Source organism: Marmota monax, unplaced genomic scaffold (genome assembly GCF_021218885.2).
Source record: "Marmota monax isolate L192 unplaced genomic scaffold, Marmota_monax_Labrador192_F-V1.1 WCK01_AAM20220418_F8-fsc00068, whole genome shotgun sequence".
NCBI classification, from domain to species: domain Eukaryota; kingdom Metazoa; phylum Chordata; class Mammalia; order Rodentia; family Sciuridae; genus Marmota; species Marmota monax.
The window spans coordinates 582,715-654,803 of NW_026692352.1; the positions used below are offsets into that span (position 1 = coordinate 582,715).

Genomic DNA, 72,089 nt, shown 5'->3' on the forward strand with positions numbered 1-72,089 from the left:
TCCTAGAGACTGTATCAGGCAAGTATTCTTCTATATCTTCTATATAACCAATATAGATGTATGTAGCAAGCTACACTTTGGAGTGTCCTTGGCAAAAATTTTGTTCACAAGCAAATGTGTGTAAGAGTCTTTCAGGGAATCTACAGTAGTGCTGATGTCTATCCCCCCTAACCTTCTCTTAACCTCCTATCCGATTGGGTTTGCTCTAGGTAATGCCATCTTGATATTGATAACTTTTACATTGTCATTAGAATAGCATTCTATTCTTCTTGCTACCATCCTTGCCTCCCATCTTTTTTCTCTATTGTTGACATAGCAGCCACATTTGTCCTTTCAAACACTAAGATAAATTATCTAAATTTATAAAGTTGAAGAAGCAGGTATAGAAAAAGTTCATAGTTTCCTGAAGATCATAGAATTTGTGATTGATATAGGTATAGGAACCTCAGCTCTTGTATTCCAGAGTGCGTTCTTAGCCTTATGTTTTTCCATAATCAGATTCAATCACTTTGCCTGAAATCAGTGAACAGAAAGTATGTCATATCATGCCCTGGCACAGAGGAAGAGAAAAATTACGTTTCCAATTCCTTGGGAGTTTAGAATCTCATTTAGAGAGAAGAAGCTCAGAGAATCATCCAATTCACAGTAAAAGAAAAAAAAAATTCTATATGTTTGTAATAAAAAACAAATAGAATTTCCCTTTGCTGCTGAAAATCATCATGTAAAAGCATGTAAAAACAAAATAGAATAATGTTGATGTGGAATGGGAGGAAGTGAGGGCAGAATTGGGGGAGTTTCCTTAGGGATCAGAGGGAAGGATTTGTTTTTCTTTTAAAATTCTCTCTGTATAAGAAATTGTGTGCATATAGGGCAATGTGTAACTGTGTACTTCTATGTATGTTTTTTTTTTTTTTTTCCAAAAAGGGACAGATAGATTTGGGAGTAGTGGGGTGTGCTGAATTCTGGCTATGAGATGGGCTATAGAACTGGGAAGAACTTCATAGGAAAACATCAGTGCCTTACTGGGGCCAAATCTCTTAGAACTGAGTTCTAGGGTCTCCTTCAGTACAAACTGAAAGACTAAGAATTACAGCAAAAATAAATAAGCATATTCAATAAAGCAAGATTCCAAGGTTGGAATTATTATAAGGAGATTTCACTATATACAAAACCATGCATACACATTTCATAGTGGTCCAAGAGAGGGGCTACATAAGGCCCTGTTAGGGCCAGTTCACACGCATCAGGCTGCGTCACTGGCACATGCTCTAGGACTGGTGACCCTTGTCTATCCTCAAAAGATGAATTGTTTTGGGGGGTGCTCACATAACAACATACCATGCTTCTGTAGGGAAGGATGATGTAAGTATGGGTTTTCATGGTCAGGGGAAGAGTTACCTTGGGAAACCTTGCCTCCCCTCATTAAACACCAGTTTCATGTTACTTCAGACTTCAATTACAAGTGACTGATACTGTTTCATCAAGTGCTTCCATAAACATCGATTCATAAAACTTTTAAGAGCTGCCCATATCTCTAAAATAGGCCTGGATTTTGAAGCCCCCTAGAATTCTAGTCTCACCAGGTTGCCTTCAGCTCTGTCAGTGTCCTCTCTGAAGCCTTCTTCCTGAACCACAGTCATGTCCCTATTTCTCTTCCAATTTCATTCAGAACTCCACATATCTGATCTTTCTCCTCTGAGTTCCTCTATGGGAAGACATGACTGGCCCTGGCCTAGGTCAGCTTCTTGTGCAAGGATTTGCCTGTATAGCTGAACTTGAAGTCTCCTGAGGCCAGAGCTGATGCTTCTCTTCTTGTCTCACCTGTGGACTTGGTGGTATTTTTTTCTCTACTTTCTTTCCTGGGTAAAACAAAAATCTTCTTTAACTCTATCATAATTATATGGATGTACTTCCATGTGAATTATTTCAGCATAATACAAATGAGTAAGAATCAAAGTAGGGGCTGGGGATGTGGCTCAAGCGGTAGCGTGCTTGCCTGGCATGCGTGCGGCCCAGGTTCGATCCTCAGCACCACATACAAAACAAAGATGTTGTATCCGCCGATAACTAAAAAATAAATATTAAAAAAAAAAAAAGAATCAAAGTATATGTACCAGACACCATACTAGACATGAATTTTCCATACTCTTCACAATTGCATAATGAAGATGCCATTTATTTATTAATTCAACAAAAGAATATGACACACACCAGTGAGACCCATCTTTTGTGATCAGTTGGTTGAAGTATTGGTGGACTTGCTTATTTTAGAACTGAGATTACTAAAACACTAAGGACTATATATAAAAAAAAAAGAACTTGAATTCAGGGACAGCTCCCCTAAATTCTGAACAAAATGGAAAACTTCATGGTTAAAAGGAAAGGGACCTCAAAATTTGTGACTGGGAGGAGAAAATATGGTCCTATTAAGCACTCATCTTAAGTCTATTTAAATAGTACAAAAGTGTTATGTAGTATTGTTATTATAATAACCCTGTGAGGTGAGACAACATAAAAGTCTTGTATAAATTAAACAAATTGCCCAATAATTTTTAGAGATGACTTTTTCATTTTATTTATTGAACATTTACACATAAGGCATGGTCTTATCTACATTTATCATATGTTCCTCAACATAACATGAATAGATATTAATATTATCCATATTTAACAGTTGACCAAACTGAGGCAATAGAAACATTTGGCATCATGCTCAAGGACACCAATTTAGTAAGAGGAGGAGGCCAAGATTCAAATCTCAGTGCTGTGAATTCACACTCGGTACCCTTAACTGATATGCTAAGTTGTGGAATTCAGATTAAAATTAACTCCAAACACCCCCCCCTCCTTTTTTTTTTTTTTAAGCTTTTGAACTCCAAGCTTTTTACTCCTACCATGAAATCCAGTCTCTTAAGAGGAGAAACTGACTTGCTCCTTACTAGGTCACCACCACTTTTGAGACAATATTAAAAAGTATCATCTTTCTGTGCTTTTTTGAGTTCTTTAAGGAGCTGAGGAAACATAACATGTTCAATGTGATAACCAGTCTCCCATTTCATCAGATCAATCCACTTTCTTCTGGAATTTCCAACCACATAAACCCGGTCTTGTCATATCACAGATCTCCATTCATGTAAATGCATCTAGCAAGTAATCCTACCCATTTATTTTTCTTATCTCCAAGGTCTACTTAGAATTCATGTTGAGATCTTCCCCAAGAGAAACAGTCTTAGAAGTCGACTCCGAATCTCCTTGGTTCTAGCTCCATAGATGATGGGATTGAGTACACGAGGCACCAGCACATAGAGATTCGCCAGAAAGATGTGCACATGCTTGGGAACTCGGTTGTGACCAAAGCGGTGGGTGAGGAAGGAGAAGAAGGCAGGGATGTAGAAAACGAGGATGACACCAAGGTGGGAGCCACAGGTACTCAGAGCCTTGCGTCTGGCATCTTGAGATGGCAAACAAAAGACAGCATGGAGGATAAAGCCATAGGAGATGGCAATGAGGATGGAATCCAGACCCACAGCCAGAAGGGCCACAGTCAGCCCATAGACAATATTGGCAGTGATGTTGGCACAGGCCAGCCGAGCGATGCCCATATGCTCACAGTATGTGTGAGCCATGACATGGTGGCCACAGTAGGGCAGTCGCCTCAAAAGGAAAATGAAGGGGGAGACAAAAGCTATACTACGGAGTATACTAACAAGTGCAATACTGCCTATTACTGTATTGTTAAGGATAACTGTGTATCTCAGTGGTTTGCAGATAGCCACATATCGATCAAAAGCCATGGCCAGGAGAACTGAGGACTCCAGAGCATAGATAGCATGGACACAAAACATCTGGGTCAGGCATCCAGCAAAGGAAATCTCACCTGCATGGAGCCACAAAATGACAAGTGTCTTGGGCACAGTGGTTGAACTGAGAGCCAGGTCAGTGAGTGAGAGAAGACAAAGGAAAAGGTACATGGGTGCATGCAGGGCACTGTGTGTCATAATGACAAGGATGATGGCAGCATTGCCAAGCAGTGTTACCAGATATGCAGCACAGAATGGAATTGCAATCCAGATATGGGCAAACTCCAGCCCTGGGATCCCTGTCAGAACGAGAGTGTCTGGAAGACTGTTATCACTGATGTTGGAGGCTGACATCCTTCCTAGCAAATCAAGGGTTCCTTCCAAGGGTTGATGGTATGTCTACCCTGGAACAACAGGCATGTGGTTGATTCACATGAAATTATGACCTTTCTGTGAAATAATAGTTATCAGACTGTGGAGAATGTTTTTTTACATGTTCAAGCATCTGAAAAGTATTTCTTTGAAGGACAACATGCCCTTAACTTTTTGACAATGATTTGACGATGCATTCACCCTTTTTCTCACTTTGTAACCTGTCTTCCCAGATATACGCCATATGCTTACTTTTATATTTCTCCTGAAGTGCCTTGTAAGAAGCTGGACAAACTGTGTGCAATGGTGCAGTGGTAATTTCAGAAACTCAAGAGGCTGAGGCAGGGGGATCCCAAGTTCAAGGCCAGTCTCAGCAACTTAGCAAGGCCATAAGCAATCTAATGAGACTCTGTCTCAAAATAAAAAATAAAAAGGGCTGAGAATATGGCTCAGTGGTTAAAAACCCTGATACCAAAAAAAGCAAATAAGAACTACAACAAAAAAAGACACTAGACAACGTGGATATGATTTATTATCTATTCCTAATTTAATACCTATAATGATAAAAACATTCCTTTAGGTATAATAGAAGAAAGAGTGAGATAAAGTCATCTTTGCTTTCTGGGCAACAACATGCTCAACTGTATCAAAGTCAGCTCACCCTGCAAGCCTATCAGTGTAATGACAGAATATATGGCCAAATTAGAATGGTGTTAATAGAGACTGATAGAGGGAGAAAGCAGGATGTGCTGATCTTTTTTTTTATGGTAGCGTATTTTTTATATATCTTTATTTTTTACTTGTTCTATTTAGCTTCACATGATAGCAGAATGCATTTTAATTAATTATACACAAATGGAGTGCAACGTTTCAATTCTCTGGTTGTACATGGTATGGAGACACATCGTTTGTGCAATCATACATGTACCTAGGGTCATGATATCCATCTCATTCCACCATCTTTTCTACCCCACTAACCATAAAGATATAACAAAGAATTTTATTTTGACTGTAGAGAAATAGCTAGCATTATTTACATTCTCTCCTTAATATTTTTTTTTTTTTGTACTTAAAAGGGCCCTGAAGAGAATGCCAGTAAACCTGAGTTTCAGTCCAGATTCTGTAACAAGATTGATGTGTGACGTTGAAAAAAATCTCTCTGTTCTTGGGGAAAAATTCAATTTAGAATGGGCATGATTCTGTAGACATTTTCTTCTTTTCTATCAGCTCACTAAGTAGCACTGGAAAAATCCTAATACCTTTTTTTGTGTCTCAGTTTATTATGTCCAAACTAGGAATGACATCATCCAGCTTACCAGGTTCATAAGATTTTGTAGGTTAGCAAAGATTAATATCATGGTATTAAATGTTTGAATTCTCTGAATAAAACCTCTGCTTCCCCTCCCCATTCCTCTGTCTCCTCCTTCTCCTTTTACAAGTCCTTTATCTCCTTATAATCTAAAGTGTTTAAATATTCATACCCCTTTCTAACAGGAAGATCAGGTCCAGAGAAGTGAACTGATCACAGGCATGTTACTTGCAGAACTGAAATTAGGTCTCTTATCTTAACTGAAATGAAATTAGGCGTTTCTTATTCCACAGTTCATTAATATGGCCAATAATTGAATTTCTACCTCTTCCAAAAAAAAAAAAAAAAACCCAACATTTCAATTAATATCGATTTCTAACACTCCAAAAACTTTTCTGTACTTCTTATCTGAACTTCAAAGAAGTGAAGACAACTAAGGAGCCCCTTCCTGTTTGCAGTGAGATTTCCAGTGATGATACCAGAAGATTTTGGACTTTTGGGGGAAAGAAACTTGAATGGCAGAGTCTGGAGACCTGAAATCACTAGATCTTCCCTTCTCCTCTCTTCCTGGCCTACTCTTGCTTCATAAGGATGTTTTCAAATGGTTGTTGCAATTTATCTGCTACTCTCTCTGCATCTATGGATGGGAGGACTAGGAAGTTTAGGGTAAGAGCAGGTTTTATTTTCCTTCCTTGGAGAAACAAGGGAAAAGGTACTGAGCTTTTTCACAATGGGCCTCCCTCCCAAACTTTTCTCAGCATCTTGTCTCCGTGACGGTTGAGTTTTTGAGGTCCTCTTTTCAGTCCTAGATTTCAGTACAGTAACTTAACTCTTGAATTACTTTTTTTTTTTTTTTTTTTACTGAACAGTTGCTGGTAAACCTGATTTTAAGCACTTACCTTAGTAATAGACGTGCACTTGCAGGTGTAGAAGGATGTGATAGGGGTTCTGAGTAAAGATCTGTGGTATCCGTGAGAAGCTGTGTGGCAGAGTATGGTTGTGTGATGGCTTGGGCAGGAGGTGTGTATCTGGATACAAAGTTGTGTTTAGGCAAGTGACAGCTATGTCTGCAGGTTTAGATGTGTGAGGTATGAGGGAGTGGAGGGTCTGAGTGTGCAACAGGTGTTCTCAGTTTTCTGAGCTCATTAAATGTCTTCAGCTCATCTCTCTATTCCAGCCTCCTTTAGTTGAAGGTCTTGGTAAGTGAGATTATTTATTGCTTCCCTCTGTGATAATCAGGTGTGAAAAATAAGGTAGCCTTCTCTAGGGATTTGATTTGTGGTATGTCTGTTGAGGAAGAGAAAGAAAATATGTAGCTGATAAAAGAAGAAAGGAGCCAGGAAAACTTTTTGGTACACTTGTACCAAAAAAGTGGAAATTAAATATCTAATCTATGTGTTTTATTCTCCATTCTTATTTCTTCTTTCCTTGACTCCATTTTCTGTCTTTTTATCTTTACCTTAATGAGTCTCATTGAATTCTCACTCAGGGTGAATCAACCAGAATTCTATGCCTATAAGGGCATGGTGAAAGACTGATGTGAATGGTGCAGCAAATAATGGTGTTGGACATCTACACATAGTGTGGCACTATCAGACTGGTGGCATTTTGCACATTTGGACAAAATGCAAGTTCCAAGACAGAAATAATTACTTGCAATGATAGCAGAGTAGTAAATAAAGTATAGGAGTTTTCTGAGCATGACTCATTGCAATTGCCCATGTTGTGTGCCCACAAAGCCAGTCCTTGTAGGAAATAACATCAGTGCCTGGTCTGAATTCACTTCACTGTATCTAATGACAGTTAGCATCTAATGTCAGGAAGGTTTTTACATCTATCAGAGCCCTCTTTCAGGATTCATTCATTCTCCTTCATTTCAGAGCACTTTGCTCTTGCAACATTCATTTTCCTCTCAAATTAATCCAAACCAGTTTTCTTCAAGATTTTTATTCATTTCCTTAAATAAAAAATTGTGCTCCATTGTGTACTATGAATTGAAATGCATTCTGCTGTTATGTGTAATGAATTAGAACAAATAAATAGATGCGTACATGCCCCTTCAAAAACTTTTGAGTAGACGTCTAGAAGTTATTGTTAAAAGCATAAATATTAGAAAAAATATGTAATTTTCAGTGGATTGTGAATTTTGACATTTAAAAATGAACCTCTAATATCACTATTTTAAATGTACCAATGGACATCTAGAAGTATTACATTTACCATTATTTATTTAAAATATATGAGAAAGTTTTTCTGAAATGTCAGAAATTTAATATTATTGCTTTGTCTTCTTGGAATTGGTTCATTATCCTACCTATTCATTTTTTGCTTTTATATCTCATGATGATAACTCCCATACTTAAAATATGTATATAAATTGGAGGGCTGGGGTTATGGCTCAGTGGTAGAGCACTTGCCTAGCATGTGTGAGGCACTGGGTTCAAGTCCCAGCACCACATATAAATAAATGAATAAAATAATTTCCATCAACTTCTAAAAAAAATTTTAAAAGATGTATATGAATTGGAATTTTTTTTCCTAAAATAATGGGATTCAACATAAAAATATTTTATTGCAATTATCATGGTGATACTTCAATAAAAGCAGTATTAAAATCTTTAAATTTCATGCATTATTAAATATGTTTTTGGAAATATTTTTCTTAATGAAAATTATAGAACTTTCTTTTTTCTCCAAAGTTACTTTACATGTCTACAAGTCAAGACCAATGGAATGAGGAAAGTTTCACATTCAGTTATTCTCAATTTTATTTATAAAAATTAAGCTGTAAGAAATTATCCACATAAATAACTTGGTTGGGAATGACTTTTTTTCTACATTGCAGGATTTATGCCCTAAATAAGAGTAGCTGCTATAATTAATCAGTAACTGTCCCAAGAAAGTAGTTTCTGGCTATTTGAAACTCGAGGAGGAGACTCACAGAGGTGATGCACAGATCTTTAAGGAGATAGTCCAGTCAGGTGATGCTGGTACATTGAGGGACATGTTGAGGTTGTTGAAAAACAAGGGATAAATAAAAATATAAGCAGAAGCCACTGCTTCTATTAGAATTAACTGCTTTGCTTAGGAAAAAACAGATTCTTGGGTGACACTGACAAAAAGAATATGAATAGGACCCCTTAAGCCTCTTCCAGTGTTCCAGTCTGCCTCTAATGCTTCCTGTTGGCAAAACCTGACAGGCAATTGGCAGGCAAAGAAAAAGTGTGATCCCACCTGAGCATGGGAAAGCAGAGCACAGACAGGGTGGTGGAGCCGAAAGACGAGATTAACGTGCAGCACAGTCAACTTGCAGTACCTAGGTACACATGTGTGCATTATACTTGTATAGTATTTTGAGATTAAATAAATATTAAGCATGTAAAGATCAGAAATATTCCCGTTCATTTGTCAGACTTTACAATAATTTTTATTTATTATGTAACATAAGAGAAAACTATATATTACTAAGAAATAGGAAACATTTTACAAGATTAAATCATATTGAATACAACTTCAAAATATATGAAATTACTTGATAAAAATAATTTTAATAGAATAATGACTATCTTTTCTGGTGTACATCTTCTCTAAAAGTATTCAAACCACAAATGCATATGACATTAATTTTTTGTCCTTAAGCATCATACAGTGAGTTTGAAACATTTACATTTTACTTGCAGTTACTAAATATAGTACTTCGATTGTTTGAACGTATTTAGCTTTTTAATAATAACATAGCTTCCTGATAATTTTTTATTTTATTTTATTTATTTTTTTTAATTTTTTATTGTTGGTTGTTCAAAACATTACATAGTTCTTGATATATCATATTTCACACTTTGATTCAAGTGGGTTATGAACTCCCATTTTTACCGCATATACAGATTGCAGAATCACATCAGTTACACATCCATTGATTTACATATTGCATACTAGTGTCTGTTGTGTTCTGCTGCCTTTCCTATCCTCTACTATCCCCCCTCCCCTCCCCTCCCCTCTTCTCTCTCTGCCCCCTCTACTGTCATTCATTTGTCCCCCTTGTATTATTTTTCCCTTTCCCCTCACTTCCTCTTGTATGTACTTTTGTATAACTCTGAGGGTCTCCTTCCATTTCCATGCAATTACCCTTCTCTCTCCCTTTCCCTCCCACCTCTCATCCCTGTTTAATGTTAATCTTCTTCTCATGCTCTTCGACCCTACTCTGTTCTTAGTTACTCTCCTTATATCAAAGAAGACATTTGGCATTTGTTTTTTAGGGATTGGCTAGCTTCACTTAGCATAATCTGCTCTAATGCCATCCATTTCCCTGCAAATTCTATGATTTTGTCATTTTTTAATGCAGAGTAATACTCCATTGTGTATAAATGCCACATTTTTTTTTATCCATTCGTCTATTGAAGGGCATCTAGGTTGGTTCCACAGTCTTGCTATTGTGAATTGTGCTGCTATGAACATCGATGTAACAGTGTCCCTGTAGCATGCTCTTTTTAGGTCTTTAGGGAATAGACCAAGAAGGGGAATAGCTGGGTCAAATGGTGGCTCCATTCCCAGATTTCCAAGAAATCTCCATACTGCTTTCCAAATTGGCTGCACCAATCTGCAGTCCCACCAGCAATGTACAAGTGTACCCTTTTCCCCACATCCTCGCCAGCACTTGTTGTTGTTTGACTTCATAATGGCTGCCAATCTTACTGGAGTGAGATGGTATCTTAGGGTGGTTTTGATTTGCATTTCTCTGACAGCTAGAGATGGTGAGCATTTTTTCATGTACTTGTTGATTGACTGTATGTCCTCTTCTGAGAAGTGTCTGTTCAGGTCCTTGGCCCATTTGTTGATTGGGTTGTTTGTTCTCTTATTGTCTAATTTTTTGAGTTCTTTGTATACTCTGGATATTAGGGCTCTATCTGAAGTGTGAGGAGTAAAGATTTGTTCCCAGGGTGTAGGCTCTCTATTTACCTCTCTTATTGTTTCTTTTGCTGAGAAAAAACTTTTTAGTTTGAGTAAGTCCCATTGGTTGATTCTAGTTATTAACTTTTGTGCTATGGGTGTCCTATTGAGGAATTTGGAGCCCGACCCCACCGTATGTAGATCGTAGCCAACTTTTTCTTCTATCAGACGGCGTGTCTCTGATTTGATATCAAGCTCCTTGATCCATTTTGAATTCACTTTTGTGCATGGCGAGAGAAAGGGATTCAGTTTCATTTTGTTGCATATGGATTTCCAGTTTTCCCAGCACCATTTGTTGAAGATGCTATCCTTCCTCCATTGCATGCTTTTAGCCCCTTTATCAAATATAAGATAGTTGTGGTTTTGTGGATTGGTTTCTGTGTCCTCTATTCTGTACCATTGGTCCACCCGCCTGTTTTGGTACCAGTACCATGCTGTTTTTGTTACTATTGCTCTGTAGTATAGTTTGAAGTCTGGTATCGCTATACCGCCTGATTCACACTCAAAAAAATTGTGCACCATGATCAAGTAGGATTCATCCCTGGGATGCAAGGCTGGTTCAATATACGGAAATCAATAAATGTTATTCACCACATCAATAGACTTAAAAATAAGAACCATATGATCATCTCGATAGATGCGGAAAAAGCATTCGAGAAAGTACAGCATCCCTTTATGTTCAAAACTCTAGAAAAACTAGGGATAACAGCAACATACCTCAATATTGTAAAAGCAATCTATGCTAAGCCTCAGGCTAGCATCATTCTGAATGGAGAAAAACTGAAGGCATTCCCTCTAAAATCTGGAACAAGACAGGGATGCCCTCTCTCTCTCCACTTCTGTTCAACATAGTTCTCGAAATACTGGCCAGAGCAATTAGATAGACGAAAGAAATTAAAGGCATAAAAATAGGAAAAGAAGAACTTAAATTATCACTATTTGCAGATGACATGATTCTATACCTAGCAGACCCAAAAGGCTCTACAAAGAAACTATTAGAGCTAATAAATGAATTCAGCAAAGTGGCAGGATATAAAATCAACACGCATAAATCAAAGGCATTCCTGTATATCAGCGACAAATCCTCTGAAATGGAAATGAGGACAACCACTCCATTCACAATATCTTCAAAAAAAATAAAATACTTGGGAATCAACCTAACAAAAGAGGTGAAAGACTTATACAATGAAAACTACAGAACCCTAAAGAGAGAAATAGAAGAAGATCTTAGAAGATGGAAAAATATACCCTGTTCATGGATAGGCAGAACTAACATCATCAAAATGGCGATATTACCAAAAGTTCTCTATAGGTTTAATGCAATGCCAATCAAAATCCCAACGGCATTTCTTGTAGAAATAGAGAAAGCAATCATGAAATTCATATGGAAAAATAAGACTCCTGATAATTTTTTAATCACAACTTTCAAAAAAGTTCTTTAGGTGAAAATGTGAAAAAATCATTGTTTGACTCTTTATACTTTTTTCATGAAGTGTCCCTTTAATAGCTCTGACTTATTCAACTTTAAACCAGAGCTGAGAGAGCCAAACATCTACCATTGCCCTATATTGTAAATATACTTTATGATATATATATATAAATTCAGCTCTTCTAAATCCTTCCAGAATCTTCTGGTTTAAGGGCATCATTTACCAGTTTCATTTGGCAGAGGATCCTAATGACATATTGCTTACATGATGACAGGAACCATGAGACATGGTGTGGCGGCAGATACGCCCTGCTTGGCTGGGAAGACTGGCAGTGTTGCCTTGGTCTTTGCACAGAGTTCTGAACCACCTTAGGGAACAGGTAGCAGGAGGTGAACACTGGGATCCTGCTGCGAGAAGCCTATTCCCAGCAGACTTTGTCTAGGGGATATTAGGTCTTGCTATAGCCCTTCCACTGCTCAGAGGTTGACATTCAGCTCCTGTGAACTGTGGTATGAGTGTGTGGTCTTCCACAACCTTGGGGACAGCACAGCCCACTTCTCCAGGAGCACCTGAGACAGGCTGGGGCGTGGCCTTGTAGCTGTTCTATTTATCTACCTCACTAAAACTCCTTCAATCTTGCTTCCCTTTTCTCACCTGCCCCTTCTCACCTCCATTTTATTTCCTATATCTTTTTCATCCTTTTCTCTCTGCCTATTTTCCATCTCTCTTTTCCCTGTTCTCCTATCTCTGTCTCTTTCACTCTTTTGTCATTTTCCTACTCACTCTTTCCCCGCTTTTTGCTTAATGTAAACATAGGGAAAAATATAAGGAAACAGAAAGGACCCTGTCAGCAGAGGCCACTCAGTTGCACTCCATCATTTCCAGGTACATCAGGAAGGAGATACTAAACCCATTCTTATTCTGCTGCAGAAGGTTTTTAGTTTAAGACAATTTTAGACTTCCTTATGGTGAAAAGTGTTTTACTTGGTGGAATGAGACTTATGTGGGTTTTTCAAGAAGATGGGTGGCCTTGAGACCATCTTCTCTAAAATCTTCAATGCCTATTACTTTGCATTACATGGTAATGATGGGGGATCATTGCATGGGACAGGTTTCTCAGAGATTATCTGGTTCCTCTTTCTTGCCTCTTTATATCCAATGCTACTGCTTAGGATTAGGTCCTTGGGACCCTTTCTCAGATATTTATACCCCTAGTAGATAATTCCACTATGAGGACTAATGTGATTAAACAGAGAAAAATATATTTCTCTCCTGAGGGTCATATAAAATAATAAATATTCCAGTGTTATAATAAATTACTCAATGATAGGTAATTACACTCAAGTATTCAGAATAATTCATGAGAGGCAGAAGGGAATCTAATACCTAAGTTATGAAATTGGCAGGTGAAGCTACATTTTTACAGGGTATTGCAAAGGTTTTGTGGTATGCCACAGAAATAGCATGAAGTATCCTTAAATGTAGTTCCTTCCCCAAATGCTATTCCTGAAATTCCATGGTGCACAAGAGAGTGAGGGAAGGATGTAGAATGCCTTGTATTGTGTCTTTATCATCTTCTCATAACCTTGCTTGGGCTGATATAAGGTAAGAATTCCTGGGTGAGAATCTTTCTAAGAGAAGCAACAATAACCTGCTATGGGCATGAAAGAATGCCATTTTTATAAGTTCATAGGAAAATTAAGGTGATGGGTGGAATATTTTTAATGTTATAATTTTTCTTTCTTAAGTCTTCGTACAGTAGTTAGCTGTACCACTAACTACTATGTGAAGATAAATGGTTTGAAATATTTTTATGCAACACATACAGTTTTTTTTGTTAAAGAAAACACAAAGTATAATAAATTTCCCATTGTTTTAAATAGCAACAATAAACTAAAAGCAATATATATATATGTATGTAATGCTTACTAATTGGTTTGATATGTTCAATTTCTCTCTTGATAAGTCCAATTTCTCTCTTTCACTCTCTCTCCTCTAACATATGTATATCTGTATGTCTATACAACAACTCTATTTTTGCCCTATTTTATAAGTAAAGGCAATAGTTTAAGAAAACTTCCTAATGTAACATTGGTATTATGTAGCTACACTGGGACTCAAACCCTCAACTGAAACACTACAATGCCTCTTAGGAGCTATTTATTTTCCAGGCATCCTACAAAGACACGGTGGGTCTTGGAATATATAAGGACCTTGGGATTGAAGTGGTATTACAACATTCAGATATTTGCTGTGTAACTTTGACACCAGAAAACTTGGGGTGATTCCTTTCTCTTTTTTGCACATTTGTTCACCAATCTTGCAGAATGGCTGTAAATATGAACATTTCTAGTACATTAGATATGATCATAGCTCTGAAATTAGAATTGTCTGAAAGCTTGCCAACAGAATGTTCCTAAGGCAGACGTCTAATTGTCTACTAGTGAAAACAAATGAGATGGGTAACTGCCCTGAAATCTACTCTTTTGTAAGTGGTTTAAAAAAGAAGCCTTTATTTCAACAGCTATTTATAATCAACTGCCTATTCCACCAGTGAATTTCGTGAATGGAATCGCAATTTATACACTCTGGCGTTGTTTTTTTTTTTCCTCTCTAGGAACAGTAACAATCTTAAACGTACGGTGTAGATTCTCTGAAAGATCCACCTGACTGATAACTAATGTCCTCATTCTCTCATGGGCAACTTCAGGATCAATTCCTCTGATGCTCCCAGCTTTATTCTGACGGGTTTTCCAGGGATGGAGGCCATGGAGCCCTGGCTATCCCTTCCTCTCCTTTTATTCTATGCCATCTCTATCGTGGGCAACAGCCTGATCCTCCTCATTGTAAAGGAGGAAGAGAGCTTGCATCAGCCCATGTACTACTTCTTGTCCCTGCTCTCAGTCAATGACTTGGGCGTGTCCTTGTCCACATTGCCAACTGTGCTGGCTGCCCTCTGCTTCCGTGCCCGAGTGATCACCTTTAATGCTTGCTTGGCTCAAATGTTTTTCATCCACCTCTTTTCTTGGACAGAGTCTGGCATCCTTCTGGCTATGAGTGTCGATCGATATGTGGCCATCTGCAACCCGCTGCGCTATGCTGCAGTGCTCACCAGTACCCGCATCCTGGCCATGGGCCTGGGGACTGTCCTCTGCAGCTTTGCCCTCATCCTGGTCTTCCCCCTGCTGCTGCACAGACTGCCCTTCTGCTACGCCCAGAATGTTCTCTCCCATGCTTACTGCCTTCATGTGGATATGATTAAATTGGCATGTACTGATATCTCCCTCAATAGCCATTATGGGCTGTCTGTTGTGCTGCTCACCTTTGGCCTGGACTCTGCACTCATCCTCATCTCCTATGTACTCATTCTGCGATCAGTGCTAGCCATCGCCTCTCGGGAGGAGCGCCTTAAGACCCTCAATACGTGTGTGTCCCACATCTTGGCTGTGCTCATTTTCTATGTGCCCATGGTCAGTGTGTCCATTGTGCCTCGCTTTGGGGCTGGCTTACCCCATGCTGTCCATATTCTAATGTCCATCCTCTACCTCTTTGTGCCTCCCATGCTGAATCCTGTCATCTACTCCATTAAGACAAAGGAAATACGCCGCAGACTGTTGAAGATGCTTTTCAGGTTCAAGTGCTGACTCCTTGGCAGATCTACAAGCATAGGGTGATCTTGTGATGGGAGAATCGCCAGGCGATTCACAGTAGGTATAGAACAATCAGGAAATGTGGGCGATGCCCTTCAAGTTCTAGGATTAATTCTTTTTTAAATAAACATCAGGCTGGTGCCTGCCAGGGCTGTCTTGGGCTTTAACCACAAATTGCTGTATCAATATTCTCTAGAGGCAGAAAAATGGTCTTTTGTGAAAAATAATCACAAGAATGCTGAGCATCCTCACAGGGATTTTTAGAGGAGTTGGGAACAAAATTAAAGATTTTAGTTACATTCTGGTTATGGGCCTGCACAACTCTTAAGGAGACAGGCACAAATAGGAGTGATTAAGTGCTAGGAATATAACATTTCCAATGTTTAAGTTTAGTGTGGGTGGTTGATTTTTGATCCTGTCCTCAACCAGGGTCTTTGTCAACATGGTATTTGAAAAAATGTGGCTTTAACAACTTTGGTATTGAAGTAGTCAGAATTTGGCTTTAGGATTCCCAGGATTTCTTTTCACCCGGGCGGTCAGGAAGAATGCAGGCACTTGAAGTCAACAGCCCTTTGCTTCTCTATCTCCTGAGACATTTCCCTCTCTCTTTCATATCTGTCTGCTTTCCCTTGATAGAATCTGAGCTTCCAAGGGTAGCAGTCTTTTCTTATTGTATTCTGTCCCTCCACAGGAAATCTCCCAAGGGCTCTCCATTTAGATATCTGATGGTGCTTGTGTAATAATGCAAGAATAAGTGAACAAGTAGCTGAGTAAGTGATAATGAATAAATGAGAAGATAATGAACAAATTAATAGATATGCATACAAACTCTCTTCTCAAATTAGAGAAGAAAGTTTATATACTGATACCCTTGGAAGCTCAGATTCTATCAAGGGAAAGCAGACAGATATGAAAGAGAGAGGGAAACATCTCAGGAGATAGAGAAGCAAAGGGCTGTTTCATTTCTGAATGTTTCCTCTTTCTCTAGACTGCACAATTCCCCCCACAGAGATAGTACAAATGAGAAGTAAGATCCTCTATAAGTTAATGAACCTCTATATGTCTTAATTTTTTATTTATAAAATGATATAACAATCTCTGATTTTTTACTTCATAGGCTTGTGTTGAAGTTAACTAAAGTAAATTGCTCTAAAATTTATATAATATATAAATATTCAGCTTATTTCCTCATATTATTATCATTATTGCTATTGTTACTATTATTATTATTAGTAGTAGTAGTATCTTTTTTTGTGGTACTGAAGATTGAACCCACGGCTGCTTTTCCACTAAGCTATATCCCCAGCCCTTTTTATCTTTTAATTTTGAATGGGTCTTGCTAAGTTTCCCAAGCTGAATAAACTTGTAATTCTCCTGCCTCAGCCTTCAGAGTTGCTAGAATTACAGATGTGCACCCCTGTGTCTGGTCCATTTTCTCATATTATTTTTATTCAGCAAGGACAAATGGACCATTCTGTCCAGCTTCAAAATATCACATCCACAAACCATTGTCTAGTATTTTAAGAATTTTCTGTAATTTAACCTTAAGTAGTACTGTTTATCACCTGTTTTATGTTCCCACTGTACTCAGAATATAATTTAGTCATATTGGTTTGGTTAATTTATCTTCTCTATTAGACTATAAGCAACTCATGTCCGGGGAGCATGATCTTATTTAACTCTTGAGCCTCTAATACAAGGCCTGAAACACTACAGACTCACAAAAATATAACTAAGAAATGAATTTAAAATGATTATATTTATACAACAGTAATACACCAATAGAATGCAGGGAAATGATTGTATTTGCACATATTTTCATACCAGTATGTTCTTTATAATTTAATGACTATAATGACCTATACTGTTTTACTCTAAAATAGATTTTAATTTTACTGAAGTACAGTTTTATGTGAAATTTTGTTATTGATCAGTCTAAATATCATATGCATTATAAATGAATAGAAACAAAATAGTAGCCAGGCCTAGTAGTGCATGCCTGTAATCCAAGCGCCTCAGGATGCTGAGACAGGAGAATCATGAGTTCAAAGCCAGCCTTAGCAACAGCAAGGCACTAAGCAACTCAGTGAGACCCTGTCTCTAAATAAAATACAAAATAGGGCTGAGGATGTAGCTTGGTGGTTGAGTGCCCCTGAGTTTAACCCCTGGTACCTGCCCCCCACCCCCGCCAAATTGTAATTTTAAGCAGGATAAACACACTTTGGATGTTTATATTCCTTATACCTTATGTATATCTGGTCTAACCTACGGCATTTTACTAGAGTGATGTCATTGTTTATGACTTTTAACAGGTGTTTAAATAAATATTTTTGATGGATGCTGTTTAATGATGTTGAATCTGTCACAACTATGACATAATAAAATTATTTCTATAATATGTGAAAAATGTGATTTCACTATCAGTACCTTGACTTTTACCTTTAAATTCAAAGAACTCCGAAGCAGAAGCAGTGGTTTAGCCATTTTATGTTCGAGTGGAAGGGACATCTAATTTAATGTTTTCCACAACACATTCCAAAAGTAATGACAGTCAGAATCCATCTCTTGGTTTTGGAATTTTCCTAGTCTGAAAGGGGCTCAACAGATATTTGCTGTTGGCAGTTGTCATCTTCTCAGTTGATTAATTAGAGTGCTCATGGCTCTGTCCAGACTTGTCATTTTCCCATCTGGAAATTAATTCCCTAGTTTGTCAATGAGTTGCTATGAGTATAGTGACATTCTCATCACCACATGGCCCTTGTCATCAAGGTCATCAGATACTTCTGGTCCTACACCTTGGCTTTTTTAACCTCTTCCTTTGACTCAGTCTCCCCTGCTCAGAGAGTTTGATTGGTTTCCTAGTGCATGCTTCTAGAATTGCAATGTTAATTATGCCTGGTGTCTTTAAGAAAGACTAGGAACACCAAGTCTTGGGTGAGGAAAGCTCCATAATCAATTCCTTGATTAAGATATGACTATATTTCCTGAGAAGATGAAAAGGATCAGAACTGTCACTTTGTGTCATTTATAACTAAACATCCCCAAGTACAATAAGGTCACTTAGTGGCGCCCAACATAAATGACATAGAAGTTCTTTTTTTTTTTTGGTACTGGAGATTGAACCCAGGAGCACTTTACCCCTCAGCTTTATCTATAGCAATTTCCATTTCTTTTTTTTTTTTTTTGCATTTTTAAAAATCTTTATTCTGCACTGAATTGTATTCCCAATCAGTCTAAGCAAAGGCACAGCATCCTAACAGCATTTGCTTAGAGCAAAGGTGATAACAGGAGATGGGAAGAATCCAAAGGTTCTCTGCATGGCAATTTAGGAGTAAAACAATGTGGATGGAGCTGAAGGGAACAAATTTGACACGATCTACTCAGTGAGAAGTGAGCCTGCTCCCTTCCCTTCCCAACTGCTGCCCAGAGTCTGGGGCAAGAACATTCACTTCAGGGCATTCTTCCAGACAAGTCCACAAGTATCTAAATGCTCAAAGGAGCAAATCATAAAACCCAAAAATGACAAATTTGAAACTAAAAACTCTCCAAGGAAGCTATGAAGTTCACTCAACGATTATTAGCTTTTCTTGTAGTTTGTTCCTAAAAGGTTTGATTTTATCGGGCACAACAGGAACTAAATAAATAAAATATAAGCTTATTTATTATGTTTTGCTGTGGACAATTTGTACAAAGTTTCCAGATCTCAGACTAAATGTAAAATGGATCTTTTAAGGTGAAAATAGAATGCCAGGTTCTAATGAAGAGAACATCTCAAAGGAATAAGAGTGGTCTGCATGTGCTTTTTTGTAAGTGCCCATGCTGGAAAAAAGTTTTCTCAATATGAAGATGCTGGTACAACTTTTCCTATTACACAATTTCTTACACAACCACATGCATTACATTTATAGACAGATTTACAATTTGAAAGAAAAAAGTTCTGTCTTAATAAAATTAGTTTTTTTGTTTTTTGTTTTATACAAACTGTAGTTCAACCAGTTCTCTTGTCTCCTCATGCAGCAGATGCATTAATTATCTCCACTGGGTGTGGATCAGAAAAATACTTCTGAGCAGATCCTGCCAGATTTGGTTCATTTCATGCTATACACTCTGCTTGGAGCACCAAGCTAACTTGGGGGTCATCACAGATTCTGATGCCTTGGTCTTCTGCTCCATAAGTTTTTCTTCATTCATCTTCATCATCTTCATCTTCCTCTCCATCAGATAGGGATGTACAAGGCCGGATCTGCTGGTAGCGGTCAAGCCATTTTTCTACCATCTGTGTGACCAGGGGGTGATTCCGCCAGCGAGAGCTTTTCTGCATAGCTACCAGAACTCCCCCTTCAGTCACACAGCAGTCCAGCCACTCCCTGAGCAGTTTTTCTTGCTGTTCCTCATTACCTAGCTCCTGTGCAGACAGAAAATGCACATGGAGTAGCTTTCTTTCACTGTCAACCAGAGGCAAAAACGTGATGGTGACATCATCATCGGTGTTCAAGTTAGCACCAGCACCTCGGTTGCCATAGCCATCATTTTCCATGGCAACCAAAGCAGAGAAGTGGCCCCTTGTGTACCCCAGAGCAATAGGACTTTTCCAACAAAAACTCTGTTCCCACAACAAAGGCAGATAGACTCCTTGAAATCGAGTATATCCTAAAGTTTCTCCCCGGAAACTCTTATAATATTTTACTCCATAAACTATAATTGGTCGTCTAAGAATATGGGCAAGGACAAAAATGTGTGTCTGTTCCAAACTTGCTCCAGGCTGACTAGCAAGAGAGAGGATAAATGCCCAGTCTTCTTGCCACTGTTCTTCTCTTAAGGAAAAATGTAAACCAAAGCTCTGAGAATACCAGGATTCCCAATCTTTCCAGAGTGTGTAAAACTAATGTGAACAGTCATGCAGGCTGTCATGCAGGGCTTTCCGAAGCACCGAGTCCTTGTCATAAATACCCCAGGTAGCTTGTAGTACTGAGTCAAGTACGCAGTCCCCTGCAGTTCGATTCCAAAGGGCATACAGTCGACTATCCAAACGTGTAGCCAACTCCAAGGACCAGTTTATAATTGGGGATTCTTCTTCTAACTCTTTTTGAACATCTCTATCAAGCACCTCATCAAATAATTTTTCTTGAACTGTTGGGGGTAAGTCTTCAATATCTGCTGGCAATGTAAATGTTACAAGGTCAGTTAGGAAATAGCAAGCAAAATCCCCCTTTCTCTGATGAAGAGAGGCAGCGACTTCCCTCCGGATTTGTTCTGTCAGTTCAGGACACACCATTGCTGGAATACATTTTGCTGCTTGTTGAGACACCTCTGTAAGCAATATTGCTAGCATATCCTGCCTCTGGAAACGTATGGCTAAGTGTACCAGGGTGTAGCCAACATCAAAGGCAGAAGGGCGATTCAGTAAGCGTACTTCATCTGCAGTAAGCTGGCGTGCGATATCTCCTCCTGATGATTTGTATGCTTCTATGGCAGCTAAATCACCTTCTAAGACTCCCACACAAGCATTGAGGAATAGCCAATCAGTCTTTTTCATCCTGTTTTTAATTTGCTTTAGTTTTTTGAAGTCCACTTCAAGTTCCTCCTTGCTGCCAACAGCACCAGCCAATTCAATCCTTTGAAAATCCATTTTAACTTCAGAGTCTCGTTTTGTAGTAGGAGGTGATCTTCTTTGGCTATTACCACCACTACTGCAGCTTCCCCTCCAACGAGCTCTATCTTGCTCATTTATTATTGAAGAAGCCTCTTCAGTCTCTGCCAACTCTATTGCTTCAATATTATTAGGTCTGGGATGGTCACAAACAACACATTTTTTAGCCTTGGCCCAGTTTTCATATGTGCAAATAGAACAAGTCCAATGCTGGGTCCTTGTGTTCAGTTTATTTCTATCATTGTATTCCTCACAAGAATCAACAGAAAAAGCAACTGGTCTTGAGCCAGATCCTGAGGATTGAGGAGATTCTGTGGGACTCCTCGCCCTACGCTGGGATAAGCACTGGGTACATCTGATTGCTCTTGGCCAGTTCAAGTATGTGCACATGTGGCATGACCATTTATTTGCATTTTCCATACTGTATGAAGACTTAACCCTTGGTCTTGCACTAGAGTCTGGACATATCAAAGGACTCGGTGCTGGAAGGATCCCAATCTCTACCAACATCACTTGAACCACTTTTAAACGGATCTTCTGTAATAATTGTTCCACTAGGTCTTTGGGCACGACACATAGTGCATTTGATTGCAGATGGCCAGTTTTCATACGTACAATATTCGCAAGCCCACTTAATTCCACGTTCTGACATTGTGCACTTCTTGAAGTGAGTTATGTCAAGCAGGAAGCTGGCGGCGGCGGCGGCTCCTCCTCCAGCTCCCGCTCCTCCTCCCCGTACGACGCTCAGCGCCCGGCGGCGGCGGCGGCGGCGACTCCAGCACAGCCCGCGGCGACGAGCCGAGTCCGGCCCCTCTCTGCCTCCCTCGGCGCCGCCGCCCGCCCCGCTGCTGCCGCCTCCGCCCTCCCGCCTCAGTCAGGACATGGTCTCCGCGGGCCCGCGCGCGGCTCCCGACTGCCGGAGGCGGGGGGAGAGGGGCGGAGAGGAGGCGCGGAGGCGGGGGGAGGGGGGGCGCCGGGGGCGGGGGCGGAGAGGGGGGCGGCCTCGGGCGCTGCGGACTCCTAATCTCCATTTCTTATTTTGAGACAGGTCTTGCTAATTTGTTGAGCTGGCCTCATACTTGAGATCAAACTGCTTAGGATGCTGGGAAAAAAAGGCTGTTATGTTTATTCAGCCTCCCAAATCACTGGGATTATAGGCTGCACTTGTGCCTGGCAGCATGGAGGTTCTTTACAAAGAGTTGAGGGAAGGAGAGAAAAACTGGGTTCCATGGGAATGAAAAATATGGTTTCCAATGAAAATAGCTTGGAGGACATTACATTAAATAAAATAAAGGAGTGACAGAAAGAGAAATAGCCCATGATCTCATTCTTGTGTGGAATCCCTGGCTGAAGAGAGCATTCATCACCTGATGATGGGTGATGGATGGGGAGAAGCTGGTGCCTGGGTACATTGTTAAAATGAGACAGAAGGAAAACGTTCTGGTTTCTTATGGCATAATAAGGTGATTATAATTAAAAAGAATGCATTGTATATTTCAAAATAACTAGAAGAGAGAATTTTGAATGCTCTTACCACAAAGAAATGATAAATGTTTAAAGTAATATGTATGCTAATAACATTTATTTGATCATTATACGATATATATATATATATATATATATATATATATATATACTAACATGTAACATAGTACCCCATAAATAGATATAATTGCTATGTGTCAATCAAAAATAAAAATAAAATAAAAATTACCTTTTAAAGTAGAACACGAATTGGAAGAAACTTCAGCAAACAAATGTGTATGACAAAGAGAAGAAAGGCATTCGATCAAGGAATCAGGATTGCTTTTAAAATTTTGTGGTGCTGGGGATCTAACCCAGGGCCGTGTGCATGCTAGGCAAGTACTCTACCACAGAGCTAAGAATGTGCTCTCCTGTACTAAAATCCCAATTCCTGGATTTTACCACACCCTTCACACCCAGAAATCAGGATTTTCATGCAGCAGAGCAGTAAGGCAAATCCACTGGTGTCAGCTGCGTAACAGACCTGACAACTCATACTGAGAGAAACAAGAAAAAACAGCTCTATATGGAAGTTCTCAAGAAAAGAGCTTTTGGTAGGAGAGTAGTGAATTAAAAGGGTGGACAGATTTGAGGAGATGATAAAATCAGTGGTTTCATTAAGTAGTCCAAATGGTAATGGACACTAGATATTGTTTAAGAAGCTTCTATATTTACATTTCATATTTTCTTCCCTCTCAAATCACCCACACCACTTGTTCTGATCACTTACTCCTATCATATAACCTTTCCTTTTATTTATGAAGAATGTCAGTGTGATTAGATAGGAACTCTGAAATTCCTATTGCTCAGTCTGAGTGTGTGTCCTCTCTTCTATTCAAAGCAATGTTGAAATGTCCCTATTCTTCAGAACACTTGACCCCACCATTGTCACCATTCATAGACTTCATAGGTGAATTTCTAATATCTAATTTCTTCTTTGAAGACTTGTATGTTTTACCACCCATTCTTTGGAAACAATAGTTCACGTAATGCAGTGATTCAAGAGACACAGAAAATTTTAAGGCAGAACAAAGAAGAACTTTCAGTATTCTAAGGCAGTCATAGAAGGTTTACAGATCATTCCCCTTTCAAGGTTGATCCTTGCATTTGTGTTTTCCAGTCTGTGATGAATAATCCTTTTTTGTTCTCTGCCTTCCTCTCCCTCCTGCCTAAGGTTTGATGTGTTTGCTTTCTATTGTTGTCATAAGAAACAATCACACATTTAATAGCTTACAACAACAAAAATCTCATAGTTTCTGTAATTCAGAAATCTGGGTAAGAATCTGCTTTGAAGCTCACTTGGGCTGTTGGTTTAAGTCAGTGCTCTGTAGGGCTGAGGTTTCCATTCCCTTGGGAAGGATTCAGCTGTGGCTTGCCCACATTAACTCTTACACTTTCCAGTTGAGTCCTTCAAGTAATGATGGAAGAGTGCCTCTTATGCTTTGAATTTCTGACTTATCTGCCTCATTGTTGTGACTCTAGCCTTGAAAATTCTGTGCTGTTAAGGGCTTGTTGTGATTTAATTAGATCCACCTGAATCATCCAAAAGGAAAAAGAACAATCCCCATCTTATGATGCATAATCTTAACAGAGTCCTCAAAGTTCCTGAAACATAGTATATTCGTAAGTTCAGAACATGGAAATGTTTGGGGAGGCATTCTGTGTGCCATATTCACCTCAATAACGTTCACTTATTCTTTAAGAGATGACAGCACTGCTAAGTGACCTGGAAACCTCCTATGACTGCCTTAGAATATTGCATGTTTTCCTTTGTTCTGCTGTAACATTTTCTCTGTGTCTCTTCATCAATGAATTGATTGAACTATTGTTTCCTTAAAAGTTCCTCAAGCTAAACTATGAATTGATATACCTATTCATCTACATATACCCATGACTAATATCATGTTCACATTTATTTTTACTTGTGTTTTATACATCTTATTCCATAGATGTCGCACCTAAGGACAGTGACAGTTGAAAAGTTGTTTCTTTTTAATTTTTTTTTTTTTGTGGGAAAAGTTATAGAGAAAGATATCGGACAAGGAACAGTGGACACTGAATTCTGCCAAATCCCTGTGTACTGTGCAGCTTTCAGGTGGGTTCCTCACCTGGGTGCATGAGGTTGGTGTGACTATGGGAACATCTAAGAGTTAACTAAGGAGTCACTGAATCCTGTGTTGTTCTAGTTTATCTCTGAAAGGGATTCTTGAAAAGTGCCTGCATTTTCTTCTTGTTAGTCTCAGAGGAACGCTGGGTACGTAAGAGGGTCTTTCTAAAGCAACTTTCTTACTGGTTTGCTTCAAGTGTAAGCCTGCACTCTTCCTTCTAGCTGTATCTGTTGGTGTTTTCCTAGAATTCAGTTGTTCATGCTACTCCAAGCATTTATTCTTATTATTCTGAACACAGAGGTCAGTGTCCATCTCATGCACTTTACTCTCAGGAGTTAATTTCTGGAACTGAAACACAATCACCAACCTCCACTGACGCTTATGGCAGCCAGTGGGCTTCCTGCTTCCCACACAGTCACTCCCTTAATCATCCCAATCATTCTGGACATGAGATTATTAACTATGGGTGAAAAATGAAACTATGGCTTCGAGGTTTTTGTTAAGACCAGTGATGGAATCTGAACTCAAACTCAGGTCTACCTTCTCAAGGCAAGTGGTTGAATCTTGATTCCACATCAGTTTTTGAACTTTATTAAGTAGCCCCTTTCACCCTTGATGTCTCTCTACTAAGTATTTAATAAGCATTTGTGAAGAAATCAACACAGTGCTATATTCTCAATACCTCTTTAATAAAGGAACACATTTGATCTATAATCACTTTCTGTGTTGGTCAGGCATGGCACACCAGTGTTTTTATCATGCTGGGGGTCAATTTTACATGTTCTAGTAAATTCAGATGCTGAAATTTATTTGTATGGCTTGAGTTTTCTTTATAGTGTTCTTTTTATCCAGACTTCCAGAGGGTTTGATCATAGGTGTAGAGTGGGCAGGACATAAACTAAATTAGATGAGAAAGATATGACTATTATTTGGCCACTAATGAGGTATATATATCTAGTCAGATACTTCCAATTATTCCTAAAATGAGGGTTTAGTTACAAAGTTCAGATCATTCCTGCTCATGGGACATGAAGTGCCAGTCAGCGAGGTGTGGAGCACTGCTGATGTTCTATATTCCCTGAAGTCCATGAGCACCTGAGCTGATAACTTCAGCTGCACAAGGGACTTCCTGGAAGCAGCCATATATTTCTCAGGCCAGTGAGTTGCCAGATGTAATTGTGGGCTATTAGCAGGGCATGCAGGAGCCCCAGTACTGCTCTTCCTGTCAAAGCAAGATCTCTCTCAAGTAAGTAAGTTGAAGTTTCAGAAGCTCCAAATTCAGATCATAAGCCACCTATGCTTATCTTAGAAATCCCAAGTGGTAAGATATAGCGAATTCCCTGCACAGAATTCTCTCAGATAGGTATATTGAAGTGTTAGAAACTCCAAATTCAGGTCTTGAGAAATTCTGTTCTTAGATATCTTGAGGGCTGCAATATAGCAATCTGAAGAAAACTCTATCCCTACTTCAACTTACTTATTTGTGTAGATGCTTGCTGTCTCTCTCTCTCTCTCTCTCTCTCTCTCTCTCTCTCTCTCTCTCTCTCTCTCATCACCTTCCCCCATCTATATTTTCTATCCATTGCTCTTGGTCTCTGAAATCACCAGGTTTTCTACCTTCTATGTTACTCTCTCAAAAGGAATAGCCCCTCAGGTTGAACTTTGGGAGGAGATGCCCTGATGAGAATTCTATGTTTTTTTCAGGATTCTGGCTGATTAGAAGCTATGTGGAAATATTCTACTAATGCTAAAAGATTCCAAAATAGGTGAGTTTTCTTTTTAATTACATAGAGAAGTAAACAAAAAATGCATAGGGAAAAGCTTACAGATAAGTAAGAGGAAGGGGGCCTAAGAATGCAGCATGAAGAAAAAAATTACATCCTGAGAACAATGGAAAGAGGAGCCTTGAATGTAGGTGCAGCAAAAAATACAGATGGAAGGCTGGAGGTGAGGATGTAGAGTAGGAGTCAAAGTTCAGAGTTGCACCATCTTCAGTCCTAAGCCTTTGATAACCATCCACTTTGGATTTTCATTAACCCCGATGAAGCCCTTGCACTAAGAACAGCATTAGTAGGGACTGAAACCACAAATAAGAGTCAGAGCTGGGTTTTTGGAAATGGTGGTACGGAGCTTTTATTCACAAGATTCACAAGGCTATAATGCAGGGTAGACAGAGAAGTGTACACAATAAGATCTGTGTTCTTGACTTCTGTGGGGTGGGGAGCTTCCCCTCTACTGGTTTTGATCCTGGACCTCAGCCATGGAAGATGTTTTGAACAGGTATTTTTCTGCAATCAGGGAAACTCTAGGACCAACCTGTTTTAAGGTTTAAAATGACAGCATGTAGACATATCTGGATATTCTCAAGAAAAAGGAAAAGAATTTTGAGAAAAAGGAGAGAAATATTGATTTAGTGCTGACCATTAAAAGACTCATTAATTCTAGGTTAATGAGTTTGAATTTGGTCATTTGACAATGAAGGGACCATTTAAGGTTTTAATAAGAAAATTTCATTTTCGCATCTTTTTAAAAAATATCAGTTCCACTTTGGTTAGAGATGATTTAGAGATAGGCTAGGGATAGATTAGAGTGCAGTTATTACAGCATAATAATGTGATATCTTGTGCCTGAAGTGTGGAAGGAAATGAAGAAAGGTGCCAACAGAGGCACTTTGGGATCAATATTTTCATCAACTGTTATCTTGTTTAATGCAGTGGGCCAAGGAAAAGGAGGAGGCAAAGTGATATAGGGATTTTAAGTCTCAGTCTTGGGCATAATGATGATATCATTATCAGAGGAAAAACAGATGAAAAGTAAATCTGTGTGGTAGAGAAGTAAATACGAATTCCATGGTTTCAAGAAACAGTGGATTTGATTCTGAAATTAATTGGTAAAAAATTACTTTCAGTGAATTAAATTCCTTCAGGGAGAAAAGCAATGCTGAATGGATTGAAGAATGAAGCAGAAGGAAGAAACATGGAAGTCCAGCACATCTTGATGAACAACTCCAAGGATATCCATTTTTCTGGGCATTTATCTTTCATCTGGATGAGCGGATGGAGGAAATTAGTAACTATGGAGTTAGGGAACTGGGAATCATAGAGAGATAGTGAAGGCTCAAAACCATAAAAAAAGATTGGGAAGAGGCAAAGGTTGTGGTCTAATGAGTAAGTGGTTTACTCTGGAATGGGCATAAGAATTGAGGAAGTAGTGACAAGGAGAGTTTTGTCTCTTGAAAAAATGTTACCCATGAATTGAACAGAGATTTATAGTTTTAATGTGAGGAAGAGTGCTAGACACAGGTATAAAGGAATATAAACTGTACGTTTGTCTTTTTTTGCGGGCCAGGGGCCCTACCATCTAGGCAGCAGTGCAGCATGGGAGGAGACACCCACAACAGCTCAGGGTTGCCTCCTTTCACCTTGACAGGGCTCCCAGGGCTGGAGGCCTCCCAGCACTGGATGATTTTGCTCCTTGGACTCCTCTACACTGTCTCAATCGTGGGCAATAGCCTGATCCTTTTCATTATCAAGGAGGAGCAGAGCTTGCATCAGCCTATGTACTATTTCCTGTCCCTGCTCTCAGTTAATGACCTGGGTGTGTCTTTCTCCACGCTGCCCACAGTACTGGCCACATTTTGCTTCCACATAAGAGAAATCAGTTTTAATTCCTGCATGACCCAAATGTTCTTTATTCATTTTTTCTCTTTCATCGAGTCTGGGATCCTGCTGGTCATGAGCTTCGACCGCTATGTGGCCATCTGTCACCCCCTGCGCTATGCTACAGTGCTCACTGATGCCCGTGTGGTGCAGATGGGCATGTCTGCTATTATCCGCAGTTTCTGCATGATTTTCCCTCTGCCTTTGCTTCTGTTGAGGCTGCCCTTCTGCAAGGCCAACGTGCTCTCCCATGCCTACTGCCTACATCCAGATCTGATCCACCTGCCCTGTGGTGATGTCACCATCAATAATATCTTTGGTCTAGTCATTGTCATCTCTACATTTGGCCTGGATTCTGCACTCGTGTTCATCTCCTATGTGCTCATACTGCGTTCTGTGCTTGCCATTGCCTCCAGGGAGGAACGACTGAAGACGCTCAACACGTGTGTGTCACACATGTGTGCTGTGCTCATCTTCTATGTGCCCAAGGTTGGTGTGTCCATGGCTGCTCGCTATGGGAGGCATGCCCCACCCTATGTACACACACTCATGTCCCTTATTTATCTATTTGTGCCTCCGATGCTCAACCCTGTCATCTATTCCATCAAAACCAAAGAGATTCGGCGAAGGCTTTGCAAAATTCTGAGAAGGAAGTTTTGAGCAAGAGACATGCTGAAAACCCAGGTCCTGAGGATGTTTCTCCTTATATCCACAAATTGAAGCTTACAAAACTTGCTTTGATAAGGAATTTTAAATATGCCTCTGTCATGTATGTTACTGTTGGGATTCCTGTCATGAGATGTTTGATGACAGCCTGGCAGTCATTCATAAGTAAGCCAAAAGCATTTCATGGTAAAGTGGGCCAGAATTTATTGAAAAATTTTGTTCGGCTTACTTCTTTTAACACAGGAAATTAGTGTAGGTTTGGAAACAATTTGTAATGCAGAAAGGATTTTCAAAATTAAAGATTATGTTCAAGAGATGTTATAAGATGACACACATAGAATCATGATGTATGCCAGTATTTATTTATTTATTTAATATACCATATACTATTTACATGAAGTAAATGTAATTGCAATGATCAAGATTTTAAATAATATTAAAATTTGGCAAAGGTTATATTATGATTTAAATTGTATGTCTTTGTGTATTCAGCAACAAGAAAATAATACAGTAGAATTACTATAGTACATTGTGTAAAATCCAATATGTTCTCCCAAAATTCATGGTCTTATAAGACTATGGGGGTATAACTTTATGACAAAAAAGATAAAATTAAATAAATAAAATATTCAATTTAAGACACTATGAAAAAATAAACACTTTGAAAATGATTGAAAATACTTAAAGTTACAAATTAATATGAAAGGAAAAGAGAAAACAATTTAAAAAGCCTAATTTTTTAACAAGGTTGTAAAACTGATGAACATCTGGAAGATGAAATCAAATGAAAATAAAACATCACACATATTAACAGTATGGAGGTATTTGTAAATTATGGAGGAAAGATCTAGGAATAATTTAAATCTTGACTAAATTGATATTTTGGGAAAAATAATAAAATGTAAACATATGAAGAATTAAATGATGATTGAGGAAGAAATAATTAATTATAAAACAATTATTCTGCCTCTTACATCTAAAACATTATAATACAAGATCTTTTCCTTATTCTTCCAACAAAATTTTAAGAAATTTTACAACTTGTAGTATATTAAATGATAAACAATATTGCAAAGCTATACAACCTTGTAAATATAGGCCTGATAAGTTACATGGAAAAAAAATATATCAGCAAAAAATACTATAGACTAAACACACTAATGACAATATATGTATAAAGAGTAGAAGTTGTGAAGTCATTGAAACAACATGGAAAAAAAAATGATGCACATATATTTTAGAATAAAAAATTATTTTCTGAAATGTTGCAATATGAAACTTATCAAGTAAGAAGTGTGATAATAAATTTGTAATCACCTATAAATTTTTAAACACATGAAGTGAAAAATGATACATTTTAGCTTAAAATCATTTTATTTTCTGTAGATTTTCTTAATGTTCAATACCATACAATTTCTGGCTAAAATAAGAGAAAAACTATTTTTCCTTTTTTTTTTTTTGGTCTGAGGGATTAAATCCAGGGTCTTTAACCATGGAGTCACATCCCCAGACATTTTTATTTTTTTTAATTTTGAGATAGAGTTTCACCAAGTTGCTTGTAGCTTTGGTAAATCACTGAGGGTGGCTTTGAACCTGGGATCATCTTGCCTCAGCCTCCTGGGCAGTTGGGATTACAGGTGTGCATCACCTTATCTTGAAATTTATCCATATGATTGAGCATCTTTATATACCTGATTTTTAAATAAATCAGTAATCAATATTATAGAACTTGAACAAGAAATGAGCTATTTCTTCTATTCTTTTATATGTATCTGCACATTAAATCCTGACAACCCTAATTAGACTTTGATGTATTCAATCTTTGCCTGTCAATCACCATTATTTCTTTATTTTATTTATTCTATTTTTACATATGACAGCAGAATGCAATTCAAATCATATTACACAAATATAGCACAATTTTTCATGTCTCTGGTTGTACATAGAGTCCCACCATTAGTGTTTACATACATGTATTTAAGGTAATGATGTCTGTCTCATTCTATCATCTTTCCTATCCTATGCCCCCTCCCTTCCCCTCCCTCACCTTTGCCCTATCTAAAGTTCGTCTATTCCTCCCACACTGCCCCCTCCATTCCCATTATGAATCAGCATCTTCATATCAGAGAAAATATTTTGAATTTATTTTTGGGGGATTGGCTTACTTCACTTACCATTATATTCTCCAACTCCATCCATTTACCTGAAAATTCCATGATTTTATTCTCTTTTATTGCTGAGTAATATTCCAATGTGTATATATACCACATTTTCTTTATCCATTAATCTACTGAAGGGCATCTAGGTTGGTTCCACAATTTAGCTATTGTGAATTGTGCTGCTATAAACATTGATGTAGCTGCATCACTGTAGTATGCTGTTTTTAAGTCCTTTGGGTATAAACCGAGGAGTGCGATAGCTGAGTCAAATGGTGGTTCCATTCCCAATTTTCTAAGGAATCTTCATACTACTTTCCATATTGGCTGCACCAATTTGCAGTCCCACCAGCAATGTATGAGTGTGCCTTTTCCCCCACATCCTCGACAACACTTGTTTGTATTCTTAATAGCTGCCATTCTGACTGGAGTGAGATGAAATCTTAGAGTAGTTTTGATTTGCATTTCTCTAATTGCTAGAGATTTTGAACATTTTTTCATGTATTTGTTGTCAATCATCATTGTTAATACAATCAAATAATATTTACAGATGGAGAGAGTTTGTTCTGGAAGCAGGTTAAAAACACCAACATACAATGTATTGTTAAATGTTGATGCATTTTTGTAGAAATCATATTTGGAAGGATTAATAAAAATTTTATTATTAAATTATTATTGTGAGATTTGGCAAGATATACTTTCTGCTTATCTTCTTTCCGTTTTTTTCTTTTACACATACATATTATGTTTGAAGTAAAATATGAGACAGAGAGATAGATAGATAGGCAGGCAACTGAGAGTAACCTGGGATTTCTAATGAGCTGAGCCTCTAAGAACGATTGTGGCATTTCTGCCCTGCTGAAAGAAGCAGAAGAAGGGTTGGATGTTTAAGGCCCTGGCAGGGCCAGCTCATGCACAACAGGCTGAGTCACTGGCACATGCTATAGGAATGGTGACCTCTGTCTATTCTCAAAAGGTGAATTTCTACTAAGTATTCTCATATCAACATGCTATGCCTCTGTAGGGAAGGATGGCAGGAAGATAGTTTGTGGTGGTCAGAAAAACACCTCTATGGGAAACTTTGCCTTTTCTAAATAAATACCAGTCTCATATTACTTCAGACTTCAGTGACAAATGATTGATGCTGGGTCATCATGTGCTTCAATACCAAGTCATTCCTAGAGGACTGCCATGTCTCTTTTGAGTTTTCCTAGAATTTTAGTCTTACCAGGCTGTCACGAACTCCCTGTATCCTCTCTGCTGCCTTCTTCCTGAACCATTGTCCTGTCCCTCTTTCTCTTCTAATCTCACTCAGAGTGCCACACATCTGATCTTTCTCTTCTGAATTCCTCTGTGCCAAGTCATGACTGGCCCTGGCCCAGGACAGCTCTTTGTGCAAGGATTTGCCTCTATACCTGGACTTGGAGCTCCCTGCAGCCAGAGCTGACACTTTTCTTCTGGTATCACCTTGTAGACATGGTAATAATTTTTCCTTCACTTGCTTTCCTGGGTAAAATGTCTCTCCCTTAGTTCATCACAGGTTTATGGCTGTGCCTCCAGCTGAATAGTCTCAATATAATGTAAATGAATAGGAATGAAATCACTAAATGTCTACAATATGCCAAGCACCTACGCTAGACTTATTTTCACTCCTCATCACTGTGGCATGAAACAGATGCCATTTTTTTTTGTTAATTCAACAAAGAATATGACACACACCAATATGATCCATAACACTTTTTCAACAATATTGATAGACTAAGTTTTAATTATGTGTATGTCACAGATGCAATGCTGCTGTGTTGAGGTTTTGAAATGATAACAAATTAGCAAATAGATAAATGCTACAGATTAAGTCATGTAGATATAATGAAATAGAGTATGCTTTTGTATATTTAAGGATTATTCACCAAGTACTTCTCCACTCTGTATTGAGCGCTTGCTTTGTTTCAGATTCTATAATGAACACTTTACTGGGGCTGGAGACAGTTAGGTCTGATGTTTAATTCATGGTAAACTAGGAAGCTGAGATTGAAGTTCATGGTCATGTGGATCCATATTTCATATGATTATCCATGATAAAGTGCAAGCAAAAGTATGAGATATTATCCATATAAAAGGAATGACCTTAGACTATTAGTTCCTCTGAATTACAGGCTGTTAATTTAAAATGCAAAGAACAGTTGGCAGGAGTATGAATGTTTTAGCACCAAGAGTGATGAAGAACTGAAGGAATATTAAAAAGAAGAACTTGGATTCAGAGCCAGCTTCCCTGCATCTGAAAAATGGGATGACTTCATGGCTAAAAGGAAAGGGACCTCAAAATGAAAGATGGGAGGAGGAATGGGGATGGGAGAAAGAATGAAGAAATTGTGGTTCCATTAAGCACTGGTCATATCTTAAGACTGTTTATGAATGATAGAGTTGCTATGTCACATAGTTATCACAATAACCCTGTGGAGTGAGATAGTAGAAGAAAGGTCTCAGAAAAGTTTTACAGTTTGATCAATAATGTCAAAAAGGATTCATAACTTAAGTTTTCAAAATTTAATAACTCAATGTATTCCTCACCACAACCTTAAGAGTTTGATGTCATTATTATCCTTCCTTAAAAATTGTCCAAACTCAGGCATAGAAACATTTAGCAACATGCTAGAGTCACAAGTTTAGTAAGAAGATGAGCAAAAATTCAAATCCAGGAACTCTGAGTTCACACTTTGTGCCCTTAACTGCTACCCTATGTGTTGGAGTTCAGTTACAAATTCACTCTAAACACCTTTTTCACTTTTTTTTTTTTGGCTTTTAGACTCATAAGAAATTATTCCTATTATGAAACTATCTTATTTTAGAAGCAGAAACTTATTTGCTCCTTAGTATGTCATAGCCACTTTTGAGACAATAGTGACAATATTATCATCTTTATGGGCTATTCAGAATTTTTCAAGGAGCTGTAGAAACATAATATGTTCAATGTGATAACCAGTCTCCCATTTCATCAGGTCAGTCCACTTCCTTCCAGAATTTCCAACCACATTAACCCAGTCTTGTCATATCACAGATCTCCATTCATGTAAATGCATCTAGCAAGCAATCTTACCCATTTATTATTCTTATCTCCAAGGTCTACTAGAATTCATGTTGAGATCTTCCCCAAGAGAAACAGTCTTAGAAGTCGACTCCGAATCTCCTTGGTTCTAGCTCCATAGATAATGGGATTGAGTACAGGAGGCACCAGCACATAGAGATTTGCCAGAAAGATGTGCACATGCTTGGGAACTCGGTTGTGACCAAAGCGGTGGGTGAGGAAGGAGAAGAAGGCAGGGATGTAGAAAACGAGGATGACACCAAGGTGGGAGCCACAGGTACTCAGAGCCTTGCGTCTGGCATCTTGAGATGGCAAACAAAAGACAGCATGGAGGATAAAGCCATAGGAGATGGCAATGAGGATGGAATCCAGACCCACAGCCAGAAGGGCCACAGTCAGCCCATAGACAATATTGACAGTGATGTTGGCACAGGCCAGCCGAGCGATGCCCATATGCTCACAATATGTATGAGCCATGACATGGTGGCCACAGTAGGGCAGTCGCCTCAGCAGGTAAATGAAAGGGGAGACAATAGCTACACTCCGGAATACACCAACAATGCTAATTCTTCCTATGACAATATGGTTGAGAATGGTTGTGTATCTCAGTGGGTTGCAAATAGCCACATATCGATCAAAGGCCATGGCCAGGAGAACTGAGGATTCCAAAGCATAGATAGAATGGACACAAAACATCTGGGCCAGGCATCCAGTAAAGGAAATCTCACCTGCATGGAGCCACAAAATGGCAAGTGTTTTGGGCACTGTGGTGGAGCTGAGAGCCAGGTCAGTGAGTGAGAGAAGACAAAGGAAGAGGTACATGGGTGTATGTAGGCCACTGTATGTCACAATGACAAGGATGATGGCAGCATTGCCAAGCAATGCTACCAGGTACAAGGCACAGAATGGAATTGCAATCCAGATATGGGCAAACTCCAGCCCTGGGATCCCTGTTAGGAAGAGAGTGTCTGGGAGACTATTATCACTGATGTTGGAGGCTGACATCCTTCTTGGCAACTCAAGGGTTCCTTCCAAGGGTTGATGGTATGTCTACACTGGAACAACAGGCATGTGGTTGATTCACATGAAAAGATGATCTATCTATGAAACAATCTATTTAGATTAAGAAAATTATTTACTTCCATTAACTAGTTAAAGCAACTGAAAAACCCTATCACATATAATCCATATTCCCCTCCCCCTTATGATTATTCTTGCTTACAACATTATATTTTGAGTCCTATAGCTGCAGCACCAGGATAAGTTTTTATTCATTTGCTCAATTTGGTACTTTCTATCATATCCTGCAAATAATTCACTGGTGTTTTGTCTATGCATACTTTAGAGTATTTCTTCTTCTTCCTCTTCCTCCTCCTCTTTCTACCTTCTTCTCCTCTTCCTCTTCTTCTCCTCCTCCTCCTCTTCTTCTTCTTTCTTCCTTCTCCTCCTTCTCCCCCCATCCCCTTTTCCTCCTTCTCCTCTTCTTCTTCACCTGATGCCATTTCAGATATCTGGGGATATTTTTTTCTTTGCATTCTCCATCCATGGTTTTGAACTTGAAGACTAGTTTCTCTGACTCTTACATTCTTTCTTTTTCTAATCTAATTCTTAATCATCTTTTTGTTTGTACTTCACAAAATCCTAGGGGTAAGGCTATCCTTATGTAATTATAACCTCTACCTTGCCCACAACGCTGTTTTTATGCAAATGCTTTGATCAGCATGCACTAAAGAATCAATTTTGGTAATTCTTAGTAACATGCCATTGATTTTTTGGTTTAGAGTTGTTCTGCTTTATTCACTTAATTCCCATGTTGGTAAAACATTTACCCAATCTTAAGCCAAGTAAATTATTTTTTCTATGTTACTTAAAGTTCCCAGAAAATCCTAGGCAACCAAGATATATACACCCATCTCATGATTGAATGTCAACAGAGCACATCTGTTGGCACTATGCAAGAGTACTGAATTTTATCAGACATGCTAAGTATGGAGACAGCACTCTGATACTATGCAAAACCAGGTCATGTTCCTGGAAGTCCACCAGTATATGCCAATTGCTGATAGAGTCAGGTATAGGGAGAAAGTGGAGTGTCCTGATGTTGCCAACAGTAAAGACATCCAAGAAGAGTAAATTTTTTTTTGTTGTTGTAGAGGGATAGCTAATATTATATACATTCTTCTTTAGTTATATATTATACACTTAAAATAACTTTTATTAATGTCTGGAAATTTGAAGCTCTATTCTTTTTCTGACATAAGATTATCAAATAACCATGATAAAATCTCTTATCTGTTTACTTAGTTTTATAAAGAGCAATGACTCTGGAATCCCAGTCTAAGCTCACCTACTTCTTCACTATTTGGCATTGGATAAATCCTACTACATTTTAAGATGCTGGATTTTATTTTTAAATTGAAATTAAAAACACTTAGCCTACTTATTTCACACAAAATTTGTGGTTGAAGTACATAAGATTGAAAGTTGGAACACTAAAACCTATTTCTTCCCCCATTTTATTAACTCTTTGTCCCATAGCAGAATACTGGGTTGGAACAGAATATATTAATTATATATCTCATCAAAGGGAAATACGAGTTCTGAGAAGTGAAGCAATGGAATCCAGATTACAAATCTTATTACTGCAGAACCAGCGTCCTGATTCTAACTTTGGTGTTTGCACCTCACTTAACTATTCATTTATATGGCCAGCAGTTGAATTCTCTTATTCTTATACTTGCAAGGCATTTTGTATTATATCAGTACCTAATTTTGGAATCACTTTATTCATTAAGTTGGCTCCAAAATGGCAGATAAAATTAGAGAGGCCCTCTTACTGGCATAGATACTTTCTCTGATGACCCCAACTCTTGAGTGGTGGAAAGTGGAGGGCTTAAGTTACTACAAATTCTCTTCCCAGTTTATTTCTGTCTCCAAAGATACATTTCATATGGTTGTTGTTGGGAGGCTGCTATACTGTGAGAATTTGTGGAAGGTGGTTCTGAAAAGTTCAGGTGCAAACAAGTTTGTCTTTTAGGGAAGAGTGGGAAAAAAAAAACAACAAACATTGAGCTGGAATCCCACTCTGGGGCATTCTCTTTAAATTTTCTCACCCATTTCTGTCTGGGTCACTATGATGTCTGAGTTTTTGAGTTTTCCCTCTTGGATTTACCCAGATATAAATACATTAACTCTAAGATCTTTCCTTTTTGGACCCTAATTTCAAGAACATACCTTTGGTTATACATGATGTGGAGATTCACTGTGGTGCATTCATATATGTACATAAGAAAATTATGTCAGATTCATTTGGCTGTCTTTCCTATTCCTGTTCTCCTCTCCATCGTGTACAACCATGAGAGTGGGATCCTAATTATAATAAAATGCACTCCATGTTTGTATAAGTATGTCAAAATATACTCTATTTTGATGTATAGCTAAAAAGAACAAATAATAATAATAATAATAATAATAATAGTAATAATAATAATAAACATACCTGTATGCATGATGTGCATTCACTGGTTACATGGGCTTAGGTTGGAGCTCTGTGATGGGTTATTGTGTGTGAGTGTGAGGGGTGTGGGAGTGTGTGGTGGAACATCAGTTTGTTCAGATGAAGTGTACAGTGGTTTGTTTAGGGGTGAAAAGCTGTGTCCTCGTGCAGGTTGGGTGGGTGTGATCTAGGGGATAGATGAGGTCTGAGTGTGTAATTTGGTCCTTCCTCAATTCTGTAGGCTCTGGAAGTATCTTTAGTTTTTCTCTGAGTTCCCAACTTCTTTGTTCCTGGTGCAAGCTAAGTGTGCTTATTTATTGACTGTTGGTCACATGAAAAACCCATATAGCCTGCTCTAGGGATTTGATCCATGGTGCTCATTTTTAGGAATAAAGAAGAAAATATAGAGAAAGAAATAAGTAAGGAGAATTTCCACAGGGAAAAGTGAAAATAAACACCTGGCAATTTTTATTTTTATTTTTTTTCTCTCTCTCTTTTAAAACTTTTTCTCCTCTCTCAATCTGTTTTCTTTCCTTTTTTCTTTAACATTGGGTATGTTTCTGAATTCCCATATAGTACAAATTCTGGTATTCTATGCACATATGGCATCAAGAATGTTTTATGAAAAATAGGTGGAGAGGAATGGCCCTGGACAATTATGTTCTGTTCTCCCATTATCCTTCATTTCAGAAAATACATTTTTAAATTACTAAGATTTTTAAGAACATAGCAGAAGAACATTGAACAAACCCATGGCCTTTCTGAGCATGGGTTCCTATACTGCTGTTGGTTTCATGCACATGGAAGAAGCCATGAGAGAGACCAACCTCCACCCTGTGGCCAGATTCCCTCATATCATTGACATGGCATTAACAAGAGCAACAGAACACTTTAAATTTCATCGGTTGTTAAGCTTAAAACTAATTTGTAGGGAGGATAATTTCTTAACAAGTTTCTAGTTTTTCCTTCCATCAGTTTATGTATCCAAAAAGTCAATATTAGTAGAATATGTTAATATTAACTAATCAATAATTTTAATTAATTAGTTAATTAAGATTATTAATTAAGAAAGATTAATTAATAATATTAATTTAATTTTTGAAAGTAAGCTTTCAAAAGAGAACCCTTTTTTATGTAGATAACCTAGCAGAGAGTGGAAAGTGTTTGCCATGCAGGGAACACTGTCGTATAGCAGAGCTGGTAACGGCTAGAATTAGCTTCTGCCCTAAGAGTTTCTGCTTTTCAGAACCTTAAAATTAGGGTGTTCACAGAGGTAGATTTTTAAGGACTTTTTAAATAGATTTCACAGAGCTGGTGTTGGTATATCTGGGGGATCTTATGAGGCTAGTTCAAAGAAAGGGCAAAACAAAAGAAAAACATACCAAGCTGCTTCTATTAGAATTAACTGCTGATGCCCAGAATAAAATTGTTGCAGGAGTAACAATGACAACAACAGAAACCCAAGAGGAAAAGTAAATCCTGAACTACCTCTAATGCTTCCTATTAGCAGAGCCTAACAATGTGTTTGATTTTAGAACTTCTGAATACTACCAAAATACTCTGATCTCAAATCACACATTACTAACATAAAGATGCATAGCACATGCTCTGGGAAGGTATTCTGTGATTTAATGAATAATTACAGCAGCTTGTTCTTGGTCAGAATTAGGAATAGCAATCATCCCTTTCCTTCTTGCCTAGGAGAGGAGATGCACCCAACAATACTCAGGAATATAAAACTGAATTTTCTTTTTCAGAAGAAAGAAATTTTCTATCAGGAATCACATGTGAATGGACAATGAACATGTTCACGAGTTGGTCTCCATGCAGGGACACACTTCAGGCTGTAGAACATGCACTCCTCCTTCTAAGCCTTGAGGAAGACAGTAGATGTGTCAGCCCAAAAGTTAACAGGACAGAAGAAATAGATGTGTTAAAACTAATTCCTGAAACACTATGCATGTTTCAGCCATTGTTCAGATATTGAAGAAAAGCCAATGTCAGTTTTGAAAAATTCATCAGGAAGATTTACATTGTTAAAAATCATTCTGCTAACACAGTGGCTGAGTGCTTCAGCACATGGTACAGGTACCAATTAGGAGTCTGTTTTGGTGATTTTTTGATGGTATCTTTGACCAAAGTTATAGAACTTGTGAGAAAATGAGCTATTTCAGCTACTGCTGTATCTACAATTGAACCCTAATGCCTAGCCACTCTACGCTGACTTTGATGCATTCTGTCTTTGCATTGATGTAGGTATCACCACGATTACATAGCATTTGTAGATGCAGACATTTTTTTTTGTAAAAACACTAATGTATCTTGATATTATTAAACATTTATTTTGAAAATTAACAGAAATGTTACTAGAAGTTCTTTGGTAGTGAGATTTCGGGAGATGTATTTTCTACTTGACTTTATTTTCTAGTTTTGTATAATATATTCACATTTTGTTTAAGGTAACATGAGACAGAAGGAGGGGGATGGGGGAGGAAGGTAAAGGGTCTGAGACTGAAAAATGCAGGCAACTGAGAATGGTCTAGGAGCTCTAAGGAGTTAAGTGTCACAGGAGGATCTGTGTATTCTCCTGATGCCTCTCTACTCTTCTCAAGGGCCAAGCACCTCCTGTTCCTAGTTGAGTGATTCTCTTTCAGGTGTGTCCATGGGTTGTGGAGGGACCAGCCAGTACCCATGGGAGCTCCAAGAGCCTCCTCCCCTGGCCCTCAGGGGCTGAGTACACATTGGAAACACATCACATTTCAGTGCTCACATCCCACTTCACCTAAAGGCAGTGCTTGTGAAATGTTTCCCCTGTAATCAAAGGATAAAATCACATAATTTGTTTGAAACAAAGTAACAGAATATTTTATCTATGGCATGTCAGTATTACTAATCTCATATGATCTATTCATTAACTAGACAAATGACTTGAAATTTCTAGGCTAATTTTACAACTTCAACAGGATATTCATACAAATAATTATAACGTTTTTAACCACTTTATTGAGGTGTAATTGACATACACAAAGCTAAACATGCTTAATGTATAAAACTTAATGAGTTTGAAAACAATTATACAACCATGAAAACATCACAATCTATACTATAAACATATCTGTCTCTAGAAGCTTCCTCCTATCCTTTTTTAAAAATTTTTTATGATGACTACCTCATTAGGTCTACCCTCTTAGGGGCTCTGGTGTAGATCAGTGGCAAAGTACTTGCTTGGCATGTGCAAGGTCCTGGGTTAGATTCCCAGACCTGACCAAAACAAATAAACAAAGCAAAAAACTACCACTTCCAACAAAAACCAGATCTATCCCCTTAGAAAATTTTTGAAGTCTTCAAATAATTCTGTTAGCTATAGGCACTGTCTGGTAAGAAGATCTCTAAGAATTATTTCCTTACTTAACTAAAACTTCATAACCTTTGATCAACACATCCTCACTTTTTTGATGACTTTTTTGTGTCAGGTAAAGTTAAAAAGTTATTTAAAGAACATGTAACTTGTATGAGCAAGCCCATGATGTAGGCAGAACTACTATTCTTGTTTTATAGGTAAATTTGTGAGGCCACAGAACAGATTGAAGGACTTGCTCCGGAAAACACAGCTCATAGGTGGGGAAGGAGGAGACGAACTAACACAGTCTGATTCCCAAGGCCAGGACTAGCCTGAGGTGGAGTTGGTAACTAGCACCACTGAGCAAATGCTTGCAATTCTTGTCTGCCCTTTTAAAAAATCCAGCAATTCTCTTAATGATGTTCACATAGAAAAGTGGCTTTGGATGTAGGTCAGACTATAAGATGGCAGATTGTTGCAGTGTACCTAGTCTGAGGATTTTTTCCTGGTATGAGATGTTCAGTGCTAAAACTAGTACATTCCAGGCAAAGCAACATGGCCACCCCATCTGCTGACTCGAGATGGTGAGATTTTGTATGGTTAAGTGATTTTACTTCTTGAAATCTATTTGAGTTGTGTCATGGTGAATGGAAAGATCCATAATCTGGGAATCAGTGAGAATCCATGGGTAGGAGATTCAAACTAGCTTATTATTTGTAAAAGCCCTAACTTATTATTTGCAAACAAATAATTTGCCTGCTTTGTGTAGAATAGATCAGAGAAAGGTTGGCCTGAAACCAGGTAGTCATTAAAGAAGCCTGTGTGAATATATCCTGGTTTAAAGAAGTTAGTTACACATTAGAAAAGTGATCATAGATTAACTAGAGCTCTGAATAGGAGAAGTGACAGAGGTCAAGGGTGTCTTATGAGTTTTTCTGACATAAAGCCTATAAATAGATGGGGAAGGAATTTAATGAGACGATAAATATTGAACAGGATCAAGTATGACAAGAATAAGTTAAATGTCCTATTTTATGTTTGAGACACTAGTGAAATCTTACAATTGAGAATTGATGCATGAATGAATAACTAGAAGAGATGCCTGGATTAAATATATAAATTTAGGACCATGAATGTACAGAGGAATAATAATGTGGACACTATGAATAGAAAATAAATGAGAATATTACATGTGAAAGAAAATAGATAAAATGGGTGATTATTAGAAGGATGTGAGAGGGTAATAAGTTTATTATTACTTTTTGTTTCCTATGATTGTAGCTCTTAAAACTGATCTTCAGAAAGGAAGAAGCTGGTAGAGAATAGGGGTATATCTGAATGTTGACCGGAGTGATCTACCCAGACTCTCAACTTAGCCTACCTATTGGAATAGCTTGAGAGATAAACAATGAACGAGAGCAACAACAACCATCAAACCCTGATTCCTCAGTTCTCTCTACAGAGTTTCACATTTAATTGGTATAGGTGTGGTCTGAGGAAAGGGGTTTTTAAAAGTTCCTGAAATGAATCTAACATACATTGCAATTTGAGAATCTGACTTAAAGTTAAAACAAACTTGGGAACATGTAGGGCAGAAAACACCAAGAGCAATCAGCAGTGGAGGACTGTGGGGTGATGGACACTTGGTGGATGAATAAGAGATGCAAGCAATGAAGAGAAGATGAGGTCCTGGAGTGATGGTGGTGTACAGGCAGGAGAGGAGAAGCAGCTGAAAAGACGGAAGAAAGAGCACGAATCATTAGCTTCAGATTATTAAGAGGCATTGTGCCTCATTTACTGAAGAAGCTGATAGCTAGGAACAAGTACAAAGAAAAAGTCATTCTTCATAAGTGGGGAAAGATTAGATCCTCTGACAAATGCAGGGAGAAAAGGGGAGAATATAGAAAAAGGAGACTAAGGATTTCTTTGGAGAACAAGCTGGAGCCCATGGCAGATATAAGGATACTGCAAACAGTGGAGGGTCTGAAATGTAATCTCCTTCTTTCTGGCATCCCCATGGTCTATGGTATTGGAAGCTACATGTTATTGTCCCTTATTTTCCTAAGACACTAATTGATTCTGATCATTACTTTTTCCACCAAGTGTCCTCACATCACTATGGTTGTATTTCCCTCAAAGGCATTCAGAAACTACGATGAGAAGTTTGGGGACTAACCTCTCAAGTACCACCAGCTTCACACTCATGGGCTTCCCAGAGTTGGGAAGCCTGGAGCACTGGCTGGCCGCCCTCCTCCTGCTGCTTTATGCTGTCTCCATCCTAGGCAACACCCTGATTCTCTTCATCATCAAGGAGGAGCAGAGCTTGCACCAGCCAATGTACTACTTCCTGTGTCTTCTGTCTGTCACTGACCTGGGGGTGTCCTTTTCTACACTGCCCACTGTCCTGGCTTCTATGTGTTTTCATGCTCCAGAGACTGCTTTTGATGCCTGCCTGGCCCAAATGTTCTTCATCCATTTTTTCTCCTGGACAGAATCTGGGATCCTGTTGGCCATGAGTTTTGACCGCTATGTGGCCATCTGTAACCCCTTGCGCTATTCCTCAGTGTTCACTGATGCCCGTGTAGCCTACATAGGCATATCCATTATCATCTGCAGCTTTTGCATGGTCTTTCCATCTCCCTTCCTCCTGAAGAGGCTGCCCTTCTGCAGGGCCAATGTCCTGATTCACCCCTTCTGCTTGCATCCTGACATGATCCGCCTGCCCTGTGGAGATACCACCATCAACAGCATATATGGCCTGTTTGTTGTCATCTCTGCCTTTGGTGTAGATTCCGTGCTCATTCTTCTCTCCTATGTGCTCATTTTGCACTCTGTGTTGGCCATTGCCTCCCAGGAAGAGAGGCTCAAGACACTTAACACATGTGTATCACATATCTGTGCTGTGCTCATCTTCTATGTGCCCATGGTTAGTGTATCAATGGTTCATTGATTTGGGAAGCATGCCCCTGAGTATGTACACAAGTTCATGTCCTTGGTCTATCTTTTTGTGCCTCCTATGCTCAATCCAATTATCTATTCCATCAAAACTAAGGAGATTCGCAAGAGGCTACACAAGATCTTTTTTATACCCAAGCTCTGTTGGGGAAATAGTTCTAGAAAATCCATGCATACTGGAGATTCTTTCTATTATCTGTGTTTGGGTTTATCAGAATAATTCTTTGGAGATTGTCAATTTCCTTATAAACATAGAAAGATAATAGGGTGTCTGATATTACCTGGCCATAAACTATATTATGTTTGCATTACAGGCCATACCTCAAAACTTCAGGCTGCTCTATGTTGTAATTAATTCTTGTAAGTTTCACAAATACATTTTTTTTAATGGAAAAGGGTCTTTAATTCTAACCTTTTGTAATATTATAGTATTAACCTCTATATTTTCATATAAATCTAAAAATAATGGTATAAACAGAGTATGATATATACCTATACATATATAACAGTGAATTTCACTTCTTTGGATAATTATAAAACAAAAATAAATGGAAGAAAGTTGGTCAAGGATGGGAATCAGGAATAGCGTGAAGGGAAAGTAGAAGTATTAGGAACTTAAATGTAGCAAATTATATTGCATACACAGATGATTATATCAAAATGAATTACTATATTATATGCAACTAATGAACTAATAAAATATTTAAAAATAGAGGTATACATATATACCATGTTATAATTGGGGAGCATGTGACTTGAGTCCATAGGGGTCACCGATGAATTGTTAAGAGAATAGTAGTCTTGAATATCTTTAATCTTAAAAATTATTTGTACAGAAGGACTTTTAAAAAAAGTATAAATTTTGAAATATGAATATTTCTACATCCTCTAAAATGGAATACACATTCTTTTCTCATTTACTAAGTAAAATGAGACACATTAATTCGGAAATTTAGAAGTTTTAAACATGAAAAATATCAAAAGAGGCATATGCTGTCATCCCTCCTGCATGAGTAGAGGGAAGTTTCAGTTTTCTCTGGGGAGCTAAATAGCACACTACATAGAAAGCAACAGTTCTTGGGTGATCAGTGGAATACAAATCCGCTAGGTGGCAGTGCAGCTTGCCTGGAAAAATGGGCTTCTGTCCTAGGTTGAGCAGCTCACTCCAGAGATTTCAGCACATGCTGGAGCAGAGAGGGGAGCCACTGAAGAATGTCAGGAAGTTCACAGGGAATAGCAGACATGGAAAGGGAAGACTGTGCTGAAATCCATGTTAAGGAAACAGCTCAGATCACATAGGCTGGTGGACCATTGGCAGAAATGAGCTCAGTGCTGTGAGGTTTTCACTGGGCAGTGGACAGACCATGACAAAACTCAACCTGAGGGACAATTGAGAAAGGTAGAATTGGGGCAAAAGGTTAAATTTTCAATGATATTCATTTACCTTTATTTCTTCGCAAGAAATAATTCTTGAATAACAGAGTCATATGGACTTTGTAACATGAACAAGTTCTAAATTTAAGAGAAGAATGCACTAGAATTTTCAATATACCCTTCTTGATTCCCAAATTAAGCAAACAAGAGAGAAAAAAATCACACAAAATTTGAACCAAAAGTGACATCTTCAACAAAACTCAGTAATACAATTCCTAGGGACACTGTCCCATTTGGAAAGACTGAATCCCAACAGAACTCTGGGTACATGGCTTTGAGACTGATTGGCAAGAATGGAACAATCCTTATAGAGTTTAAGAGCTCATAGAAATGAGAGGATCATGGTCCTAAGCACTGGAAATCTCAGAAATGTTCAGCAAATGAGCACTTCCAATAGGATAGAGCTTCAACCTGAAGGAAACCGCATGCAAAAATAAGTATACAGGCAAGGGGCAAAGAAAGCTGTGATGGTGTGGGAGAAGAACTCAGAAGAAGCAGATACAGGAAGTGCTACAACAACTCCACACATTTCTCAGGAAGCAGTCTGTAGGGTTCTAGGCTGGAACCAGGAGGGGGCAGAACAACCCTTACAACCAAAGACTCAGCTCTGACATACAGAGGTGGCCTCAGAGATGGGTGCTACTCAGAGGCAGTTGCTGTTTGCACAACTACAGAGGTAAAGTAACAGCAAAGACACTGGGAGAACTACTCTGCCACTCCCTTCCCCTCCAGGCCATCCTCCCAGTGATCTTGGAAGATCTTCATGATTTATATATTAGGACAAAAATAGAAAGAAACTAACTTATACACAGTTATGAGCAAAAATTAAAGAAGAATATCAGGGACAAAGATGAATCACATCCCTCAGTCATGCTGACAATTGATATATCCCTTTTTTTTAATAGCTCTTTATATTCTACCATTTAAGGATCTGTATCTGAAATTAGATATTTCTGAATCCATTATTTTTTAGGCTTTTGAAAAAGTTCAACTTGGTCTCAACTACATATTTGAGAAGTCACCTCAAAAGCATGCAGATGGGAAGGGTGAGCACTTGTGCAACAATAAAAGATATTTCTAGCATCTATAAAAACTTATACTCTCTTTTGCTGCTGCCTTACAACTATGGACCAGTACCCTATTTAGAGACTGGTTAAATGAATATTTTTCTTTCTGAGATAATTTATATTTGTTCAAGTTGTTAAAATTATATTTTCTGTAGTGTATCAACTTCTTTTGGGTAGAAAAGGAAGGTACTTTACCTCCAGAATTACTACCACTCCCCCAATAAAATTCTCCACACTGTTTTACAATTGGGGTTGTTTCAAGGACAGTCATCAATATTTCTGGCAGAAGGAGTAAATGTGTTCAGTTGATAAAAGAGTAGTGGATATTTTCCTCATGAGGACTGCTCTTGCTGAACCTAACCTCACTCAGAAGATAAACTTTCTGTGGCCAGCTTTTAATTACTGCTTTGTAAAACTATGGCTGGGAGGAGAGCACTTCTCATCCAGTTCAGCTGTCACTGAAGCAGCAAAGTCATGTTTTCTTTTTTTTTTTAATTTTTATTGTTGGTTGTTCAAAACATTACATAGTTCTTGATACATCATATTTCACACTTTGATTCAAGTGGGTTATGATCTCCCTTTTTTACCCCGTATACAGATTGCAGCATCACATCGGTTACACATCCACTGATTTACAAATTGCCATACTAGTGTGGTATTCTGCTGCCTTTCCTATCCTCTGCTATCCCCCCTCCCCTCCCCTCCCCTCCCCTCTTCTCTCTCTACCCCATCTACTGTAATTCATTTCTCCCCCTTGTTTTTTTTTCCCTTACCCCTCACTTCCTCTTGTATGTAATTTTGTATAACCCTGAGGGTCTCCTTCCATTTCCATGCAATTTCCCATCTCTCTCCCTTTTCCTCCCACCTCTCATCCCTGTTTAATGTTAATCTTCTTCTCATGCTCTAAAGTCATGTTTTCTTATCAGAGCTGATCAGATTTGGAAATTAGTTCTTTGGAGTGGCACAAGACCTCTCTGTGGTATTCAGAAGATGAGATTGATGGTCAGCCATACTTATGGACCTGGACATTACCTTCTTCTTCAATCACTACTTTCTGAAGATGGTCCCACTTCCTGAGTTCATATTAATTAATTGGACTGAACCCCAAGCAAATGGATTTGCATTTTTCCATTTTTTAAAATATGTTCTAATTATCTTAGTCCTTCTATTAATCTTGTCTTTGGGACACAGCCTCCTATTTTCCCCAAATATCAGTTTAGTAAGACTCAAATAATTTAGTGTTTCACGATAGCCTGAGACAAAATTAAGGGCTGAGAATGAGAATGTATAATTTTGGATTTAAAAAGAAAAAAAAATGGAGCAAAAATTCTTCACTAGATTCTGGCACATGTAAACTTAGGCCAAAAGAGTTAACTTGAGGCTATAAATAGGGTAATGATCCATATTTATAAGAGAACAGCAAAACAGACTCAAGTTAACTGTTGGTTTTTCTTATATAGGTTTTTTTTTTTTTTACTTATAGTTGGACAAAATACCTTTATTTTATTTATTTATTTATGTTATGTGGTGCTGAGGATTGAAGCCAGTGCCTTGCAAATGCTAGGTGAACACTCTACCACTGAGGCACAACCCCAGCCCCCAAGTTAACTACTGTGTTTTGGCCATGTTTATGTGTGCCAGAATTTAGTGAGAAGTTTTTGCTCATTTTCTTTTTTTACATCCAAAATTAAACACTCTCATTCTCTGTCCTTGATTGTGTCCCAATATCTTGCTACTATTCTTAAGTTGAACTATCACAGCAAACTGTCTATTATTATAGAAATACTTTCATATTGGGGAAGGAGGTTTCCCTCTCAAATTTATGTCTAAGATATGTTGAAATAATATGTGTACACATGCACGCATGCACACACACACACACACACAATAAATACTGCTTACCACTATTTATTTTATATACCACATGCAATGAATCAAAGATAAATGTAATTGTAAATAAATTATATTAAATGATATAATAAAGTAATATTAATACTTGGTAAAGTTTATATTATACTTCAAAATATACATATGTGTGTATCTAACAAAGAAGGAGATAATAAAGTAGATTGATGTTTAGCAAAACATGAAAAAATAATGTATTCTTCCTAAATCTATGGTCTGGTAACACTTGGTGCTGTTTTTATATCTCAAAAAAAAAAAAAAAGAAAAGAAAAGAAAAACAAAGTTAAAAAATAAAACATTCAATTTAAGACATAAAAAAATAATTTTGTAAAATGATGGAAGACACTAAAGGAAGTAAATCATTGTGAATGTGAAAGAGAGAAAGCAATCTATAAACTGACCCTTTAAGAAGACTGCAAAACAAATGAACTTTGGAACATGGATTCCAATGGAAAATAAAATATTGACATCACAAATATTGGAAGAGTGGAGATATTTTAAATATTCGGATAGAATTTTCTGTAAATAATTTAAATCTTTCTAAATTGATGTTTTGGGAAAATAATAAAATATAAACATTTAGAAATATGTGATAATTAAGGAAGATATGAAAATTATTAAACAATATTACTGCCACTCACAGATAAGCAGTATAGTACACAGTTTTTCCCCTAACTTTCCCCCAAATGGTTCAAGAAAGAGATTATTACTATTTTTATTAAATAATTATTTAATATGTTTATTAAATAATATATAATATATTTATTAAATAATATATATAAATAATGAATATGCTATATTTATTAAATAATAATGTTGGGAAGGTATATAAAATGTAAATATAATCCTTATGAACTTTATAGAAAAAAATCCTAACGTGATAAAATTGTGTACACTACATACACTAATGACAAAAAAGGTGTGAATACTAGAAGTTATGAATACAACTAACCAATACTGAAAAAATAATAATCTACATAGAATTAAAGAAGTTATTTTTCAGAAATCTCTCAATATGATTCTTCATATAAGGAGTGTAATAATAAATATTAATGTTATCAAGAGTATATTTCAAAATGGTAAAATGAAAAAAAAAATGTCCTACCAAAAAATAAAGCAATTTATTTTCTGTATATTTTCTTAGTCTGTAAGATCATATGCATCCTAACTAAAATAAGAGGAAAATGATTTTTTATTTCTTAGAAATCATATTATTTACCAATATTGTGAAGGACTCTTTGGCCACCATCATAAAACTTGGGACAGAAATGAGCTACTTCTCCTATTATTATAGGCAATTGCACGCTAAATTCAAACAACTCTAATTCTGTTTTATTCAGTCTTTGCCTCTCAATCACCATTATTAATACTACCAAATAGTCTTTTGAGTGAGATTTTAGTTGGATAAAAATATTAACACAGCACATTACTGTTAAATATTTATACATTCTCTAGAAAATTATTTGAATGGATTAACAGAAATTTTATTATTATTTCTTGTCAGTGATATTTGGCAAGATATATTTTATATTTATAGTACATATATTTTATGTTTAAAGTAAAATTACACACACACACACACACACAACTGAGGGTGACTTGGGAGTTCTAAGGAGCTGAGCCTCCAAGGAGGGTGCCCTGCTGGGAGACTGAGGCCCTGGCAGGATCAGTTCAGAGACAACAGGCTGAGTCACTGGCACATACTCTAGAACTGGTGACCTTTGTCTATTCTCAAAAGTTGAATTTCTATTAAGTCCTCAAATAACAATATGCTACTCCTTTTTAAGGAAGGGTTATGTGAATACTTGGTTATGGTAGTCAGAAAAGTGTCACTTTGAGAACTTTTGCCTTCTCTAAATAAACACTAGCTTCATGTTACTTTAGACTACAGTTACAAGTGATTGAGACTGATCCAATCATGTGATTCAATAAAGATTGAGTCATAAAACTTCTAAAGGCTGACCATATCTCTGAAGTTGGCCTAGATTTTGAAGCTCCCTAGGATTTGAGTCTCACCAGGCTGCTTCAGGCTCTCTTAGTATTCTCTCTGCTTCCTCCTTCCTGAGCCATTGTCCTGTCCCTCTTCCTCTTCTAATCTCACACAGAGCTCCATACATCTGATCTTTCTCCTTTGGGTTTCTCTGTGCCAAGACATGACTGGCCCTGGCCCAGGACAACTCTTTGTGCAAGGATTTGCCTCTATTCCTGGACTTGGAGTTCCCTGCAGCCAGAGCTGACACTTTTCTTCTTGTCTCACCAGTGGACATGGTAATTATTTTTTCCTCCATTTACTTTTCCTACTTTCCTTAGCTCATTCCAGTTTAATGGCTGTGCCTCTATCTGAACAGTATCAATATGATGTAAGTGAATAGGAATAAAATCACTAAATTTCTACTATATTTCAGGCACCTATGCAAGACATGTTTTCACTACTCACTACAGTGGCATAATGCAGATGCCATTTTGTTTGTTAATTCAACAAAGAATGTGACACACACCAGTATGATCTATAAAACATTTTTTATAATATTGATAGAGTAATTTTTAATTATGTGAATGTTACAGATGTTGTTTACTACTACAACTGCTATGCTGTAGTAGTATAATTAGACTAAAAATTAACAAATTATCAAATAGATAAATGCTGCAGATTAAGTCAGTATATATAATGAAATAGAGTATGCTTTTGTATATTTAAGGATTATTCATCAAGTACTACTGACTTCTCCAGTCTGTATTGAGTGCTTGGTTTGTCTCAGACTCTATAGTGAGCATTTTACTGGGACTGGAGAAGTTAGATATGATGCTCAATCCATGCAGCTGGTAGGTAAGGTAGATGAAATTGAAGCTCGTATTCATATGGATCCATATTTCATATTATTTTCATGATACAGGACTAGAAAAATGTGTGAGTTATTATCTACATCAAAGGAGTGGACAGACTATTAGTTTCTCTGAATTTGCAGGGTATTAATTTAAAATGAAAACAACAACATCCATCATGTTGAATATTTGGCAGGGATATTGGTAGATTTTTCTATTTTAGAACTGAGATTACTAAAATATTGTTGGACTATTAAAAAAGAATATGGTGTGGTGGTGCACTCTTGTAATCCCAGGAGCTTGGAAGACTGAGGCAGGAAGATCACAAGTTTAAAACCAGTCTTGGCAACTTAGCAAGATTCCATATCAAAATAAAATATAAAAGGGCTAAGAACAGAGCTCAGTGGTTAAACATCCTTGAGTTCAATTCCCCATACTAAAAAAAAAAAAAGAAGAAGGAGGAGGAGGAGGACATGGATTCACAACCAGCTCCCCAGAACCCTAAAGAAAGGATGGCTTCATAACTGAAAGAAATGGCAAAGGGGACAGAAGGAAGAAAGGGTGAAATTGTGGGTCCATTTAGCACTGACAATATTTTAAGCACTGTTTAAATATGACAGAGTTACTCTGTAATATGGTTACCACTATAATCTGTGAGCTGAGACAAAAATTAAGGTGTTAGAAAAGTTAAATAAATTGCTCCATAAAGGTTACATGACTTTTTTTCTCTCTCTCTTTTTTCCTTTGTTTATTGGACATTTTACATGTAAGGCATTTTCTTAAGTTCAGTACATTTATTTTCTTATGCATTCCTTACCATAACATGAAGAGTTAGATGCTATCATTATTCCTACACATCAGGGGGTCAATCTGAGGGACAGAGACATTTAATGCCATGCTTAAGGTCACAAATGTGGTAAGAGGAGGAGCCAGGATTCAAACCTAGGCATTCCGAATTCACATTATATGCCCTGAACTGCAACCAAATAAGTAGAATTCTGCTTCAAATTCACTCTAAACACCTTTTTCTTTGCCTTTGAACTCATGCAGGAGGTTATTCTCATGAAACTGTCACCTCTTATGATCAGGGACTGACTTGCTCCTTAGTAGTTCATAGCCACTTTTGAGACAGCAGTGAATATATGATCATCTTTCTGGGCTATTCTGAGTTTCTCAAGGAGCAGTGGGAATGCAACATGTTCAATGTGATAAACAGTACCTCCATGTCATCTGGCTCATCCTGTTCCTCCCAGAGCTTACAGACAATTAAACTTAGTCTTGTCATATCATAGATCCCCATGCATGCAAATGAATCTGGAAAGTGATCCTACCCATTTATTTTTCTCATCTCCAATTATCTTTTTTATCTCTTCAGTTTGGAATTCATATTGAGATCTTCCTCAAGTAAAGCAATCTTAGAAGTCGACTCCGAATCTCCTTGGTTCTAGCTCCATAGATAATGGGATTGAGTACAGGAGGCACCAGCACATAGAGATTTGCCAGAAAGATGTGCACATGCTTGGGAACTCGGTTGTGACCAAAGCGGTGGGTGAGGAAGGAGAAGAAGGCAGGGATGTAGAAAACGAGGATGACACCAAGGTGGGAGCCACAGGTACTCAGAGCCTTGTGCTGGGCATCACGGGATGGCAGACGAAAGACAGCATGGAGGATAAAGCCATAGGAGATGGCAATGAGGATAGAATCCAGACCCATGGCCAGCAGAGCTACAGTCAGCCCATAGACAATATTGACAGTGATGTTGGCACAGGCCAGCCGAGCGATGCCCATATGCTCACAGTATGTATGAGCCATGACATGGCGGCCACAGTAGGGCAGTTGCCTCAGCAGGAAAATGAAGGGGGAGACAATAGCTACACTCCGGAATACACCAACAATGCTAATTCTGCCTATGACAATATGGTTGAGAATGGTTGTGTATCTCAGTGGGTTGCAAATAGCCACATATCGATCAAAGGCCATGGCCAGGAGAACTGAGGATTCCAAAGCGTAGATAGAATGGACAAAAAACATCTGGGCCAGGCATCCATCAAAGGAAATCTCACCTGCATGGAGCCACAAAATGGCCAGCATTTTGGGCACAGTGGTCGAGCTGAGAGCCAGGTCAGTGAGTGAGAGAAGACAAAGGAAGAGGTACATGGGAGCATGCAGGGCACTGTCTATCACAATGACAAGGATGATGGCAGCATTGCCAAGCAGTGCTACCAGGTACATGGCACAGAATGGAATGGCAATCCAGATATGGGCAAACTCCAGCCCTGGGATTCCTGTCAGGCAGAGAGTGTCTGGGAGACTCTTATCACTGATGTTGGAGGCTGCCATCCTTCTGGCAAATCAAGTGTTCCTTCCAAGGGTTCATGGTATGTCTACCCTGGAAAAACAGGCATGTGGTGAATTCATATGAAATGATGCCTTTTTTGTGAAATAATATTTAGACTGTTAAAAATGTTTTGTTTTTTTTTAACTTGTTCAAGCATCTGAAAAGTATTTCACTCTGAGTCCTAACATACATGCCCTTTTCTTTTTGGCAAAGATTTGTAATGATGCATTAATATTTTTTTTCCTGTTTGAATCTATCTTCCCAGAAAAATGCCCAAAGACTTACTTTTATATTTCACCTAAAGTGCCTAGTAAGAAGGTAGATGATCTTGATATGATTACATACCTCCTAATTTAGTACTTTAGTGATATGAGCATTTCTGTAGGAAAAGAAAAAGAAAAAGTGAGATAAATCAGCTCTACTTTCTGCGGAGATAATACACATATCTATGTCATAGTTAGCTCATCCTGCAAACTTACTACTGTAATTTCAGGATGTGATGGACAGCTGAGAGTGCTACATCCTGATAGATACATATGGAGGGAGAAAGTAGGTTTTCTAGATTTGACATCCACAAAGACATTCGGGAGTAGGACTCTATGTTGGCTGTAAAGGAATAGTTAGTATTGCATGTAGACCCCTTAACATATTTTGTACTTAAAAAGGCCTTCAGAATTATCCCATGAAACCCAAATTTGAGTCCAGATTCTATATCAAGAATTGTTGTGTCACCATGAACAAATTTCTTTCTTCTCTATAGCTTTCTAATTACAAAGGACATGATTCTATAGTCATTTTGTGCTTTTTTGTTTACCAAGTCTCATTGGAAAAATTCAACATTTTTGTGACTTTGCTATCTCCAAATTGAGAAAGACTTCATCTTGCTTAACGCCTTCATAGGAAGTTGAGCAAAGATTTATATTTATGGGATTAAATGTTGGGATTCCCCAAATAATTCGCCTCCCTTTAAAAAATAATCTTTATTTTCTAACAATGAATAGTCAATAGTGTGAAAATACCATTCTACAGTTCTTACTAGTGGGAAGACCAAAAGTCCAGAGATTTGAACGGATATAATTTAGATTCAGGCATGTTACTTGTGGAACTGAAATTACATCTTATATCTCTAGCTTCAGAGTTTTGTGTTTTCATCTTTCCCTACAATCCATTAGTATGACTAACACTTGAACTCATAATGCTTCCAAAGAAACCGATTTCTTTCATTTAAAAATGCAATAGTTTTACTCATTATCTAAACATCAAATACGTAAAGAGAAGTAGAAAGCCCCTTCCAACTTGCATTAGATTCTCAATTTGACACCAAATGATTCTGGGTTTAGCCTTGATACTTACCTCTGACACTAGTGGAAAGACACTCAGAGGAGAGCTGAAGTCAGTGCATTTTATCTTCTTGGCTTATTCTTTCCATCCATGGAAGATTTCAAATGGGTGTTGGAAAGTACTCTCAAAATCTATGGGTGTGAGGACCAGAAAGATTGGGTAAGAGCAGGTCCTACTGTCAGTCCTATACTTCAATTAATAAACTAAATCTGAGTTTATTTACTGAACAAAGCTGTTGGAGGATCTTATTTTAAGAACTTATGTGGATCAGAGACATGCACTTGCAGGTGGAACAGGCTGTGTTTGGAGCTCTGAGAAAGAGATGTACAGTCTCTGTGTGAAGGTGTGTGGCAGAGTATAGTCGTGCAATGACTTAGGCTGGAGTTTTGATTGGGCGAGTGAGAGCTCTATCTTTTTGTGGGTTCAGATAGATGTGTTAAGATACAAGTGAAGGGTCTGAATGTGTAATCCGTGTTCTTGGATCTCTGAGCTCATTATATGTTTTCAGTTCATCTCCATATTCCAGCTTCCTCTGGTCAAAGGTGTTGGTAAGTGAGGTTATTTATTGCTTCTCTCTATGATGCTCAGATGTGAAACTCAGGTAGCCTTCTCTAGGGATTTGATCTGTGGTAATCTGTTGAGGGAGAGAAAGATAATAATTAGTTGATAAATGAGGAAAGGAAACAGGAAAATTTTCCAGTAACATGATAAAGAATGTGGAAATGAAATATCTTATCTACATATTATATTCTCTATTCTGATCTCTTACTTCCTGTCTTCTTTGTTTCTCTCCCTTTTCTATCCTGGCCTTCTTAAATTCCCACTCATGGTAGATCAACCGGAATTCTGTGCCCATGAGGCGTAGTGAGAAATTGATGTGAATGATGAGGCAAATACTGATGTTGGATGTATATTCATAACATTGTACTATCAGACTTATCTTACAAAATGTATGTTCAAAGAAAAAATAATTAAGACTTTCATGACAATGATAGAACAGTATTAAGCAAGGCATGGGACCTTTCTGAGCATGCTCATTGCAACTAGCCAGACTGTTAAGCCAGTCTTTTTAGGAAATGACATCAGAAATGATCACTGCACCATTATCACTATTCATTGCCCTCATAGGTCAATGTCAACAAATTTCTGACTCTGAAGTCTTAGAATACCTGTCTTCTGCCTCCCATCCTCCTCCTCCATAATTCTCTTTCAAGGTTGATCCCTGCATTTGTATTGTCCAGTCTTTGAGGAATGACTCTTCTTTGTTCTTTACCTTCTTATTCTTCCAGCCTAAGGCTAAATGTATTTGTTTCCTACTGTTATCCTAAGAAACAATCACATGTTTAGCAGCTTAAAACAACAAAGATCTCTTAGAGTTTTTGTAGGTCAGATCTTTAGGGGAAAATGTGCTTTGAAACTTGGTTCATGTCTGTTCCCTATAGTTGTATAGTGAGGTTTCCATTCCTTTGCTAGGGATTCAGCTGTGACTTGCCCACATTACTTCTCATGCTTTCCAGTTGAGTCCTTCAGGTAATGATGGAATGAGTGCCTCTCATGCTTTGAATCTCTGCCTGATCTGCCGCATCGTTGTGGCTCTAGCTTGAAAAACTCTGTGCTGTTACATGATTTATGTGACTAAATTATGTCCATCTAAATCATCCAAAAGGAAAAAAATCCAGTCTTAAGGTGTAAAATTTTAATTGCATCTGCAAAGTCCATTTTGATGTTGGATCAATCTCAATAATATTTGCTTGATTTTTGAGAGATGGTAGCACTTGAAAGTGACCTGGAAACCTTCAATGACTGCCTTATAATATTGCAAGTTCTCTGCTATTCTGCCCTAAAATATTTCTTGCAGCTCTTCATTATTACATTAATTGAATTATAATGTTTCCTTATAAGTTTTCCCAGACAGACCACAAATTGGTATATTTATTCATATACATATTTTCATTACTAATATCATTTCCACATTTATTCTCATTTGTGTTTTGTACATTTTATTCCATAGACCTTGAGGGTAGGAACTTGACATTGTCACAGTTGAGAAGTTTTTTTTTTTCTTTTAATGTGGAAAAAGTTAAAGTGAAAGACACTGGAAAAGGAACAGTGGACTCTGAATTCTCCCAAATCTCTGTGTACTGAGTAGGTTTCAGGTGGGTTTCTCACTTGGGTGCATGAAACTGGTGTGGGAAGATCTTAGAGTTAACTAAGGAGTTGCTGAATCCTGTATTCTGATTCATCTCTGAGAGGGATTCTTGAAAAGTGCCTGCATTTTCTTCTTGTTAGTCTCAGAGGAATGCTGGGTATGTGAGAGGGTCTTTCTAAAAAGCAACTTTCTTACTGGTTTGCTTCAAGTGTGAGCCTGCTCTCTTTTCTTCCAGCTGTATCTGTTGGTGTTTTCCTAGAATTCAGTTGTTCATGCTACTCCAAGCATTTATTCTTATTATTCTGAACACAGAGGTCAGTGTCAATCTTCAGGTGCTCTACTCAGGAGTTAATTTCTGGAACTGAAACATAATCACCAACCTCCACTGATGCTATATGGCAGCCAGTGGGCTTCCTGCTTCCCACACAGTCACTCCCTTAATCATCCCAATCATTCTGTGATATGAGATTATTAACTATGGGTGAAAAATGAAACTGTGGTTGAGAGGCTTTGTTAAGACCAGTGGTGGAATCTGAACTCAAATCAAGGTCCACTTTCTCAAGGTAAGTGGTCGAATCTTGACTCCACATCAGTTGCTAAACTTTGTTAAGTAGCCTCATATCACACTTGCTGTCTCCCTACTAGATATTTAATAAACATTTGTGAAGAAACCAACACAGTGCTAAGTTCTCAAAACCTCATTAATAAAGGAACACATTTAATCAATAATCACATTCTGTGTTGGTCAGACATGGCACACTTGTGTTTTCATCATGCTGAGGGTCAATTTTATGGATGATCCAGGTGAGAATTTCACAGTAAATGCAAATGCTGAAATTCATTTATATTGAGCACGAACTCTCTGTTTAGTGGGGTATTTTGTTTGTTTTTTTGCTGTTGTTGTGTTTTGTATCCGACTTCAGTGGATATGATCATAGGTATAAAGTAGGAAAGACAAACCCTGAATTAGGAGATATTTAACTATTATTTTGCTACTAACTGAATATAATTGAGATAGTTGACTTCTTAGATGCTAATAACTGTTAAAATGTGGGTCCACATGCAATTTTATTGCAAGTTCCTTTTAGTTAAGATCACTGGATCACTCTTTCTCCAGCATACTAATATAATATAAGACATGAAGTAACATCAGGGAGGTGTGGAGCACTGCTGATGTTCTGTATTCCCAGAAGTCCATGAACACCTGAGCTGATGACAGCATAAGGGACTTCCTAGAAGCAGCCATATATTGCTAAGGCCAGTTAGTTGGCAGAGGTAACTGTGGGCTATGATCAGGGCATGCAGGGCCCCCAGTATTGCTCTCCCTTTCAATGCAAGAGATCAATCAAGCAGGTGAGTTGAAGTTCTAGAAACTCCAAATTCAGATTTTAAGCCACCTACCCTTAACTTAGAAACCCAAGTGCTAAGATATAGCAATCTGAAGAATAAAAATCTACTACTCTGATTATTTATTATATGCCTATATAATTTTCTTTCTGCTTTCATATTTTCTATCCATTGCTCTTGATCTCTGAAATCCCACCATGGTTTCTGATTCACACATTACTTCCTCATAGGAATATCCCATCAGGCTGCATTTTGAAGGTGGATGTCTTTATGTAAACAAGCATCCCATACTTATCTCACAAGCATCTGGTATCAGAAGATGCATAAAAAGACCCTGGTGTGTTAGAAGTCATGTGGAAGGATCCTATTTATGCTAAATGATTCCCAAAGATGGGGAGGTCTATTTATTGCACAGAGAGACAAACCAAAATTTACCGGAAAGCTTACAGGTAAGGAAAACAAAGTGGACTTAACATGTGGAATTAATGCAAAATTGTATCCTGAGATAAAAGGACAGAGGAATCTTGAATGTAGATGCAGGAACAAAGGCAGATGAAAGTCTGGTTGAGGATATAAGCAGGTTTTAAAAACCAGAGTTGCAAATTATTTGCTCCTGAGAATTTTCACTTTGGATTTTCACAACCACATTAGGTAAACTTATTAGCATTAGCATCTCTACTTTGACATAAAAGATTTAAAACTCGGAAGCTTGAGTGACTCACTGAGCATTTCTTTTCATCTGTCCCTTGCACTAAGTACAGCATCGGTAATGACCGAAACCATGAGTTAAGGATCAGGGTTGAATTTTAGAGCTGGTGACAGAGGAGAGAAGATTCACAGTGTTATAATGCAAGTCATGCAAAGAAGTATTCATGATAGAAGATGCATATCTAGGTTATGAGGTGCAGAGAGAGTTACTTCTACTGGTATAGATCAGCCACATATTCATGAAAGAGGGCATCTGTGGACTTCAGCCAAGGAAGATGATTTGAACAGATATGTACATAAATCAGGCAAACACTAATAAGTACTGCATCAGTGTATTAAGATTTGTATAACACCAAGAAGCCATATGTGTGTATCTGTTTAGATACATGAGGAAGAAAATTTCGAGAACTGAGGCTAGAAATATTGATTTAATACTGACCAAAGGGACCTTTAATTCTAGGCTAATGAATTCAAATGTGACCATTTGTTAATGATAGACTACTTAAAGATTTAATTAGAAAAGTACATTGTCATAATAACATTTCAAAATATTCATTCTAGACAAGTTTGGTGGCACACACCTGTAATCCTAGTGACTATGATTTTGTGCAGGAAGATTGTGAGTTCAAGGGCAACCTCAGCAACTTAGCAAAACCATGAGCAAAGTTATTGAAATACTGTCTCAAAATGAAAAATAAGAAGGACTGGGGAGTCCAGTAGTAAAGTGATTTTGGGTAGAATTCCTGGTGTAGATACTTAAATAAATAAATGCTTGTAGCTGAAATTGGAGATGAATTAGAGTGAGGTTAGGAATTTATTAGGAGGCTTTTATTATGGTATAATAATGTGATAGTTTGGGTCTGAAGTGTGGGAAGAAAAGAAGAAAGGTGCTAACAGAGACATCTGGGGTCAGTGTTTTCATAAACTGTTATCTTATTTAAAGTACTTGGCAAAGGAAAAGGAGGAGGCAAAGTGATATTGGAAATTTGAGTCTCTACATTGGGCATAACACCAAAGAGAAAACAGGTGAAAAACTGATTCTGGGATATACATAAATTTTAATGAATTTAATGGATTTCAGGAATGATATACTATTGGATCATGATACAAACTTTAAGAAATTACTTCCAAATAGCAGAAATATCAGTACAGGGGAGGGAACAGGAGGAGGGAAGAATGGCAGAAAGGGGAAGTACCAGGGACTGAATTAGGACAAATTGTGTTCCATGCTTCTATAATTATGTCAAAATGAATCCTCATGTTATGTTTAAGTATATAGAACGAATAAAAAAGAAAATACATTCAGGAAATTCAGTTCTTCAGGGAGAAAAGCAATGCCATAAGTGAAATGGATGAAGAATAAAGTGGATGGAGGAAACATGGAAGTCCAGCACATCTTGAGGAACACTTGGAAGTTTGACTTCATGGGTATCCATCTTCCTGTGCATTTATCTTCCATCTGGATGAGTGGTTGGAAGAAACCAGTAACTATGTGGTTAGGGAGCTGGGAGTCATAGTGAGGTAGTGGAGGTGCGAGAACATGAAAGATGGGAAGAGGAAAAGGTTGAGTAAGAGGTTTGCTCTGGAATGGACATAAGAGTTGAGAAAGAAGTGACAAGGAGAGTTTTTTTCTTGTCTTGAAAAAAATGATATCAATGAATTGAACAGAAAAAGAGTTTGTATTTTTAATCTGAGAAAGAGTGCTAGACACAGGTATAAAGGAGGGTCACTTCACTTGTCTTGCCAGCCGGGCACATTGAGGAAAATCAGATTTCAGAAATCTTAGTAACAATGAGAGGCATGGATGAGTGTTAGAGTGAACAATAGTGATTATTGCTCTAAAGTGAGGGACTAGGTGATGTATGAGAGATTAGAAATACTAGGCAGAGGCCATGCATAACACTTGGTTTGTCTTCTTTGCAGGCCAGGGGCCCTATCATCTAGGCAGCAGTGCAGCATGGGAGGAGACACCCACAACAGCTCAGGGTTGCCTCCTTTCACCTTGACAGGACTCCCACGGCTGGAGGCCTCCCAGCACTGGATGATTTTGCTCCTTGGACTCCTCTACACTGTCTCAATCGTGGGCAATAGCCTGATCCTTTTCATTATCAAGGAGGAGCAGAGCTTGCATCAGCCTATGTACTATTTCCTGTCCCTGCTCTCAGTTAATGACCTGGGTGTGTCTTTCTCCACGCTGCCCACAGTACTGGCCACATTTTGCTTCCACATAAGAGAAATCAGTTTCAATTCCTGCATGGTCCAAATGTTCTTTATTCATTTTTTCTCTTTCATCGAGTCTGGGATCCTGCTGGTCATGAGCTTCGACCGCTATGTGGCCATCTGTCACCCCCTGCGCTATGCTACAGTGCTCACTGATGCCCGTGTGGTGCAGATGGGCATATCTGCTATTATCCGCAGTTTCTGCATGATTTTCCCTCTGCCTTTGCTTCTGTTGAGGCTGCCCTTCTGCAAGGCCAACGTGCTCTCCCATGCCTACTGCTTGCATTCAGATCTGATCCGCCTGCCCTGTGGTGATGTCACCATCAATAATATCTTTGGTCTAGTCATTGTCATCTCTACCTTTGGCCTGGATTCTGCACTCATTCTCCTCTCTTATGTGCTCATACTGCGTTCTGTGCTTGCCATTGCCTCCAGGGAGGAACGACTGAAGACGCTCAACACGTGTGTGTCACATATGTGTGCTGTGTTCATCTTCTATGTGCCCATGGTTGGCGTGTCCATGGCTGCTCGATATGGGAGGTATGCCCCACCCTATGTACACACACTCATGTCCCTTATTTATCTATTTGTGCCTCCGATGCTCAACCCTGTCATCTATTCCATCAAAACCAAAGAAATTCGGCAAAGGCTTTGCAAAATTCTTCTGAGAAGGAAGTTTTGAACAGAAAATATTTGAAAAATCTAGTCAAGGGTATGTTTGCCATTATTTCACAAAATTGCTTTCAAGACTGTCCTGATGAGGAATTTTTAATATCCTTTTGTCATTTATCTTACCATTAAGATTCTGCCCATGAGATATTTGCTGTAAGCCTGGAAATAATTCAAATCAAGCCAAAAGTTTTGCAAGGTAAAGTGGGCTAGAATTTATTAAAAATACTTGATCCCTTTCTTTCTTTCTTTTTCTTTTTGGTACACTGGGAATTAAACCCAGGGGTGCTTAACCACTAAGTAACATCCCAACCCCGCTGTCTTTTAAATTTTGAGACACTGTCACAGTACTTCCTTAGGGCTCACTAAGTTTTCCAGTCTGACCTTGTTCTTTCCAGTCTGCTTTAGCCTGCTGAGTTGTTGGGATTATAGGTGTGCGCCACCATACCAGGCTTCTTATTTCTTTTTAATCGCATAAATGAACATTCTCATAATTGGTCTCTCATTTTTTATGATATGTTTGTTATCTTGTTTAAAGTGAAACATCACATAGGAAATTATTTATTACCAATGGAAACATAGTTTTGATGAGCAAGGGATTTTTCTCACATTTATTTCATCCAATCAATATTTGTGATAATCAGACACACACCCAAAAACTAGACATGGTAATATTTATTTTATATACCACACCCTATCCACCTGGCCTTTTAACTTTACATACACTGTATTCAATGATTTAACTTTTAAATAATATTAATATTTGACAAGTTTATATTATAATTTAAAGTATATTATCTATGTGTGTATGTTAACAAGCAATGAAAGAAACAATGAAGTGGAAGGACGATGTAACAAGACTTAGGAAATAGGTACAAGGATGTGTTCTCTCTATACATATGTCTCTGTGGTCTGTTAAGATTTGGGGGTATCTATTTAAGACCAAAAAAAAATTAAAAAAGAGAAAATCAAGAAATTAAGTATTTAAGACATTAAAATATAAAATACTTTGTGACGTGATTGAAAACACCTGGAAGAAGTAAATTGGTGTGAATCAAAAGGAGAGAGAAGTATTAGAAAGTGATCCTTAAACAGTCTTCAAAACAGATATACCTCTGGAAGATGGCATCAAATGAAAAAAATAAGAAGACATCACATATATTAGCAGGTTAGAGATGTTTTTAAAATCATAGTGGAATAACTTATTAATGAATTTAAATCTTGGGTAACTTGATAAATTGAGGGAAATAATAAATATAAATATATGAAGAATTAAGTAATAATTAAGGAAGACATAAATAATTATAGAGTAATTATACTGCCAATCACATCTAAAACATTACAGTACAAGATCTTTCCCTTTCTTTAAGCACCACATTTTAAGAGTTTATTCCTCTTATATTATACACACATATACATTACACACACACACACACATATTTAATGAGAAAAATTGTTGGAAAACTCTGCAAAAAGGCAAATATAATCCTGATGAAGTATACTGAATAAGATAATATCAGCAAAAAAAACCTGTAAGCTATGTTAATGAAAGCAGGTATATGCACTATAATTGTGAATACAATTAAAGAATATAGACAGAAGAATAAAACATTTTAAAATTAAAATAATAGAAATCTCTCAATATGTTTTATCATATTAATGAGGATAATAATGAAAAATGTAACTAATAGCAGATTTCAATAAAGGTGAAATGAAAAAAAAATACATCCTACATAAAAATAAATCCATTTAGGCTGTGTGTAGTGGCACACAACTGTAATCCCAGCGGATCAGGAAGCTGAGGCAGGAGAATCATGAGTTCAAAGCCAGCCTCAGCAAAAGTGAAGTGCAAAAGAACTCAGTGAGACCCTGTCTCTAAATAAAATATAAAATAGGGATGGAGATGTGGTTCAGTGGTTGAGTGCCCCTGAGTTGAATCCCCAGCAACCCCCCGAAATAAATAAATAAATAAATAAATAAATAGATTTATTTATTTTCTTTATTTGCTAGATCATCTACTTTCTAGCTAAAATAAGATAAAAATAATTTTTCCATTTCTTAAACTCTCTTATTTACCATTTTGAAGGTATCTTTGATCAAAGTCATAGAACTTATGAGAGAAATGAGTGATTTTACCTATTGCTATATCTGCAATTGAACCCTAACTCCTAGCCATTCTACATTGACTTTGATACATTCTGTCTTACCTCTACATCACCTCTATGGCAGTTATCAAATAGTATTATAGCTGCTGACTTTTGGGGGGTAAAAATAACTAACATATGTTATTGTTAAATATTTGTACATTTTTTGTATGAAAAAATTGGAAGGATGAACAGAATATTTTTAGCACTTTCTGTAGTTTATACTATACAACAAACTATATTATAAACATAATATAGATTAGTTTTTCAGTTTTTGAGATTTTGGAAGATGTATTTTCTACTATACTCTATTTTCTACTTTTGTATAATACATTCACATTTTGTTTGAAGTAATATGAGACAGGGACAGAGGGAGGGAGGGGAGATAAAGAGAGACACTGAGAAACAGTCAACTGAGAGTGGTTTGGGAGCTCTAAGGAGCTCAGCTTCATACTTGGCTTTGAACACTGGTGTCCTGCTGAACACTGGTGCCTTTCTGCCCTTCTCAAGGACCAAGTGTCTCCTGGTCCTAGCACAGTGATTCTCTTCTGCCGCAGTCCGGCTGCAGCAAAATAACCCGGGGGGGTGCGGGGGTGACGAGCAACTTGTGTAGATTGATATAGCAGGAGTGGGAGCCCTTTATTGTAGGACCAGAGCGGTATATATACATTCCACACAGCTTATCTAATTAACATAAACTAGATACAGCAGTCAACCAATAAGGAATCTCCACACTTAATGGCTTGCTGGCGTTACTTCACAAACCACTCCCTCTGGCAAAATGCCAGGCGCCATCCTGACTTGTTTGCAGACTCTAACACTCTTCCAGGTGTTTCCATGGTGTTGTGGAGGGCCCAACCACTATCCATGGGAACTTCAAGATCCTCTTCCCCTGGCACTCAGGGGTTGAGTGCACATTGGGAACACATCATATTTCATTGCTCACATCCCACTTCACCTGAAGGCAGTGCTAGCCAGAATGTATCCCCTGTAATCAAAGAATAACATCAGATAATTTGTTTAAAACAAAACAACAGAACATTCTATCTGTGGCATGCCTGATGTCAGTACTACCAATCCCATGTTTTCTCTTTGTTAATGTGGGCTAACTAGACCAGTGATTTGAAATTTCTAGGCTAATTTTCCAGCTTCAACAGAATATTCATACAAATAATACTATTATTTTTACCACTTGACTGTGGTGTGATTCACATTCAAACACTCTATATATTTAATATATACAACTTAATGAGTTTGAAGATAAATATGCAGTCATGAAAACATCACCACAATCTATACTACAAACATATCTATTGATAACCTACCTATCTCTTGAGGTTTCTTTCTGTTCTACTTATTAATTGTGTTAGAGTACTTCCTTGGTAAGTACATGTTCTAGGGAGACATTCCAAAATGTAACTAAAACTAACAAACAAAAATATCCATTCTCTAAGAAAATTGTGATGTATCAATTGTCCAAATAGCTTTGTTAATTAGAAGCACTGTGTATATCCCTAGGACTCATTCTCCTTAACTGAAACTTTATAACCTTTGATAAACAAGTGCTCAATTTCCTGATAGCTTTTGTTATGTGTCAAGTAAAGGTAAAAGGGATATTATTTATATTATTTAAAAAGAATGTATATAGCTTGTATCAGCAAGTCCATGAGATAAGCAGAACTATTTTTATTGTATTACAGGTACATCTGTGAGGCAACAGAACAGATGGAAAGACTTGCTCAGGATAGCACAGCCTATGGGGAGGGGAAGCAGGTGGTGAACTAACACAGTCTGTCTCTCAAGGTCAAGACTAGTTGGATTTGGAGTTGGTAACACCACTGAGGAAACACTTGCAATTCCTGTCTGTCCTTTTGTTGTATTCTACAGTCAGACTTGTCTCACACTGATGGTCTTCCTTTATGCTGGACACCTACAAGATGGCAAAACACAAAGGGACTCATCCATTCATTCTGGAACTATTTGTTGAACACTCATGACATGCCAGACCCTTTGTTAGACAGAAATAGAATTCTTGGAGAATAAATAATTTTTTGTCACTTACCCTCTGAACTAGCAGTTGTGACCATTCAGCATACTGGTTAAGAGTGCTTAGGTTTTAAATGCTAGTTCTGTCACTTACATGTTCTGTGACTGTGAAAAAGTGATTTAACTCACTGTACCTGAGTTTCTTCAGAGGTACAATATAGATAATATTAGTATTTTTATAAGGCGTTTCTGAAGTTTAAATGAAATGATACAGTCAATCACCACACAAAACTCTCATTAAGAATGAATGGATGGGGCTGGGGATGTGGCTCAAGCAGTAATGTGCTCACCTGGCGTGTACAGGGCTCTGGGTTCGATCCTCAGCACCACATACAAATAGAAAAAGATATTGTGTCCACTGAAAACTGAGAAATAAATATTAAAAAATTCTCTCTCTCTCTCTCTCTGTCTTAAAAAAAAAAAGAAAAGAATGAATTGATGGGCCATGTCCACTGTGCTATCACTATTCACCTAGCTTATGGAGAACTGGACCATGACTGGACCATCAGCCCCAGGGATAATGAGTCCTGTGAGACTTCAGAAGCAAACAGGGGATACATGGAAATCGAACAGTCAGTGAAATCTTCTAAGGCCCCATCCTTAAATGTAGAAAAGGAAGGCAGCTATTTCTTTTTTCATCTTACTATTTTTGCTTTCTGAATTGCTATTCTTTATGTTACATACCACAACAAAAGGAAGATTTTCCTCCTACTTCAAAGCAGGAAATGGCTCGATGGCCTTTGTTCCAAAATGGTGGAATATCATCATCTAGACCAGAACGTTAATGAGGCCATCCTTCTCTAAAGATTACCAATGATTATATTTTTTAAAGCATTATGATTTGAGTTTGCTCATTATATAATTTTATTTGCTTGCAGTTTTATATGATATTGTGCAGATGTTTGCCCCAGGCAGTTGGTACTTAAATGAGAGGCAGATCTCTTTTGCTTTGGTGCTTTGGAAACTGAATGTCACAAACAGAGAGTATATAATTTTTAAATCTACATTTTTAGAGCTGAATGCAATCAGGTGTCTGAAATGTGAGTTAAGCATTGCCTTACATTTACACTGGTAGTTTTTGTTATTTTCCATTCATTGTACTTATTCTGGAAGTAATACTACTTTTAAAATATCCCAGACTTGTAACTAAATTCTAACATAGTACTATTAACTTAGATTAATTCTCTGCCACCCAGATACTATTTTTTAAACACATATTACTTTGTGATCCCAAACCAAAATGTGCAAGGGTGTATGTAATAATATTTTTCATTCAAGTAACATGCTTTTTTTTTCTCTACAGAAAACTGCTTTGTGTATTTTAGGCAATTAAATTATAGTTTAAGATAATAAGACTGCTCAATCCCACTACAGTTTTAGATAACATATTAAGTGTGTCTAAAAATTCTGGTAGAAGAGACTAAATTTTTGGTGAACATAGATAAAATGTTATATAGATGTCATTTTTTGGTTTCAATTACAGAATTAAATTATAGGTAGAAACTGATAAAATATTAAACAGATGAAGAATTACTTGTAATTAGCAGTTGATTGTACCACAGATTCCTCGAAAGTTTCAAGCAGTGGGCAGAGTTTAAAATTATATGACTTGTTCATTTTGGTTCTTATTGTATAGTAAGGTTGAGTAAATTTTAGCACCCATTATCACTTAAATAAGACTATCTTAGACTTTCAAATTAAATTTATATCTGAGTGAAGTTGTTTGTATACATAAAAGATATATGTGTATAATGACCTTTTCCTCTCCTGGAATGGTTTTATTTTCTTGTTTGTTTATTTTTATAGCAACTGTAAATTATTTACTATATTTTCTTTGAGTCTATGACAAACAATTGATCAGTATGTAAACAAGTGATTTGAACCATGTTTGACTTACAAGTGAAACTACAACTTATCAGAAAGCATCACCTCTACTGTGTGTTAATCAAAGCTCAGGCGAGCCATAGTCATGTGCTTTGTGTAGAGATGGAAGAAGCATCATCCTTCCTCTTGGTTGAATACTTGATTGTCCCAGTGAGGAAGGAAAGCACAATGGAAATACACCTGAACTGTTTTATTGCAGTAATTTTTTCTTATCTGACATTGTGTTATTTAATATTTTGAATAGGATTTTTAAAAATGAATACAAGATATATTTTTTTAAAAAATGCATGGAGGAGGAGCAGCGGCCTGCTGAGAGGCTGAGCCGCCCCCTCCCCCTGCGCCGGCAAAGTAGAGGGAACTGTGACCACACACAGAGCAGGCCCAGCGGCCTGCTGAGGGGCAGAGCCGCCCCCCACCCCCCGCGCCTGCCAGGTAGGGGAACTGTGACCATGGACAGAAAAGGCCCAGTGGTCCGCGGTGGGACAGAGCTTCCAATCACTCCTGCAAGGTAGGCGGGCCTGCGACCCACCGGCAGAAGAGGAGCAGCGGCCTGCTGAGAGGCAGAACCGCCCCCTCCCCCCCGCACCTGCAAGGTAGACGGAACTGTGACCACCATCAGAACAAGCCAGACCTGCAACCGAGAGACAGAACAGGCCCAGTGGCCTGAGGAAGGGTAGAGCCGCCCCCCCCCCCGCGCCTGCAAGGTAGGCGGACCTGTGACCCACTGGCAGTACAGCCCCAGAGGCCTGCAGAGGGGCAGTGCCGCTGCCTGCACCTGCAAAGTAGACAGAACTGTGACCACCGACAGAACAAGCCTAGCGGCCCGCAGAGGGACAGAGCCACCGCCCGCGCCTGCGAGGGAGACTTTGCAACTATACAAGACCAATATAAATATATAGGGGGAAAATTCAATAGCACAACAGTTTCACCAAGTAGAAAGGAACGCGAACAGTATGAAGAGACAAGGAAAGAAAGGACCACAAGCATTGCAGGTCAACTCAACGTTAGAAGAGGTAATAGCTGCAGCAGATGGAATGTCAGATAAAGAATTCAGGATATACATGCTTCAGATGATCTGGAGTCTCAAGGAAGACATCAGACAGCAAAATCAGACAATGAAAGATCACTTCAACAATGAATTACATAAACAAATCCAAGAAGCAAAAGATCAACTATACAGGGAGATAGAGGTTATAAAAAACAAACAAACAGAAATCCTAGAAATGCAGGAAGCAATAAGCCAACTTAAAAACTCAATTGAGAATACTACCAGCAGAGTAGAACACTTAGAAGACAGAACATCAGACAATGAAGATAAAGTATTTCAACTGGAAAAGAACATAGACAGCTCAGCAAGACTGTTAAGAAACCATGAGCAGAACATCCAAGAAATATGGGATAACCTCAAGAGACCAAATTTAAGAGTCATTGGGATACAGGAAGGGACAGAGTTTCAAACCAAAGGAATGAGCAATCTATTCAATGAAATAATATGAGAAAACTTCCCAGACTTGAAGAATGAGACAGAACCCCAAATCCTAGAAGCCTACAGGACGCCGAATGTGCAAAATCATAAGAGATCCACACCTAGACACATTATAATGAAGATGCCCAACATACAGAATAAGGAGAGAATTTTAAAAGCTACAAGAGAAAGGAAGCAGATCACATTTAGGGGTAAGCCAATCAGGATAACAGCTGATCTTTCAACACAGACTCTGAAAGCTAGAAGATCCTGGAATAACATATTTCAAACACTGAAAGAAAATGGGTTCCAACGAAAAATTGTGTTTCCAGCGAAATTAAGCTTCAGGATGGAAGATGAAATTAAAACCTTCCACGATAAACAAAAGTTAAAAGAATTTGCAGCTAGAAAACCATCTCTTCAAAACATCCTTGGCAAAACATTACAGGAAGAGGAAATGGAAAATAACAATGAAAACCAACAGTGGGAGGTAGGACAGTAAAGGGGGGAAAATAATCAAAGAGGAAAACAAACCATGTTTAGTAACATAAATAAACAAATATGGCTGGAAGAACAACCCATATCTCAATAATAACCCTAAATGTTAATGGCTTAAACTCACCAATCAAGAGACACAGGCTAGTAGAATGGATCACAAAACAAGACCCAACAATATGCTGCCTACAGGAGACGCATTTGATAGGAAAAGACATACATAGGCTGAAGGTGAAAGGTTGGGAAAAATCATATCACTCATATGGACTTCGGAAACAAGCAGGCGTGTCCATACTCATATCAAATAAAATAGATTTCAAGCCAAAGTTAATCAGAAGAGATAAAGAGGGACACTACATACTGCTCAAGGGAACCATACACCAACAAGACATAACAATCATAAATATATATGCCCCAAACAATGGTGCAGCTATGTTCATCAAACAAACTCTTCTCAAGTTCAAGAGTCTAATAGACCACCATACAATAATCATGGGAGACCTCAACACACCTCTATCACCACTGGACAGATCTTCCAAACAAAAGTTGAATAAGGAAACTATAGAACTCAATAACACAATTAATAACCTAGACTTAATTGACATATATAGAATATACCACCCAACATCAAGCAGTTACACTTTTTTTCTCAGCAGCACATGGATCCTTCTCAAAAATAGATCATATATTATGTCACAGGGCAACTCTTAGACAATATAAAGGAGTAGAGATAATACCATGCATCCTATCTGATCATAATGGAATGAAACTGAAAATCAACGATAAAAGAAGGAAGGGAAAAGAATACATCACTTGGAGAATGAACAATAGGTTACTGAATGATCAATGGGTTATAGAAGACATCAAGGAAGAAATTAAAAAATTCTTAGAGATTAATGAAAACACAGACACAACATATCGGAATCTATGGGACACATTGAAAGCAGTTCTAAGAGGAAAATTCATTGCTTGGAGTTCATTCCTTAAAAAAAGAAAAAACCAACAAATAAATGATCTCATACTTCATCTCAAAATCCTAGAAAAAGAAGAGCAAAACAACAGCAAAAGAAGTAGAAGGCAAGAAATAATTAAAATCAGAGCTGAAATTAATGAAATCGAAACAAAAGAAACAATTGAAAAAACTGACAAAACTAAAAGTTGGTTCTTTGAAAAAATAAACAAAATCGACAGACCCTTAGCCATGCTAGCGAAGAGAAGAAGAGAGAGAACTCAAATTACTAACATACGGGATGAAAGAGGCAATATCACAACAGACACTTCAGAAATACAGAAGATAATCAAAAATTATTTTGAATCCTTATACTCCAATAAATTAGAAGATAGTGAAGGCATAGATAAATTTCTTAAGTCATATGATCTGCCCAGATTGAGTCAGGAGGATATAGACAACCTAAACAGACCAATATCAATTGAGGAAATAGAAGAAACCATCAAAAGACTACCAACTAAGAAAAGCCCAGGACCGGATGGGTATACAGCAGAGTTTTACAAAACCTTTAAAGAGGAACTAATACCAATACTTTTCAAGCTACTTCGGGAAATAGAAAAAGAGGGAGAACTTCCAAATTCATTCTACGAGGCCAACATCACCCTGATACCTAAACCAGACAAAGACACTTCAAAGAAAGAAAACTACAGACCAATATCTCTAATGAACCTAGATGCAAAAATCCTCAATAAAATTCTGGCCACTCGGATACAAAAACTTATCAAAAAAATTGTGCACCATGATCAAGTAGGATTCATCCCTGGGATGCAAGGCTGGTTCAATATACGGAAATCAATAAACGTTATTCACCACATCAATAGACTTAAAAATAAGAATCATATGATCATCTCGATAGATGCGGAAAAAGCATTCGACAAAGTACAGCATCCCTTTATGT

The 72,089-nt window shown here is 37.8% G+C and overlaps 8 protein-coding genes across 8 annotated transcripts; 4 read left to right on the forward strand and 4 right to left on the reverse strand.

Moving 5' to 3' along the window:
* Positions 1 to 2,667: 2,667 nt before the first annotated feature.
* LOC124091124 (olfactory receptor 52D1-like) lies at positions 2,668 to 4,154 on the reverse strand. Its single transcript, XM_046442095.1, has 2 exons — positions 3,199 to 4,154; positions 2,668 to 2,716 (listed from the first exon to the last, which is right to left on the reverse strand). The coding sequence occupies exons 1-2, from the start codon at positions 4,152 to 4,154 to the stop codon at positions 2,668 to 2,670; spliced, it is 1,005 nt and encodes a 334-aa protein (XP_046298051.1).
* Positions 4,155 to 14,554: 10,400 nt separating this feature from the next.
* LOC124091125 (olfactory receptor 51I2-like) lies at positions 14,555 to 15,502 on the forward strand. The gene has a single exon (XM_046442096.1). It carries the CDS (start codon positions 14,555 to 14,557, stop codon positions 15,500 to 15,502), a length of 948 nt encoding a protein of 315 aa, XP_046298052.1.
* Positions 15,503 to 18,689: 3,187 nt separating this feature from the next.
* On the reverse strand, positions 18,690 to 21,924 carry LOC124091186 (ubiquitin thioesterase ZRANB1-like). The gene is given in 2 exon segments (XM_046442147.2): positions 18,690 to 21,633; positions 21,635 to 21,924. Coding segments are annotated over 2 exon segments (2,118 nt in total). The 5' UTR covers positions 21,811 to 21,924; the 3' UTR covers positions 18,690 to 19,691.
* A 5,778-nt stretch (positions 21,925 to 27,702) lies between these two features.
* On the forward strand, positions 27,703 to 29,221 carry LOC124091219 (olfactory receptor 51I2-like). The gene has a single exon (XM_046442187.2). It carries the CDS (start codon positions 28,168 to 28,170, stop codon positions 29,107 to 29,109), a length of 942 nt encoding a protein of 313 aa, XP_046298143.1. The 5' UTR covers positions 27,703 to 28,167; the 3' UTR covers positions 29,110 to 29,221.
* A 5,183-nt stretch (positions 29,222 to 34,404) lies between these two features.
* LOC124091126 (olfactory receptor 52D1-like) lies at positions 34,405 to 35,373 on the reverse strand. The gene has a single exon (XM_046442097.1). It carries the CDS (start codon positions 35,359 to 35,361, stop codon positions 34,405 to 34,407), a length of 957 nt encoding a protein of 318 aa, XP_046298053.1. The 5' UTR covers positions 35,362 to 35,373.
* Positions 35,374 to 43,347: 7,974 nt separating this feature from the next.
* Positions 43,348 to 44,142, forward strand: LOC124091236 (olfactory receptor 51I2-like). The gene has a single exon (XM_046442207.1). The coding sequence runs from the start codon at positions 43,348 to 43,350 to the stop codon at positions 44,140 to 44,142; it is 795 nt and encodes a 264-aa protein (XP_046298163.1).
* An 8,617-nt stretch (positions 44,143 to 52,759) lies between these two features.
* LOC124091218 (olfactory receptor 52D1) lies at positions 52,760 to 53,716 on the reverse strand. Its single transcript, XM_046442186.1, has one exon. It carries the CDS (start codon positions 53,714 to 53,716, stop codon positions 52,760 to 52,762), a length of 957 nt encoding a protein of 318 aa, XP_046298142.1.
* A 7,500-nt stretch (positions 53,717 to 61,216) lies between these two features.
* On the forward strand, positions 61,217 to 62,161 carry LOC124091238 (olfactory receptor 51I1-like). The gene has a single exon (XM_046442209.1). The coding sequence runs from the start codon at positions 61,217 to 61,219 to the stop codon at positions 62,159 to 62,161; it is 945 nt and encodes a 314-aa protein (XP_046298165.1).
* The last annotated feature ends 9,928 nt before the right edge of the window (positions 62,162 to 72,089 follow it).

Bases quoted from the DNA above. Each gene is read 5' to 3' on its own strand.
- LOC124091218 (XM_046442186.1), bottom strand. From the start codon at position 53,716: ATGGCAGCCTCCAACATCAGTGATAAGAGTCTCCCAGACACTCTCTGC.
- LOC124091238 (XM_046442209.1), top strand. From the start codon at position 61,217: ATGGGAGGAGACACCCACAACAGCTCAGGGTTGCCTCCTTTCACCTTG.
- LOC124091124 (XM_046442095.1), bottom strand. From the start codon at position 4,154: ATGTCAGCCTCCAACATCAGTGATAACAGTCTTCCAGACACTCTCGTT. The intron at 2,717-3,198 runs AATTCTAAGTAG...AATTGGTGTCCT, and splicing joins TTGGGGAAGATCTCAACATG to TGAGCATGATGCCAAATGTT.
- LOC124091125 (XM_046442096.1), top strand. From the start codon at position 14,555: ATGGGCAACTTCAGGATCAATTCCTCTGATGCTCCCAGCTTTATTCTG.
- LOC124091126 (XM_046442097.1), bottom strand. From the start codon at position 35,361: ATGTCAGCCTCCAACATCAGTGATAATAGTCTCCCAGACACTCTCTTC.
- LOC124091219 (XM_046442187.2), top strand. From the start codon at position 28,168: ATGGGAGGAGACACCCACAACAGCTCAGGGTTGCCTCCTTTCACCTTG.
- LOC124091236 (XM_046442207.1), top strand. From the start codon at position 43,348: ATGAGAAGTTTGGGGACTAACCTCTCAAGTACCACCAGCTTCACACTC.